The sequence below is a fragment of the Mchenga conophoros genome, linkage group LG17 (assembly GCF_057382185.1).
Source record: "Mchenga conophoros isolate Kocher_MC1m ecotype Shallow Benthic linkage group LG17, M_conophoros_male_GT1.1, whole genome shotgun sequence".
NCBI lineage: Eukaryota > Metazoa > Chordata > Actinopteri > Cichliformes > Cichlidae > Mchenga > Mchenga conophoros.
In genome coordinates this window covers 10,155,661-10,226,633 of record NC_140542.1, presented here as the reverse complement: position 1 = coordinate 10,226,633, position 70,973 = coordinate 10,155,661, and the positions used below count along the sequence as shown (strand labels likewise).

Sequence of the window (70,973 nt, the reverse complement as noted above, 5' to 3'; positions counted from 1 at the left end):
GTGGTTGGAGGTGCTGTTGTAGTGGTTGTTGTTGTCATTGTCATGGTCGTAGGTGCTGTTGTAGTTGTTAGTGTTTTTGTTGTTGTGGTCAAAGGAGCTGTTGTAGTGGTTGGTGGTGGCGTTGTAGTGGTGGTTGGAGGTGCTGTTGTAGTGGTTGGTGGTGGTGTTGTAGTGGTTGGTGGTGTTGTAGTGGTGGTTGGAGGTGCTGTTGTAGTGGTTGGTGGTGGTGTTGTGGTGGTTGGTGGTGGTGTTGTAGTGGTGGTTGTAGTTGCTGTTGTAGTGGTTGTTGATGTTGTTGTAGTGGTTGGTGGTGCTGTTGTAGTGGTTGGTGGTGGTGTTGTAGTGGTTGGTGGTGTTGTAGTGGTGGTTGGAGGTGCTGTTGTAGTGGTTGGTGGTGGTGTTGTAGTGGTGGTTGGAGTTGCTGTTGTAGTGGTTGGTGATGTTGTTGTAGTGCTTGGTGATGTTGTATTGGTGGTTGGAGGTTCTGTTGTAGTGGTTGGTGGTGTTGTTGTAGTGGTGGTTGGAGGTTCTGTTGTAGTGGTTGTTGTTGTCATTGTCATGGTCGTAGGTGCTGTTGTAGTGGTTGGTGTTGTCGATGTCGTGGTCGAACGTGCTGTTGTAGTGATTGGTAATGTTGTTGTAGTGGTGGTTGGAGGTGCTGTTGTCGTGGTTGGTGGTGGTGTTGTACTGGTTGGTGGTGGTGTTGTAGTGGTTGGTGATGTTGTTGTGGTGGTGGTTGGAGGTGCTGTTGTAGTGGTTGGTGATGGTGTTGTAGTGGTTGGTGGTGTTGTTGTAGTGGTGGTTGGAGGTGTTGTTGTAGTGGTTGGTTGTGTTGTTGTAGTGGTGGTTGGAGGTGCTGTTGTAGTGGTTGTTGATGGTGTTGTAGTGGTGGTCGGAGGTACTGTTGTAGTGGCTAGTGTTGTCGTCGAAGGAGCTGTTGTAGTGGTTGGTGGTGGTGTTGTAGTGCTTGCTGGTGTTGTAGTAGTGGTTGGAGGTGCTGTTGTAGTGGTTGGTGGTGTTGTTGTAGTGGTGGTTGGAGTTTCTGTTGTAGTGGTTGGTGGTGTTGTTGTAGTGGTGGTTGGAGTTGCTGTTGTAGTGGTTGGTGTTTTTGTAGTGGTGGTTGGAGGTGCTGTTGTAGTGGTGGTTGGAGTTTCTGTTGTAGTGGTTGGTGGTGTTGTTGTAGTGGTGGATGGTGTTGTTGTTGTTGTTCGTGGTGTTATTGTAGTGGTGGTTGGAGGTGCTGTTGTAGTGGTTGGTGGTGTTGTTGTAGTGGTGGTTGGAGTTTCTGTTGTAGTAGTTGGTGATGGTGTTGTAGTGGTTGGTGGTGGTGTTGTAGTTGTGGTTGGAGGTGCTGTTGTAGTGGTTGGTGGTGGTGTTGTGGTTGGAGGTACTGTTGTAGTGGTTAGTGTTGTCGTTGTTGTGGTCGAAGGAGCTGTTGTAGTGGTTGGTGTTGGTGTTGTAGTGGTTGCTGGTGTTGTTGTAGTGGTGGTTGGAGGTGCTGTTGTAGTGGTTGGTGGTGGTGTTGTAGTGGTATTTGCTGTTGTTGTAGTGGTGGTTGGAGGTGCTGTTGTAGTGGTTGGTGGTGGTGTTGTAGTGGTATGTGCTGTTGTTGTAGAGGTGGTTGGAGGTGCTGTTGTAGTAGTTGATGGTGTTGTAGTGGTGGTTGGACACATACATGTTGTCGTTGTTGTGGTCGAAGGAGCTGTTGTAGTGGTTGGTGTTGGTGTTGTAGTGGTTGCTGGTGTTGTTGTAGTGGTGGTTGGAGGTGCTGTTGTAGCGGAGGTTGCTGTTGTTGTAATGGTGGTTGTCGTTGTTGTGGTTGGTGGTGTTGTTGTTGTGGTCGGAGGTGCTGTTGTAGCGGTTGTTGGTGTAATGGTGGTTTGTGTTGTTGTAGTGGTTGGTGGTGTTGTTGTAGTGGTGGTTGGAGGTGCTGTTGTAGTGGTTGGTGGTGTTGTTGTAGTGGTGGTTGGAGTTTCTGTTGTAGTGGTTGATGGTGTTGTAGTGGTGGTTGGAGTTGCTGTTGTAGTGGTTTGTGTTGTTGTAGTGGTGGTTGGAGGTGCTGTTGTAGTGGTGGTTGGAGTTTCTGTTGTAGTGGTTGGTGGTGTTGTTGTTGGTGGTGTTGTTGTAGTGGTGGTTGGAGGTGCTGTTGTAGTGGTTGGTGGTGTTGTTGTAGTGGTGGTTGGAGTTTCTGTTGTAGTGGTTGATGGTGTTGTAGTGGTGGTTGGAGTTGCTGTTGTAGTGGTTGGTGTTGTGGTAGTGGTGGTTGGAGTTTCTGTTGTAGTGGTGGTTGGAGTTTCTGTTGTAGTGGTTGGTGGTGTTGTTGTTGGTGGTGTTGTTGTAGTGGTGGTTGGAGTTTCTGTTGTAGTGGTTGGTGGTGTTGTTGTAGTGGTGGTTGGAGTTTCTGTTGTAGTAATTGGTGGTGGTGTTGTAGTGGTATGTGCTGTTGTTGTAGTGGTGGTTGGAGGTGCTGTTGTAGTGGTTGGTGGTGGTGTTGTAGTGGTATGTGCTGTTGTTGTAGAGGTGGTTGGAGGTGCTGTTGTAGTAGTTGGTGGTGTTGTTGTAGTGGTGGTTGGAGGTGCTGTTGTAGCGTAGGTTGCTGTTGTTGTAATGGTGGTTGTCGTTGTTGTGGTTGGTGGTGTTGTTGTTGTGGTCGGAGGTGCTGTTGTAGCGGTTGTTGGTGTAATGGTGGTTTGTGTTGTTGTAGTGGTTGGTGGTGTTGTTGTAGTGGTGGTTGGAGGTGCTGTTGTAGTGGTTGGTGGTGTTGTTGTAGTGGTGGTTGGAGTTTCTGTTGTAGTGGTTGATGGTGTTGTAGTGGTGGTTGGAGTTGCTGTTGTAGTGGTTGGTGTTGTTGTAGTGGTGGTTGGAGGTGCTGTTGTAGTGGTGGTTGGAGTTTCTGTTGTAGTGGTTGGTGGTGTTGTTGTTGGTGGTGTTGTTGTAGTGGTGGTTGGAGGTGCTGTTGTAGTGGTTGGTGGTGTTGTTGTAGTGGTGGTTGGAGGTGCTGTTGTAGTGGTTGGTGGTGTTGTTGTAGTGGTGGTTGGAGTTTCTGTTGTAGTGGTTGATGGTGTTGTAGTGGTGGTTGGAGTTGCTGTTGTAGTGGTTGGTGTTGTTGTAGTGGTGGTTGGAGGTGCTGTTGTAGTGGTGGTTGGAGTTTCTGTTGTAGTGGTTGGTGGTGTTGTTGTTGGTGGTGTTGTTGTAGTGGTGGTTGGAGGTGCTGTTGTAGTGGTTGGTGGTGTTGTTGTAGTGGTGGTTGGAGTTTCTGTTGTAGTAGTTGGTGATGGTGTTGTAGTGGTTGGTGGTGTTGTTGTAGTGGTGGTTGGAGGTGCTGTTGTAGTGGTTGGTGGTGTTGTTGTAGTGGTGGTTGGAGTTTCTGTTGTAGTGGTTGATGGTGTTGTAGTGGTGGTTGGAGTTGCTGTTGTAGTGGTTGGTGTTGTTGTAGTGGTGGTTGGAGGTGCTGTTGTAGTGGTGGTTGGAGTTTCTGTTGTAGTGGTTGGTGGTGTTGTTGTTGGTGGTGTTGTTGTAGTGGTGGTTGGAGGTGCTGTTGTAGTGGTTGGTGGTGTTGTTGTAGTGGTGGTTGGAGTTTCTGTTGTAGTAATTGGTGGTGGTGTTGTAGTGGTATGTGCTGTTGTTGTAGTGGTGGTTGGAGGTGCTGTTGTAGTGGTTGGTGGTGGTGTTGTAGTGGTATGTGCTGTTGTTGTAGAGGTGGTTGGAGGTGCTGTTGTAGTAGTTGGTGGTGTTGTTGTAGTGGTGGTTGGAGGTGCTGTTGTAGCGGAGGTTGCTGTTGTTGTAATGGTGGTTGTCGTTGTTGTGATTGGTGGTGTTGTTGTTGTGGTCGGAGGTGCTGTTGTAGCGGTTGTTGGTGTAATGGTGGTTTGTGTTGTTGTAGTGGTTGGTGGTGTTGTTGTAGTGGTGGTTGGAGGTGCTGTTGTAGTGGTTGGTGGTGTTGTTGTAGTGGTGGTTGGAGTTTCTGTTGTAGTGGTTGATGGTGTTGTAGTGGTGGTTGGAGTTGCTGTTGTAGTGGTTGGTGTTGTTGTAGTGGTGGTTGGAGGTGCTGTTGTAGTGGTGGTTGGAGTTTCTGTTGTAGTGGTTGGTGGTGTTGTTGTTGGTGGTGTTGTTGTAGTGGTGGTTGGAGTTTCTGTTGTAGTAGTTGGAGGTGCTGTTGTAGTGGTTGGTGGTGTTGTTGTAGTGGTGGTTGGAGGTGCTGTTGTAGTGGTTGGTGGTGTTGTTGTAGTGGTGGTTGGAGTTTCTGTTGTAGTGGTTGATGGTGTTGTAGTGGTGGTTGGACACATACATGTTGTCGTTGTTGTGGTCGAAGGAGCTGTTGTAGTGGTTGGTGTGGGTGTTGTAGTGGTTGCTGGTGTTGTTGTAGTGGTGGTTGGAGGTGCTGTTGTAGTAATTGGTGGTGGTGTTGTAGTGGTATGTGCTGTTGTTGTAGTGGTGGTTGGAGGTGCTGTTGTAGCGGAGGTTGCTGTTGTTGTAATGGTGGTTGTCGTTGTTGTGGTTGGTGGTGTTGTTGTTGTGGTCGGAGGTGCTGTTGTAGCGGTTGTTGGTGTAATGGTGGTTTGTGTTGTTGTAGTGGTTTGTGGTGTGGTTGTGGTGGTCGGAGGTGCTGTTGTAGTGGTTGGTAGTTCTGTTGTCGTAGTTGGAGGTGTTGTTGTGGATGTTGGATGTCCATCTGCAGTTGTTGTTGGTGTCATTACGGTGGTTGCTGTCATCATGACTGTTGATGCAAAAGTTCATTCTTATGTTTTAAATAGTTTTGAAGAGCGCCATAAATTGGTTTGACTTCCCAGCCCTACCATAAACTTTTACTTCATCACTCTCATTTTTCCTACAGTTTTCATGTTGCGCTGTGCGTATTATAGTAGATTAAAGCAGTGGAACATATATACACATATGTATATACACACACATATGTATATACACACACACACACACACACACACACACACACACACACACACACATATATATATATATATATATATATATATATATATATATATATATATATATATATATATATATATATGTATGTATGTATGTATGTGTATATATATATATGTATGTGTATGTATGTGTATATATATATATGTATGTATGTATGTATGTGTGTGTATGTGTATATACTCTCTTTCTTCTCTAAATGAAGAAAGAGAGAGAGAGTATGCATAGTATGCAAATGGCTAACAAACAGCCATCATAATTCATTATACAATGAGAATAGGACAAATCAACAACTGACGATGACTAATTAATATTGTGCCGTACACAGTCCAAAAGATTTAGTAAGTGATAGGTTTTTAGCTTGAACCCATCCGCTGGAACGTTGAAGGCAATATAATTACACTGCAAAGCAAGACACAAGTAGGCAAAGTTCTTCATGTTTCTCGTGCACGGGAGAGAACCGGACGTTCCCTCGCCTGACCCCAGTTGCTCTCGTCCGTTCTCCCGTACCACTGTTCTTTTATTGAGGTTACATGAATATGCATAAGTTCATTAACATATGACGTCTACATACACACAAAGAGTACCTTGCCTGTGTGTGTGTGTGTGTGTGTGTGTGTGTGTGTGTGTGTGTGTGTGTGTGTGGACTGCTGATCAAAGGGTCAAACATCCTTGGTCAGGAAGAGGGTAGCCTCCCCCTCACCCTAGATGGTTCACCCTAGATAACACGGTGAGGAAGTCCTGCAGTTCATCTAAACAAAGAGCACTTAGACTAGAACAGACGCAACTACGTTAATCCTACCATAAAACAATAAGACACGGTACGACCTCTTCCCATGCTCCCAGGATGTAGGTGTGCATTCTAGTGTGGAATACACACCAAGCCTTTGCAGCCTGTTAAAAATCACACAACCTATCACTACACAATTGATTATACACCTCTAAGAATATATGGTTAAATATTTCTAAGCATAAATGACAATCAACAATACAAAACCTAACAGTAAGCTACATCAGTGTCTGTTTCCTATCATAGCCAAGTAGTTAACAAACGTAAATGGACATTTTATATATTCCTACTAATGTTAACTTGTTGTATCTCTGTTGTGGCCAGTGCTATCCTCCATGCTCTTACATGTTGGGGCAGCACGTTGAGGGTCACAGATGCCAACAGACTAAATAAACTGATCCACAAGGCCAGTAATGTTGTGGGGATGGAGCTGGCCTCTTTTAGGGTGGTGTCTGAGAGGCAGATGTTCTCCAAGATAAGGACAATCATGGATAATACCTCCCACCCACTCCTTGACATGCTGGTCAGTCACAGGAGTACGTTCAGTAAGAGACTGAGATTACCAAAAAGCACCACGGAACGACACAGGAGGAAATCATTCCTGCCCGTGGCCCTCTCCTTGTACAATTCCTCCATCTAATACACTGTAATTGGAAGGTTGCCGGTTCGAGCCCCGGCTCGGACAGTCCCGGTCGTTGTGTCCTTGGGCAAGACACTTCACCCGTTGCCTACTGGTGGTGGTCAGAGGGCACGGTGGCGCCAGTGTCTGACAGCCTCGCCTCTGTCAGTGTGCCCCAGGGTGGCTGTGGCTACACTGTAGCTTGCCATCACCAGTGTGTGAATGTGTATGTGAATGGGTGGATGACTGAATGTGTAAAGCGCTTTGGGGTCCTTAGGGACTAATAAAGTGCTATACAAATACAGGCCATTTACTGTAAACACTGCAATACTTACACCCTTTTTACACACGCTCTTCTCTACTTTGTAATATTCTTGTCAATTTTCTTTATATTTATTTCACCTCTGTTAATTCTTGATATTTATAATTGAGTGATCTGTATATATTAATGCTATTTCTTAAATGTGTAAAATCTGTAACAATGTATTGTTTGGAGTTTAGTCTGTTACTACTTTTAAATTTTTTTCTTGGACCAACTGTAACCCACATAATTTCCTTGGGGATTAATAAAGTGTTCTAAATATGATTCTGATTGTTTCAGGATACATGACCGGCCATTATCCAATGACACATCTGCTTTCCGGTATCTTATGCTCGTTTGTCCTCCTCTTTTCTCTTTTTTCTAAACTGAGCACCTGATGGCTTTGAACGTTTCTTGTTCATCTTCCATTGTTTTTAATTTTGCACTCCTGAACACCCATCCCCTAACATGGGTTCACCACAACATTACCTAATAGACCTACACTTAGCTTACAAATTCGCTTTGTTTATTTCTGGGACTTCGCACAACCTAGGAACAAATCATGAATACATAATGGGCTTGGATTTACAACATTATGAATGAAATGTGCTCTATTTGGAAGCAGCCTGCCCCCCTCCTCTGTCGACAGGTTGTGTGTGAGACTTTAAATCAACAAACTGTAAATTATACATTTTAAATTTTTATTGATCCCCTTACCCCTAATCCTAAAGTGTATATTTATTTTCTTACTTTTTTTTTTTTGCCTGTCCCGTTTGGCTCTTTTGCCATCAGAATTGTTGTCTAAAGGCAAAGAAAGATTCCCAACGGATTTACTTTACCAAATTGACCATCCCAGCCTTGCCGCAATGGTCCATTTGATTCACCTTTTATTGTTTATTTTATTTTCACTTACTGAATACGGGACAGACTGGACTGGGGAAAAGAAGGGGAGAAAGAAAGAGGGAAAGAGAAACAGCTGAGAAGAGGGACGGGGGAGAAGGGCAAAAAACAAAAACCAACAGAACGGGCAGAGAAAAAAAAATGCATATATCAATCACCTGGATCACCTGCTGAGAAAAATAAAATAAAACAAGCAGAAGAGAACAAGAGTAATAGAATAAACAACATCACAATGATATATGGGAATATGACAGTAAATACTAAATATTAAACATTATTGTGCAGCACATAAGATCAACAGAACACAGTGTGCTTTGAGGTAGGAGCCAAAAAGGGTGTAGTTTGTGGGTGTGATCACCCATGTGTACACCTGTGAGCATGGACGCGCTTGTTTTTTTTTAAAAGGTTCCTTCATGTAATAATCTGCTAGAGGGTGTGGGGGGGCCATAGCCCCGTCCTCCAGGGCATGAAGCAGGTATGGAGGTGATTAAAACTCCAGACATCCAGAGGCCCCCAGAACACAAGAGACCAAGGAAGACCAACAGAGGGGCAGCCGTGCCACTGTCCCAGAAAGAGCTGAGGAGAGTCCCAGATGAGGGCTCACTCAGCAGCCGCGGAGCAGAAGCCAGGGGGAGTTGCAGTGACGCGCCCGTGAGCTCCGCCGGCAGCCAACCGTGCCTGAGTGACCGAGCCCCAGGCCGAGAGGCCGGGGGCACCCCACCTCCGAAGTGGCCCGAGCGAGCCCCAGGCTCCAGGCCCCGATAAGCGGCCGCCAAGGAGTGAGCCGGTGTGTACCTGGACGCCCATCCCCGGACACAAAGAACCACCAACGCACCGATGTCTGAGGGAGTCCGCCACTGGCAGGGGGAGTGGTGGTAGGGGGAGATAGGCCTCCAAACCTTGGAGGGCCTGAGATGTCCCCAGAGAGGTGGCGCCTGACACCCAACCTGACATATAGACACAGACACACAGACACAAACATCCATTCCCACCCTCATGCTCTCATATGCACTTACTCCACACTCAACCAATGTGGAGACAGACATAAAGAGACACTGTACACACGATCACACTCCCCAAGTGTACTCTACAAACCGGGTCTAGGTACCCTTGCCCCTGGAGGGGGGAACTGCACCCAGACCCAGGTGGTATTACCCTTTTCCCTGCGGTGGGGGGAGGCAGACCGCCCCGACTCCGCAGCAGCAGGGAGGCCCCACACTCCAGACCACAGTCGGACGGCCAACTCCTCCTCCTAGCCCCCCCGCTCCAGCAGGTCGCAGAGAACGGGGGTGAGAGAAGACTCCAAACCTCCCTCCACTCGCTCATTGTAGTGTTGATGCATGTGTGTTCTAATTTTCTTACTCTTCTTATATTTATTGTTTATGTAGCCGCTAAGACTGGTGGACCTAAATCTTCACCTCCAAGTCCGTTCACATACAGAAGGAAGGGGAGTGAGTGGGTCAGCGCTCAGGGCAAAGAAACTAAGCTGGCTTTGAACACACACCATTTATTTCCATAAAAAACAACCACAGCCAGAATCACAAATACAAGTTAAAATCCCCCGTATATACAATAAAAAGAGTGTTCTCAATACGCTAAAAACCCTGCCGGCAGAAATGGCTATACACTATTAAAACAAAGCTAAACAAATGTCTCCCATATGCTAAAATCCCCCCCATAGTCCCACAGTCCAGCCACACGTGGGCAAATTTTCCTTATCTGAAACAGGAGAGGAATTTCTCTTCCGGGATGGAAACCACACCGGCCAGAAGACCAAGGAGGGGGCTCCTGTCGCAGACCTGTCTCGTCCTGACAGCGCGTCACCGCATAGTCCCGCCTCACTCCACACCTGAACACGGCCTCCCTCGTAGCACCGCCAGATGCAGGCAGAGGGGCACCCCTGCCCTGCTGTGAATTGCGGCCATCGCCACCCACTGTTGCTGTTCCTGCCGTTAGGACTGGATCACCGAACGGCTTGTGGCACCCCACAGTCAGGCAGCAGTTCCTCTAACACATGTGCGGGCTTGCACGCCTTTCTTTTTCTCCTGCTCGCCTTTCGTGCGTCGCTCCTTTGTCTCTTCTTCTTCTTCTTCTTCTTCTTTGTGTTTAACGGCGGTTGGCAACCAACGTAAAGGAGCATTACCGCCTCCTACCGTTCCGGAGTATGTGTCATGAAACGCTGTGTGGCAGGCAGGGATTGGACCCAAACGCAAACTCACGGGGACAGAACTTGAACTCAAAAGCACAGCTTTATTGCTGGAAAATAGAACACAAGCAATACAAAACTACACTGGGAAACGCTAATTATAACACATACCAGAAGACACGGGGAGAATCACACACAGCATGAGGGACGACGCGACACTGACTCAGAGAAACACAGGGTTTAAATACAATGGGAAGTAACGAGGGGAATGAGACACAGAAGGAGAGCACAGCTGGGAGAAATCAGGACTGACGAGACAAGGGAGCAAAGTAGGATACACTCACATGAGACACAGAAATTCAAAGTAAAACAGGAATTAGCAAAGATGCAGACTAGACTAGGGGAGACAGCAACTAAGAAACACAGAGGGCAGCTACCAAATACTCAGAGAACTAAACAGAATACAAGAACACCAAACTAAGACACTACACTAAAGAACAAGCTAGGACAACAACGAGAACTAAGAACATAATACAGAAAACTCAGAGGCACAAGAAACTCAAAACACTGGGTCACTGACCCAGGACCGTGACAGTATGGGTCAGACAGTGAGTTTACAAGCTGTATCAAAAACAAAACAAAACAACAACAAAAAATAAAAAATAAATAAAAAATAAAAAAAAAACCCTACACTCTTTCATAAACACCTATAGCCTTCAGAAACCCCACCAGTTCCCTCACCTGTGCCCTACTACCCTCCAACACACTCTTCAGATTAAAGACCCCAACACCCCGCTCCTTCAATCTATTCTGCAGAACTGACCTCTCCACATCATAACCCTTGCACCGCAGTATTACATGCTCTACTGTCTCCTCCTCCTCCTCCTGGCACACTCCACAAAGCCCCGTCTCATGTTCTCCTATCATCTGTAGTGTTTTATTTAATGCACAATGTCCCAGTCTAAGCCTGGTAATGACCACCTCATCTCTCCTACTACCCCTATACAACCTACTCTCTGCCACCTCCTTCTTAAGATGATACAATTGCCTGCCCTTACTCCCTGAATCCCACCGCTTCTGCCACTCCTGAACAACCAGCCTCCAAACAATACCTTTTGCTTCAGATCCACTGCTTGTAATCGCCATCTCAGTCCTATTAATTATTTTTTGAGGATGCACTGAAAGCATGCAGTTATCCTGGAACATTTATTTACTTTAAAATAAATATAATTTAGTTCTTACTATCCCACAAACAATGATACAGATATGACTTGTAATAACTACTTACTCTGTGCTGCATGAAAATGTCCAAGCAGTATTATCCAGCAAATAATTTTTCTTTCCATGATGGTTGTAGTTACTTCTCACTGCTCTCAGCACAGACTGTTTTTATGTCTGATTGTGCATTGTACTTAGATCATGAAATGCTCCTCCCTCCACTATTCAAAGGAATGTTTAAGGATTTGTGACAGAGACAACGTTCATAGAAACTGAAAAAAATAGGTATGTGCACGGGAAAATACATATCTGTGTAATGTAGGACAAATTCATTTTTACTTTTTAATTATTTATTAATATTATCACACACTTACACTATGGGCCTTGCAGCATCACAGGGTGACAGTCCAGTTTCAACAGTTAATGTCACTACAATCTCTACAAGTTTAACTTAGTTTGTCGTATCTGGTAGTGTCTGATTTGTAGTGTCTTCGTGATCTTATTAAGTAAAATTCTCATTCTCATTGTAGGCTATGAATGGAAGCACTCTGTAGGAGTACATCACTTAGTGTTTATGAGTCATAAGCAAAGCATTTCATTTGATTTTAATAAAGAGACAATTAATAACACAAAACAACAAATATAAATTGTTAACTGTAGATTAGAATTGTTCTTGTTGTCCACTGCACATTTTTTAATACACTTAGCTGACGGTTTTTTTTCCTTTTAAGAAATATAAATAGCTCGTGTACATAAAGTGACTTACATTGCATGTAGTAACTAAAACTTCATGAGGTAGGCAAACAGGTTTTTCATTATGTGTTGGACTTCCTCCTCAGAATAATTTTTACTGTGTGTGTGTGTGTGTGTGTGTGTGTGTGTGTGTGTGGCTGTTTTAGGGTTACAAGGTTATATAGGTTTAAGGTAAGTATGAAGGTTAGGCAATAATTTCTGATGGTTAATGTTATTGTAAGGGGCTAGGGAAAGCATTATGCCCATTCAATGTCCTGACTAAGGTGTGAAAATGAGAGCTGGTATGCTTTTCCAATGTGGAGGCACGTAAAGACGACAGGAGAGGTCTCAGTGTCTCACTCCAACTTTATTACTGGATTCACCAGAACTCCACATCCAAAAAGCGCCCAAATCTGTGAGTGGAGTCACCTGGTGGTCCGCCACAATATATACTGGTCAAAAGTTTTAGAACACCCTAATCTTTCCAGTTATTTATTGCAATTTAAGTAATCCAAGTCCAATGAATAGCTTGAAATGGTACAAGGTTAAGTAGTTAACTGCCAGAGATTAAAAAAATGTTAGGTTACCCAAAACTGAAAAATAATGTACATTTTAAAATTATACAAAAAGACCTTTTACAGGTAAAACAAAATGGGCTAACAATTTCAAGGTTTTATGCAGCAATGAAGGTTGAATAGTACTGTACTGCACAAAGTAGTGTGTCGCTACAAAAATGGTGGGAAAAGGGCAGTTAATAATGGAAGAGAGACAGACTATCATGACACTTAAAAATGTAGGTCTTTCCTACAGAGAAATTTCAAAGAAACTCAGGGTGTCAGTGACTACAGTTTCCTTCACCATCAAAAGGCACTCCGAAACTGGGGAAAACTCTGACAGGAAGAGGTCTGGAAGACCCAAAGCCGCAACTGATTCGAGGACAATTTTCTGAGAGGTAACAGCTTGCATGATAGGCTGCTCACAGGACAACAGCTTCAGGCACAGCTTAATAGTGGTTGTAGTAAGCAAGTCTCAGTTTCAACTGTGAAGAGAGTGAAGACTTTGAGCTGCAGGTTTGATAGGGTGAGTTGCAGCAAAAAAGCCATTGCTAAGATGTCACAATAAGACAATGGCCATGAAACACCGCCACTGGACTACTGAAGGCTGGAAAAAGGTATTATTATTGATGAATCAAAATTTGAAATTTTTGGTTCATCGCGCTGGATCTCTGTACTCCGCCAAGCAGGCGAAAGGATGATTCTACAATGTGTGGCATCAACTGTCAAACATAGAGGAGAGAGTGTGATGGTCTGTGGCTGTTTTACTGGATCCAGGATCAGTTTACCAGTCACTGAGTACAGGTCAGTTTTCAATTTTACATTAGTCCATTTTAAATGACCTTTGACTGCAACAGAGAATGCATAGAATGCAACAGCATTTCTGGATAATGTTAACCTGTTCTATTGTTTTGCACATGGTAGACATTTAACATACATTCACAGACATGGGGAACTGTGCTCACAGACAGGGATTTCTGAAAGTCTTTCATTCCTCAGGGGTCCTCTTATTCTCCAACATTCTGTTCAGCAATTCACAGCTAAGACACCTCTGTTCCTATATATGTCATTGGGGAACACAGAAATTTTTCCATGCTGGGTATAGTTACTTTATTTATTTTGAAAACCCTGTATACACCAAACTCTTTAGAAGTTAGTGAAATTTTAAAAAAAAATGGATTGGGCAATAAAATCAACCTTTTCTTGCTTGAAGTACACAAGGCTCACATTAAATCAGGGGTCAAATGAATTATTCTGCATAAGAAATCAAAATATCCATAAAAAAGAAAGCTGAATGTTCAAAGACTATTACAAATAGGGGCAAAATAAAATTTGCGTTAAGCGGTAAATATAAACACGAACTAAATAGCAGTTATCGCCATCGTTCCCATGTGGTTCTTGTTTCTCCCGACTGTTTCAGTGTGACACACACGGCGCATGCTCATTTGTCCATGACTCCTGGCTTACTAGTGAATTTTTTTCAGCATTAGCTAAACTTTGAATAGCTAAAACAACAATTTTCCTTGTGTTGCATGAACACCTAGTCCGTGTATGTGCAGTGCCACAATATTGGGGCTTTTTATGAAGACAAACAAACTGCGGAAACAGTGTTAGTGCGGCTTTTTGCTGGTGGGTTTGCTAGCTAGCTAAACAACAGAGATTGGTTGTTATCTAACTTACATACATTAAAGTGGACTTCTCAGTCTTTTTTGCAAATAATTAAGCGTTTTTTAATCTTGGAAAAAATTGCAGTACTGTCTCAACCTCAAGGTAAGCTCTAAATTGTGCTGGCATGGGCATCGCTAAAAGAGTGCTCGGCCGCTTCGGTATTTTTTGACTCGTACAATAATGTGAGTTCAGTCCCGTAAAAGCAGAGAATGGACAGAGACTTGTTGAGGCAATGTCTGACGTATCATGGACAATCCCTGTTCAATACGCTGAAATGTGAACAAACGGAAAATCCAGACTTCCAAGCGGTGGTGTCTGACCTCTGCAAAGCCACGTATGAGAGGTATGTCTGAGTTTATGAGTACCACGGCAGGCTGCTGCAGAATGCCAAAAGTCATAAGTACAGACAAAATGCTAGCGCATCATTATTTTCTCTTAAAGTGTTAGACAAAGATGATATTGCATATAGGTTGTGAATTAAACGCTCTGAAAACAAAGATGAGTGAATATCACAGTCTTATCGCCAGTATAATTTTACTGTTTAAATCTCCTATTGCTCGTCCAGCAGATTTTCAGTTCATAAGCTGACATCTGCCTAGAAATGGTGACGCTAATGAGGAATTTGCAACTTTTGCTCGAAAATTCTCTGGATTTAAAATGACTTATAATTAAATTGCACAAGAAATATGCAGAAAAGGACTTCACCACACCTAACAGCTTTTGAATTTAGGTATTTTCAGTTCCATTGCCAGAGATGTCTAAAATCAAGCACATGCAGTCTGACTTTACAGACATTTGTGAAAGAATGAGTCATTATAGGGAGCTCACTGAACACATGTGGGGTACTGCAAGACCATGCCACTCCTGCAGCAAATCAGTTTATAAAATGTCTTCACTCCCAGGTTAGGTAGGAAGCAGACCATATGAACTAGACAGGCAACAAACTTTGACAGGCAGCCATCGAGTCAAGTCACTTTGCAATTGCAATAAAAAACACACTATCAATATTTAGAACTATACATGCAATGTACACTAATAAAGAAATGCAGCCACAGATATAAAATTGCAAAAATACGTGCTATAAATGTAGCTGCACAAAGTGATGAATGACCTCTTTTACATTTCAAATCAAGAAAGTCTGACCTGCAGCAGCCCCTCCACTCTGTTTGCAGTTGTGCTGGGTGCAGTGATTGATGCAGAAGAACTAAATTCATGTGAAACCATTAATTAAACTGGGCATGCAGTGCAGTAACACTTACCAGCGATGTGGAACTTTGTGGAAGTTTGTTAATAACAAATTGTATGACTTACTAAAACTTATAGTTGAAGTATATCAGTATAATTCAGCTTAGGGGGCACAGGGACTTTACTGGATGAGCTGTGAGCCCCACACTGCTCCTGAGTATTCTGTGATCAGCTGCTCATCAATTGCTGAGGCACACTGTGTCAAAAAAAAAAATCCCCAACACTCTGCTGACCTGATTACTGCAGGGTTCCAAGTCTCTGACATTAACATCAGTACATGAAAGGCACACCATGAGCTTCATGGCATGGGTTTCCATGGCCGAGCAACACCTGTAGGTGTAATGTGTCAGTGGCGCACTACTTTTGTCCACGTAAGCATATGTTGTTTCCACACATGTTTTTCCCCCCAATCATTTGTGAATGGTGTAGTTAAACTAAAATACCATTGTATGAAAAGAGGTGCAAAAAGTACGCATCGGTTTTTGACTAGCTACTGCAGCTGTCATTGTAGAATAAAAATCAGTAGTGTAATACAATAACTCTCAATGAAGGTCTGTGAACAAAGAGCAGGAGTGTGTATTAATTCAACCTTTTTCTGTTGCATTACTTCATTTTCCTTTGCACCATTATACAAGAATTAGTTTGTCATAGGTGAATTCAGTCCAGCTGATCTTACTGATCTTTCTTTTGTTGTTGTTCTGTGCAGTAGGTGTGAAGAGCAGAGCAACCCACTTGTGGAGCAGTTCATTGCCAGGAAGGCTGACATCCTGTTCAGTCCAGTATGGAGAACCGCTGGTCTTCGAGGAGAGGAGCACGAGGAGGAGGAGGCTGTAGGTGTGTGTTGTTCATTCTTGTGCGTGTAAATGAAGATGAGTATGACTTGCACATAGGCCCTATCTGATGTTGAGAAAAGTGTCTGTATTTTGTGACACACTGCATCAGATCTGTCTTCACTCTTTCAGAGCCCTATGCAGTCATGCCACCGATGGAGGTATTCATGGAGGTGTCGTATGAGGAGAGGCGATCCATGATTTACCGGGATTTGGAAAGAGGAGACATTGTGGTGGGGAGGATCAACAACATTAGAGAATACGGCTTCTTTCTCACTCTGTTTTGCACAGCAGGAGGTCTGAAAAGAGACATTGAGGACTTAGAGTTGTCGGTAGGTCAACAAGTTCAGTTCAGTTCCTTTTGAATGTCATTGAGTTATGTCATAAATCATCACTGTAGAAGCTGAAAATTTGGGACTGTTGGCTAGTTGTTGATGAAAAACCGGCTGTGTAGCTCTGGGAATACCCGAGTGACTGCCAGTTCTTTCTTTGCGTGGAGTTTACATAAGAATGCAGTCATGCTTAAAATTCATGTTATGAGTCCATGTGATGATATCTGTGCTGTAATCGTTATTTAGTCTTGTGCTTTACGGGACGTACAGGAGTGGCAGTTCCAAAAGAGTTCTGCTTTTCATCTTCATGTCTGTTGTAAAAAAAAACCACCTGCATATTTGTCATCAAGCCACCTCAACTGAGGTATTACAAGTGAAAAAATTCCTCAACAGAAAGCTGCTTGGAGAGTTTCTGTTGTCAGACTGTAAATGGTGCAAATGTTGTGTAATTAAATTTGCTGTTCTGTCCACCTGAACTAAATCGGCCATCCACCTTGCATTTTACTATTGTTTCATAAAGGCACATCTTTCTTCACCCTTCAGGCTCTGTGTCATGTCAGAGAAATTCCCTCCACTGGCAGCCATGATGATCCCCTGGCGTACTACCAGATTGGGGACTTCATCAGAGGTTTGTGTCTAACACAACCAGAACACTGAGGTCCAGAATCATATACTGCAGTTCTTTTCAGGAGCCTTTAAAACATTTTATAACAATAGATTTATCAGACAGACAAAACCTGCATAAAGTATATTAATCTAGCTAATACCTTCATTCCACGGAAAATTGGCCTATGATAGTATCTTTTTCCATTTGAGGCTTTTTTGTGTCTCAACACAACCTATATCTTAAAGTTTTAGTCTTTTATCCTATTTTAATTTTCAGGTTTGCAGTGCAGTTATAATCATAGAAATGCTTGCTGCTTTTTGAACTCCATAGTGCTGCTTCGCAGTACTGTAATGGGATATGTAAAGAATGATGGTCTGATCTTTTCTTATTCTGTAGCTGGAGTGAAAGATATTGATCGCTACCAGGAGAAAATCACAGTGTCGCTCCATCAGGCCTGTCTTTCTCCGAGCTTGGAGCACATCAAACTTGGTGTCATTACCAAGGAGGAGCTGCCTGTTCATTACAGGTAAAGAAACACAACACGGATTGCTGAAAGAAGAAAAACAAACCTGCTTAGCTAGTTCGAGTGAATACTGTTGCATAGCATTGCATTAAGAAATGTCACACAAGCATTTGAACTAGTGTTTCATATCAAGCTTCAGTTGATTGTAGCTGCAGCAGACCATCTGTATTCGCAGTCACTGCTCATGTAAAATGTAAAGTTTGGGGATTAAATTTTTCTTTTTTATATTCATGCTTTCTTTCAAGAATATGATGTATTTTGTTACACAAATGAGCGGGCTGATATGTAGCCTGAGCTTTAATATAAAAGCTTAATCTGATATAAATATGTATTAATGCATTAACGTGTGGTTGCAGTGACTGCTCTCTCCTTAGTCGTAGTGTTCAGGCAGCCACTGACTCCAGTGAGACATATGAGCGTATACTGACAGGTTGTCATGGATACCACAACCCCTCTGTAGTGGACTACTTGCTGGAAAAGGTGGGAATTAGTGATACCCACCCACCGTCAATGATGCGTGGACTGCAGAGGTAAACTTTTAGTTGGTGCGATTACACAGTAATTCCCCTAATTTCATACAAATTTGCAAGCAGATTCATGCAATAATGGAAGTTTGGACATCTAGCAAGGCTGTTAAATAGTGTGGTGTCTGTGGTTCTTTTCGCCACAGTAAACTTTTCCAAGCAGAGGATTTTGCTTCTGCAATCAGGAAGAAACAGTCTGCATCCTGGGCCTTAAAGTGGTAATGTATTAGCTATCAACTTTGACCACAGAAAATGGATGGGATGTTGCATCATTTTGTTTTTGGACCACTTATTCCCCCTGGCTTAGACTTCACAATAATACAAACCTGACTTGTATTTGCTTGTGTGTTTTTCAAGTGTCCGTGCAGGGGTGGACCACTTCAAACATGGTCGCCATGTGGAAGCCATGAATGAATACAACAAAGCCTTGGAAATAGACATTAGTAATGTAGAAGCACTGGTGGCACGTGGAGCTCTGTGAGTCTGCTTTCAGTTCAAATGATGAGAACTGTTGTTTGTATAATTCTGTCCTTGTTTGAGATATTCCCTCGTCTTTCATGACCCTGTAAACACCTAACTGGTTTAAATTACAAGAAATATATACAGTGTTTACAATAGTTTATTTATTGGATGCATCAAGACATTTTAAACGACTTTGGTAAGTTTCCTCATACCATTTCCCATACCAGAATGGAATGAGGAACAGTAATTAAGACACCACACATGGTCCTGTACTATTGTCGTAGCTCTTTGGAATGAAAAGTTGCTTTTGGCTTAGTACCTGGTAAACACACATGACACTTGTTACCGAAACCTGGCATAGTCCTGAAAATGAGATCAATCTTATCGTCTTTTTTGTGCTTTATTGAATTTTATTGTTTTATTTATATTTTGATATTGCTAGGGATGATGCAATGATCGGGGACCATTCTTAATTTCGTTGTTCTCATGACAATGACAATAAAGTTTCTGATTCTGATTCTTTCACTTTGTACACAGGTATGCTAACAAAGGCAGCATCATGAAGGCAATAACAGATTTTGAACGAGCTCTGGAGAACTGTCCTGATCACCGCAACGCCAAGAAGTATCTGTGTCAGACACTAGTGGAGAGAGGAAAACAGTAAGTACTGCTTCACTTAGTAGGCAGATGTGAAATGAGAGCTTACAGTTCAGTCGTGATCTACTAGTTGAAAGACTCAGATCAGAGAGAAGTTTAAGAATGTTAATGAGAAGCTGCCAGCTCCACCACCTTTTTCTTGTTACAGTGCACAATGGGCCTGATATGTCAGTATGCAAATACTATTGATTTTAAATCCAGGTATGAAGAGCAATGTGCAAGGTAACTACAGACAGAACAACTTTGATTTTTCCCAAGGAGGAAACGAAGCTTTCTCTGGCCTGCTCCTTTTTCCCTGTTTAACCATTTCACAGCCTGATTATGGTGCACTGCTAGTGTTTATGAATAGAAGCTGCATAGAAGGACGAAGTTAGAAAAAGGTTCACAGGCTATTCTGAAACAGGTGAGCGAGCATCAGCTCAGCTGCTTTGTTCCCGTGAAAAAGGGAGAAACATGTAAATAACATGTATTATTTTTCTTTGGCTCTCGGAGGAGGCGGACACACTTTTTCTCCTCTCCCTTATCTTCCCTGCTAGTTCTTATGTCCTTGTCTAGTCTCGTGTCTTTTTTGTATTACTTTCCCTGGAACACTCTCTCACAGTCTGTGTCTAAAACCTAAAAGAGAATTATGGATTTGATCAACTGGTCTCTGAATGCTATTGACACCCTTTAACGAGAAGTCTGGGCTCGGGAGAACCCGAGTGCCCTGGAGGGACTTTCCCTGCCGGATACACGATGGACGGGTGGCAGAGGATCGTGTGCCTGGCGGGACTGTCGATCGAGGACGCTGAAGATATCTACCTATTCAGAACCATGATAACAGGGTTCTTGCTGATCGGAGCTGGCTTGGCCCGGGCTTATCGGAGAATTAAGAGAGCGGAACCGGCTGTTCAAACCTCCACAAGGCTGCCCGCTGGGATTGGAACGACAGGTGCGACTTCTCAGAAAGGGCTCACTGAAGGCAGCATGGTTAAGAGCTTGGAGGCGCTTACGACTGCAGTGAATGCTCAGAATAACACCTTTGAGCGTATGTATGTTGGATTACATCAGGAAAGAATCAACTCAGAACAACACCTCTGGGCGGAGCTGGATTACACCTCGGATCAGTTGGCTGCGCTCGTGAAGTCTCAGAATCTGCTATGTGAGCAAAAAGAGTGACAAGACCACAGAATCGACGGCTAATAACTAGGGCTGGGCGATATGACCCAAAATTCATATCTCGATATTTTTTAGCTGGATGGCGATATAAGATATATATCTCGATTTTTTTTTTTTTTTAAGCCATAAGTTAAGAACAAAAAGAGAGTTCTTAGTCACACTGTGTCCCAGATGTCACACGGGCACTTTTATTTACATACAGCGTAGATATTACTCAAAAATAAATTATCAGCATATATTAAATAATCATGGTCCATAAATAAAAGAAAACAATGTTGTTTTTGTGCATAACAAAAAGCTCACAATTGTGCAGTCAAAATGTAAACTAATAGACGCTGAGCATAATAACAAAGAGACAGATTTCACAGCTGCACCACATCTCTGAACAGGTGCCATTTGTGGTCCTTATACACACACAGTACGTATCACTCCGCGAGGCTCCTCCTCTGTAGCCGTAATTCTCCGACAATCCATCAAGCGGTGCAGCTCCGTAGCTTAGCAAAGTCATATTAAAACATTTTTTGACAGATTGCTGAGCGCTGTGTACCACATAAAATCGATTCGCGGTCAGTAAGCACAACCAGAATTCATACATAAGGCGCACTGTCGATTTTTGAGAAAAGGAAAGGATTTTAGGCCGTGCAGCCCCTCTGGGCTGCATGTCGTTAGCGCGGTTAGCTCGCTAACACGTTGACGCCATCCAGCCCCACGCACGGTAACTCGCTAACGGAGATTTTCCGCTTTCATCTTGTCATTGCCTGCAGGTGAAGCTATGGGGGAGTTGTGTTCAGTGCAGGAGAGGCGAGGCCGAGTAACGTTGCGTAGAGACAAAAGTGGACGAAAGAGAGGCAAACCTGCGGCTCCACAAGTATAATTATAACGTAACATAGACTATATCGATATAAACGATATTGTCACATCTTATATCTCGTATGAAAATATATCGATATTTTTTAAAAACTCGATATATCGCCCAGCCCTACTAATAACATCACGGAGAAGCTCGCAGCTATTAACGGGAGATTGAGAGACCAGTGTCGGAGTGTTAAAAAACAGCTTGAAATTCTCAATTACCATCATAACCCGGCTACCCCACAACTCCCTGATAACGACTGTGTTGAGTCTGTTCCTTCCCATTCCCTACAAGGCCACCTGGGTTGACTGGAAGACTGTTTACTTAGCCTGGCAGGGCGAAGGACACTGTCTCAGCTGAACTATTGACATGCACACATACATATACTGATACTGATAAGCACTCACTGACGCATCACCCTCCCTACCCCGGATCCAACGCCACCTCCAACGCTTACCTCCCCCATGATGTGGACATCGGGTCAGCTGGAGGCGCAGTCGAAAGATTGTAGCGGTCCCAGATCAGATGTACACACTGGAACTCTTTCCCATGTTGCTTGTCTGTGTTTATTGTGTTATGGTGTGTTGATACCTGTGCATTCCTGTATTATCCTTTTGTGTTGCACATTTCAATGTTTTTTTTCCTCGCTACCTGGCCTGACCTGTCTCCCCAATGTGATGTTTGTATTGTATGTATGGTCGGCAAGGTCTGTCATCTTGGTTGTGGGCAAAAGACCATCTCAAGGCTATCTCATCTCATCTCATCTCATCTCTCATTATCATTTACTCAAAGGATGTTTGTTTGTGCTTGCAGGCTTGAGGAACAGGAAAAGCTAGTAACAGCTGAGGGATTGTACAGAAGAGCTCTAGCTTTAGATGGCTCAAACCCTGAGGCACAGGAAGCCCTGCACAAGATCACAGACACTATACAGGTGAGCGGACACAACATACACACACACATGCATACACACACACACATGCACGCGTGCCTGAGGGGTTCAAAAAAGTTGTCAGGTATGCAGTGTGTGTATTTTAGGCTTAACTATTAAAGCAGATACAGAAATAATGGTCCCATCAAAGTTTAATTTTAAAATGGTGTTATTTCTGTGTGACTTCAGAAAAATTAATAAAAAAGGTGGAAAAAATGAGCAGCTGCTTGTTGCTCTGACAACACAGAGAAAGGGATGGTATGAGGACAGATTAGTTTCTTGTAAAATTAGTTGACAAGTTCCCAGAACTGTATTTATGTGTGCTCTGCTTACATATGTTTAACATGTTTTTTTTAACAAATATGTGTGGCTCTGTGTACTGACCACGAGAAAACAGGCACACTAAAGTTAGCAGCTAACCGGTGACCACTGGGGACTAAGCAGCTACAGATCCAGATATTTCTGATAGCAGTAAGAATTTTTCCTTGCTCAAAAGAGGCCTTTTGGAGTGTTTACGCACATGATCACAGTAGAATTCAGTTAAAAAAAGAGTCAGTTTTAAGCCCTCGGTATACCTGCTGCATTGGTTGCTTTGTCCTACGCTGGGAATGCCACTGACAGCCACATCCCTTTCTGTTTGCTGTGGCAGTGCACGTAGCTGCTAGTATTAAATGATATCCTGAACAATAGGTGAAAAAACCTCTATATCCGCACTGACAAGGGAAGAGAAGAAGTGAAAACTGGAAGCAAAAGAATTGCTGAGGTTGTTTTTACACAAATAACTTTACATAGAAAAATGTGAGGGAAATCTGTTTGTTTTATGTAACTGAAAAAACAAAAAAACTGTCCAATATATTAGATTTTTAAATCCCCAAATATTAGTCTGGAAAATCCTCTATTGGTTGGGCTGTGCTTTTCACTCCCATCAACTTTATGAAAATGTATTACATTCAAAGACTGAAGAAAGAACTGTGAATATTACAGCATTAGTGGAAACTTGACAGGTCAATTTGAAGTAGTTGGTAAAAACGGGTGTTTGTAGTAATATTAATGAAGGCTGTGTTATATGCAGGTATTTCCCCTAATCATTGTTACTCCCCCTGTGTCCTTGTGTTAGAATGGCTGCTGTGAAAAGACTGTTGTTGACAGATTATCATAAGATTGTCTTACATGAAGCAGTGGATTTCGTGGTTAATCTGAGGCTTGTTAATTAAACACTAAACATTTGCACAACTTTAGCAGCTCAATAAATAAGGAACACCTCCTGTACCACGACAGTGTTAATTTTATACATGCAGGCCTTTGACACTCGTTCAGTGTTGACCTCTGTAACTTTTAATATAGGACATGAATTTAAAAAGGTTTACTAGTTATTAACTTGATTATCAGCAGTTTTAACTTAAGCCTTTTGTATGTAAGGTGTAGTATGCCACAACACTGAAAGGGCTAAGGTAAGTCTTTGGTAAGAAATGCATTAATAAAGGTGATTTATAATAGATTGCCTTATAAAATGTTTAATAGTGAAATGGCTCATTATAAAAGACTAACTTGTCAGTTTGTTGACAATCATAGCAAGTCATTTAATTTGCATAGCAAGACAATGAACTTTGATGGTAAAGGTAAAAATAACCTTAAATTTAGGGATAAAAATGAGGGTGAGGCATGTTGTGTGACTTTTGTTTGTTTTTTTTTGTTTGGGTGGGGGGGGGGACTAAAGAATGGTAAATGGCCTGTATTTGTATAGCGCTTTACTTGGTCCTAAGGATCCCAAAGCGCTTTACACTAGGGGTGGGCGATATAAACGATATATACGATAGAAAATACGATATAAATTTGACCAACGATAGAGATTTTGACTATACCGCTCTATCGCGATAGCGCCTGTTTTGGTCGAAAGCATTGCAGCCATTACAACCATTATCATCTGCAAATTATGCCCGGCGACAGTCATAGCAAAGAGATGAAGCACTTTTGAAATATGGGGAAAGCCAAAAACTGCGCTTCCTCCACTTCCGTAACATTGATCCATTAATGTTGAATTCTCTCGCAGCTGTTCTATTCCCATGTTGTTGCAGTATATTAATAACTAACCTCGTATTGTGGATGAATAATCTCAGTTGTTCTGACTGAAGTTTGGCCCGTGTATAGCATCCTGCTATGCGATTGCATTTGTCCCTGACCACCAGAATCCCTCACATTAACTTTTATCGAGCGGAAAAAAAAGTTGGCGTTCATCCTCCAGCTTCACTGTGCTAATGTTATGCTAACATAGCTATGTCGCTAGCAATCAGGTAGCACAACATTATATACCAGGTAGTCCAACTTCAGTAACCCTGCAAACACCACTGCTCTTTAGTTTTCTGTCTTCATTTATGTTGGAAGTGGTAGCAGAGCTGTACGTTTGAATTAGTTTCAGAACATGGTATGTCATGTTTAGGTGGAAACTAGCGAGCTAACTTCCTGTTAACTTCTAACTCCGTTGAATTTAATAACTTCTGTTTTCATGGATGCCTGGATGTTAAACTTAATTGTTACACCTGGTAAAGCAGCAACGCTGATGATTTTATTAAAGATGAAAGAGTTTAGACTGTTTTTAACTCTGTGTTCGTTTGACTTTGGGACCTGAAGCGGACGGAGTTTTGGACCCAGATTACTCCGCAAAGCTCCTCACTACGGTAGCCGTAATGCTCTTGACAATCCATCAAGCAGTGCGGCTTACCAAAGTTGTACTAAAACATATTTTAACAGATTTCTGCAGCCAAAATCGGTTCGAGGTCAGTAGGTCATACATAAGGCACACTCTCGATTTTTGAGAAAATTAAAGGATTTTATGTGTGCCTTATAGTGTGGAAAATACGGTATACAGAAGAAAAGAATATATCGCGATATATATCGTTATCGCACGTGCTTCAAATTATACCGCGATATGGATTTTAGGCCATATCGCCCAGCCCTACTTTACACTATACAAAGTCATCCACCCATTCACACACACATTCGCACACAGAAGGAGAGAGTGAGACAGCAAAGAGTATAACAATAAACAGTAAATGTGTGTGGGTACGCCTGGGTGCTGAAGAAAGACATGAGCTGCTGTCCATGGCGTTGAAACCAGTTTGAGCACATTTCTAAAGTGCATATTATTCATGTAGGAATGTTTTCTTTAAAAAAAAACAAAAGAATGCTATATTTAAAAAAGAAAAAATGGTTTTCTACTTTGCTCCGAGCACTGTGGTTTGTAATACTGATGAACTGTTTTGGTGTGTATGTGTGTGTTCGCAACCCTTGGACTCTGACCCTCTGCCCTCTGACCTTCTGACTGCTGCGGTCTTGTCACCTGCCTCGTGGGGGGGGGGGAATAATCTGCACAATGGCAACAATGACTCCTCTTCTCCTGGATACTTGTGTTCCGTGTCCCGGGTTCAAATACGGTAATGTTGAAACCTTCTCCACATAATTCTGGGACTAATACCGTTTCTTTGCACATCTCTGCTTGCACCTCTGTCCTTCCATCAATCTAAAAAAAATTTTAAATCTACCCCCACTCTGGGATCATACCACATCATTCTCTATGGTAAATCTGTAACTCATCACACATTTCTCTTCCTGCGATCTGTTTGGTTTGTGACGGTTATGTATGCTCTACAAACCTCTTGATTTTTTTTCTTTCCCTCTCCATACATACTTGCTCTGATGCAAATGGCTGAATAAATGAATGAATGAATGATTGTTGTTTCGGGATTTTTGTGTGGTTTTGGGTCATGGCGTGTATGTCTTTGAATATGTTTCTGTGGACTTTTGGCTGCCTGCCATTGTCATGTCTCGTCTTGCCTCGCCTCACCCGGCGACTAAAGAAATCGATTCGCCTGCGAGAGGAAGCACTGGCTAAGGAACAGGTCAAAACTAAGAGTGGCCAGAGCAGTGCTGAAAAATTACGTAAGATCTTAAAAGAGGAGAAGAGGTAAGCTGACCGATTGATTTATTTACTTAAAGCTAAAAGAAAAGCCACTTCTGTTAAGGACAGCCTCATAATACCCTGTCTGTTTTAGCAGAAAAATATTATCAGTACATGTCTTCTATTTTTCAGGATGAAGAAAAAACGGAAGAGATCATCCTCCTCCTCATCCTCCACTTCTTCAAGGACATCCTCCTCCTCCACATCATCATCGTCCTCTCGCAGGCAGTCTAAAAAGAAGAAAAAGAAAAGGAGGAAATCAGAGCGTGGAAGCAAGCGCCATCGCAGGATCTCCTCAAAGGAGAGCAGGAGAAGCAACGAGGGTAAGAAAGATAGGAATGAGAAAGAGGAGGATGACGAGGTGGAGTGGTATCCCGCACCTTCCAATACCTCAGCTACTTTTCTCAACCAGGTGGGAGGCCTGGGGTTTGGATTGAGGGACGAGGAGCAGGTAGAAGGGAAGGATGCAGATGATAGAAAGAGTTTCAAGCTGTACTCGCTGTCAGCAGCTTCAGAAGAGGAAGAGTCTGACTCCTCACAGAGAGAAAGAAAGGGAAGGGACAGGGAGGAGAGCAGGACGAAGAAAACAAAGAGCAGCCTGAGCAGAAGCCCAGATAGAGAGAAGATTAGGAGCAGGAGTAGAGAAAGGAGGAATAGAAGTAGGGATGGTGACAGGAAGAAAGACAGAAGAAGCAGTGACTCCAAAAGGAGAAGTAGTTTAGATGAAAATTCCAAGCGGAAATTATCCTGCTCGTCAGGAGAGTTGGAGTATTCGGGTCGTAAATCTAGTTACCGACCTGAGCATTCTGGAAATTCCACTTCCAAACACCCAGAGAACAGGAATGACTCATCATCCAGGAACCTCTTTGAAGAGAATAGAGGCAGGCTGGAAGTTCACGGAGCAGATCAGGTGAAAAGAGAGAAGGAAAGTCGAATGGAAGAAGGTACCATTCCAGATCAAGGACACAGTAAAAAAGGAAGTGCTGGAAATCAAAATGAGCAGTGCAGCATGGGGGCCAAAAAGGACCTCCCTGCAAACCTGTTGGATATTTTTAACCAGATTGCTCAGTTTGAGAAGGAAAAAGGAGTGAAACCAAAAAAATAACAAGAGGGTATGATATCCATACAGGTGTTCGGAAAAAAGGTGAAAGTAATATTAGTACCATGAAACTACTCTCTGGACTGCATCAATACTCCTGATCTATGGCCAAATCTGTTGCTCATTGAATGTCACCAGCTATTTTTTTTTTTTTTTTATTTAAGTTTGTCTTTTTGCAGAAAATGAGCCGTTTTACTTTGAAAGGTTGTTATTCTCTATGTCAGACTGGAGTCCTATAATAATTTCCTAGTAACTGTTTGTCAAAATGTCCTGAAATGTTCACCTTGATGGGTTCAAACAGGTTTAACACTTTAAAATAATGCTACAGTAAATTCATATTTTTAAACTGGCAAACAGTACATGTCATATCTAAGCATGAGAATATTAAATTCAGTCCATATTATTACATTATCTTCAGAAGCATCGCCTTTAGAGAATAGTGAACATTTTGACAAGCTGTTGCATAACTTTGCTCTGTAAGCTTGATGATCTGTTCTGTGACGTTCTTTTTGCTGTCAAAGAAGTTGACTGCCTTATATTTACTGCTGTGTGCCATGTTGTACATTCTTTCTGTGGCTTGTTAAACCTCTGTCCAAACAATCCTTAAGACTATACTTAGTGCAGAACTTCCAGCTGTATTCTGACTAATTGTCTCCTGTAATAAAACAAAGTCAGTTGAGTCAGTAAAGCATTTCAAATATCAAACCTGCAAGTCATTGAAGTCCTTTTCTTCTTCTTCTTCTTCTTCTTTTTTTTTATAGTTGTAATCCAATACATGTCTGCATGTTATCTACAGTGATGAGCACTGTGTTACAGAAATTAGATCAGGTGCAGATATAATCAATTAGATGCAGTGTTGTGGAAAAGTATTTGCCCCCTTCATGGTTTTTTTTCCTTCTACATTTATTGCACTGTAATGTTTCAGATCACCAAACAAATTTTAATATTGGACAAAGATGACCCAGGCCCATTGAATTAAGAAATCACTCAAATAGAACCTCTGACATATGCTTAAAAAATCTCAGAAAATGCAACACATCACACCACTATCTAAAGTCATTCAAGAGCATTTAAGAATCAAAGTCACTGACATTTAAAGGATTACAGACCATTGCTAAGACTTTGTTACTCAAGTGGTGAACAGTAGTGAATCTTTCCAGGAGTGGCCAGCTTACCAAAATTACAACATCAACAGCATACCCAGAACAACATCTAAAGAGATGCAGTTGTCACTTGCCTCAATTAAGGTCAGAGTTCATGATTAAACTATAAAAAAAGAGGCTGGACAAAAGCTGAAGACTAAAATCACTGCTGAACAAACAGAACACAAAGGTTGATCTCACATTTGCCAGAAGACATCAAGACCTATAGGAAAACATTCTGTGGACTGATGAGACAAAAGCTGAACCTTTTAGAAGGTCTGAGTCCCGTTACAGCTGGCTCGAAAAATGCGTTGGTGGTAGTGTGATGGTCTGGGGTTGCTTTGCTTCTTCAGGGTCTGGATGACTTGCTGCAATTCTGCTCTCTACCAGAAAATCTTGAAGGAGAATCTCCTACCATGAGTATGTGCCCTGGGCCTCAGGCTCACTTGGGTTAAGCAGCTGGATAATGATCTGAAACACAACAGCAAGTCCAGCAATTTAAAAAAAATAAGAATGTTTTGGCTTAGTCCAAGTTTAGTATGATTGATATGCTTTGTGACATTAAACAGCCCATTCATGCTGGAAAACCCTCCAGTGTCGCTGAATTAAAACAATTTCCAATTATCACAAACATTTGATTGCATTTCTTCCTGCCAGTGGTAGCACAACCAGTTTATTAGGTCTTGGAGGAATTAATTTTTTGCATAAGGTCAAATAGATTTGGAAAGAAAAATTTTGCATTTGCTCAGGATATCTTTGTCTTATATTTTACGTTCATGATCTGAAACATCAGATCAACAAATAAGTGTGGAAAAACAAAGGAAAAAAGTAAGAAATTCTGTAGGGGGAAATACTTTTTCAGAGCACTGTAAATGTATAAGCATCACCTGATCTCACTGTTAGATGAAACCTTGAAAGGTCTCATCCTCACAAAAAAAAAAGTCAATGACTTTCAAAATGTTCCACTGGGCTTTGTCTTCCACAGGACTCCCAAAACATTGAGAACTCATCAATTCAATACAACGATTTTAAATCGAGGTCAAATCAGACTTGGGGAGGCTGTGTTTGGGGATAAATTTAAAAAGCCACTTTATAATCACACAGTCAAGGGTATCCATATCACTGTAATGTTAGAACTGTTGATATATTGAGAGTATCAAAGAGCTTATTAAAATCTGAATCAGCTTTATTGACCAGGTATGTATATACATACATTACTATTGCTTTGCTTTTTCTGCCTATTTTCATGATGTAAATGCAGCGGTGCAGAAAACCTTTAAACTTGGTGAAAATATTCAGCTGTGGGGTTCTTTCAAGTGAGTTGCACTTCTCTCTTCCACAGAGAGAAATACCACTGTATTTGCAGACACATTGCTAACCTCTCCTGGCTCCATAATATGTGTGGAAGAGGATTCATTTTCCACCAACGTATTGATCCTCTACATGCATGGAGGCTACTGTATATGGGCCTGTTTGAAGTTCTGGGAAAGTGTCAGTACTGCAGGCCTGTGTAGCTTTCCATCGACATTCGTGAAACCTCAACTTCATTCAAAAGAATCAGGATAAATCCAAAGGTTGGGAACACATGGCAACATCACAAGAAGCTGATTTAGGATAGAGTCAGAGGGTTTGTTCACCCAAAATCAAAGAGTACAAACTGTGACTCTATTCTTACAATCTTAGTAATATCAAAGACCTTCCTCATGGTCATAAAACATTGTATTCATCGGCATTTAAAGTTTGTGCGTTAAACCAAAGTGATCAAAGTCATGGAAAGCTTCCTAATAAGTAATTAAGTGGGCCTTGAGTGGAGATTTATGTGGAATCACATTTTTAATGATTTGGGCAAAGTTCATACTAAGCTAGAATACCATTGAAAGCATGATAAAGACATGCAAGATCTCAAATATTAAAACACTTTAACTTGTAGGTTTTAAAACAGTAAGATGTTCCATGTAATATTTTACAGTTTTCATCAAGCATTAACAGTAAAGCAACAAATTTTTGGCTGGTTTTGGCTCCATAATTTTCCTCTGGTCATCGAGTGGATCAATAGCCCACACCTTGAGAACGACTAACATGTACTAAAACATCTGATGTGTTCTAGTTATTGAGGTTTGGTTTGGGTTTTTTTTTTTTTTTACTTAACACATTATTACTTCTGTGGTTTTGTCATACAATCTTTAAATTGAGGCAACACTTCCCTAAAAGTCATGCCATGTAACTCACATGAGATTTCATCCTTGAACAAATTAAAGCCAAAGTGGCCTTGTGGCTTATTGGTGCTTTAAGCTACTTGGTGTCACATATTTGATTTAATAACTGGACACACACGCACACTCTTTGGTGGCTGTGGGACCAGCCGTGCTTCACCCCGTGCCAAAGTAGCTTACTTCGGGCTTAGCTGCCAGCCTCCTGCTTCCCTCCTCCATCATTACTGGTCCCATCATCAGTGATGCAGTGGAGAATGCTGTACACCCCAGTCTATCTTGTTAGGGCAGATTAGCCACTAATATACAGGCAGAAAAGAAGCCTCTTCATTTAATGCTGTTCACCACACACTCCTGATCCTGTCCTTCCTCCCCTCAGATGCCTGACATCTTAATATTATAAATACTGAATACAGGAGATCTCGCTAAGTGCTCACTCGGTGGGTCATTAGACCCGTAAAGAGCCACTGGAGAGGAGTTTTTGGTCTCCGCCAAGACGCCTCACTGAACACATGGATTATTCCATCCTAAAAAATTGTGATAAATGGATTCTCTGGCAGATTATGCTCTTCACTTTCAAATATAACACTGAATGAGGGAGAGCAGATGTCTTTTCAGAACAGCAAAAACATTTAGATTATTTATTTATTTGTTGTTTGGCCAATGAATCCCCGCAATCGTTTCCTTCATCTTGCACACCTTCACTTAATAACATGAATATTTAACACGAGCAAATGGGAAGAGAAAACCTTGTTTATCTTTAGTGAAGACACACAATGTACATGTCTTTCCTCTGCTTTTTACAGCATCATGGAAAAAGAGTAAAACAGATGGTAAAATATTATTAAAATGTCTTTACTACCAGATAGAATGTGACCCTACTTTTCTCATTTTTTTTATTTATTTATTCTATTTATTTCAAGATTTAAGGAGCTTTATTGTCATTCGCATCACATGTTAACATGAGGTGGAACATAATTATGTACACACGGTCCCGGAGTGAAAAGAAACTAAATAATGAAGAAACAGAATTTTTTTTTTAAGTAATAAAGAAATGGTTGTTTTTGTTTGTTTGTTTGTTTGTTTTTTAACAAACAGGAATGACAAGTAATAAAACAATACAATAAATAATACTATAAGTAGAGTGAAACAACCTGAGTACCAGTATGGAGTATGGGTTTAGAGTGTAGGTATAAATATAGGTGTAAATACTTTAGCAGCAAAGGGCATGATGACCAGCACTGATAAAGTGACAGTGTCATTAAGTGTCAGCAGTTAAGGGGCTACGATAGCAGTTCTTGTCCATTTATGTATTGCGAAAGTCTCACAGCTTCTGGAATGAAGCTGTTTCTCAGTCTGGTGGTTTTGCATTTGATGTTCCCCAACCTCTTGCCTGAGGGGAGCGGGACAAAGAGTGGGTGTGCTGGGTGAGTGGGGCCCTTCATGATACAGGTGGCCCTCTTCCTGCATCTGGAGGTGTATATGTCTGTGACGGTTGGGAGGCTGCCTCCGACAACTCTCTGTGCAGCCTTCACCACCCTCTGTAGAGCTTTCTCTCTGCACAGTTATTTATTTTCAACATAAGTAAACAACATATTCCATGTCTTTAAATAATATTTCAACAATTCCCGGCTGGTTAATGCATCCTAAGATGGCAAATTATCCACCAGTCAAAATGCACATGAGATTACTTTCAATTATAATCTCAGTTCTTAATAAAAATACTTAAAGAAGGCATCAACCTACTGATTCCTCCTGGAATGTCTCTCTTTTAAAAGGGGACTTGTTTTTTTTACTCTTTAACTCTTAAAGCCTACTTTGAGTAAAGACTGTGTGTGCATCAGAAGTTAGTGAGGGTGGTCTCTGCCTACGCAGCTACCCTCAGATAAGCCCAGAAACTATTTTAATGGTCTGCCTATATTGTTAATGGTATATACTAAGGTGTCTTTATGGTTAGTCATTAGATTTACATTTTGAATAGAAAAAAAAAGTTCTTTATTCATACTTTAAACATTAAACAGTTTAACTGCAGTTCTGCATGTTTCCACTGGAGGGCAGTGGAACACCGCGTTTGTCCACACCAGAGGTTGAATATTTGGAAAGTGCAGGCCGCTGAGCTCTCCATCCATACCGCTGAAAATGCCTGACTTTGTTTGAGTCAAGAATGGCATTTCAAGTAGGACGAATGTGATTTTTGTCTATTGATGTGAGCAAACCTGAAACAAACATTTGCACTTTATAAACAATGTTTCACTTGTTTTTAAAAAACAAACAAACATGTTTTGATTGACATTCATGAAAACCACAAAATATCTAGGTCTTTAAGACATATTTCAGTTGAAGTTTTCTATTTATTTAAATTGTTCCTCTCTGCTTAATTTGATTTTTATGAATTGTAATCCATTTTTAAGAAGACTCGCATTAAATAGATAAATACATAGATTTCTGTTTAAAAGAAAACTTATTTTATTGTTATCTAAGGCTAAAAAATAGTGAAAATTTGGTGTTTGTGAAGCCACAGAATGGCTCAGTTCAGGTATTTAGCAATAAAATGTCTCAATAATGTATCATCTGGTGCTCTGTTTAGGAAATGTGCTTTCCATCCATCCGACTCCATCATCCGTCAGCCATCAGTAAAGGGAACAGATTCACAGCTGATTCTGTGAGACAAACACATGGAGGTCTGCTGTGTTTCAGGCCCAGAGACACCACATCACTGTACTTTTTTTTCCCCCCTTTGCAGACCTGAAGGACTTTGTTTCTCCAGGTCATGTCCTGATCCTGCAGTGTTGCAATAAGAGAAAAAGTGTGAAAGAAAAAGAATAGCAGTGGGAGGGGGAGAGGGAGGAAGGCTGCTAGAGGGAAAAGAAAAAGAAGACCTTTAGTCCTTGAAGGTGCGGGTCTCTCACTAGTTCGTGAGGTCAACGGCAGCAGCTGTCCTGCTTGACCGACTCTGATGAAGCTGCAGATTTCTCGCCTTCATGAATCATCCCACTCCCCATTCTCCTCCTCCTCCTCTTCCTCCTGCTCTGCTTTCACCTGGACTTCTTTTCACAAAGAGGGGATTCCTCCTCTTAGGCCTCTTTCTTCAGCACTGAGGCAATCAGACTGTTGAACACGCGGAGGGAGATGAGACATTTTAAATTAGTGTTAGGAGAGGGGGAGACAGAGAGAGGGAGAAGAGGAAAATGACATTTTTCATTTTCTACAATAAAAGGTACTACATTGAATTCTTGGAGCATGACAATACAGAGGAGTAAGTAATGGAATAGGAGCAGACGTGGTGCCTGTGTGTTAGTGGATAATGAGGAATTTAAAGATGTATAGTCCTCTGCTGCCATTCAATCACACTCTCACCCGCTGCTGTCACTGGCCCTCGTCTCAGTGCTGTCACAATACTCCACAGGGACTCAAACTTCTTCTGCTGGAAGACACATTTGTAAAATAATTTCTGGGGCCATTCAACACTGGTCTTTAGGGGGTTTGGGTTATCAGCTAATCAAGAAAATTGGACCCTTGTACTACACTTCTAATGTCCTCCAAGCACTGTATTTATCTGCAGTTTTGACTTTTACAGGAACCGCAGTGGCAGAGTAGACCAGTGCCCTGCAGCCTCCTAACGGGGAGGGTCCTTAAAGAAACTACAAATAAGGGTCATTAAAGGACTGCATGGAAATCAAAAACCACCACTGAAAATCTTTCTCACGGCTCCCCCGTGATGGAAGAGTGTTTGAATGTGACTGATGATGAGGACTTGGTTCTCCTGTTAGTGATAATATCTTGTGGAATCTTGGAGAAAAGATACAGAAGTATTTTACCATCAAAGAAGTACTGAAAGAGGGCGGTCCTTTGCTTGGGATTCTCCAAAAACATTATGCAAAATATATCAAGTTGGGACTGTCTATCTCTTGAGTTATTGCTACCTAAGACAAAATAGCCAGCTGACATGATAAATATAATCCCCTTTTAAGTAATCAGTGATCTAAAATCAAACAAAATGTCTTTCAGAGGCACGTAATATATGACTTTATGATTCAAAGTGCTTCACAGATATGCATGAAAATAGAAAGTAAGCAAACCAACCATATTTTCTTTCATTTACATATGGAAATATATGCAATTTAAATGGAAACTCTTTTAGGGAAGAGGTTTAAGAGTATTTCATCAAGTCCAGGTCTGTTAAAGTGTAACCAAGGTATTAAAAAATAAATATTAAGATACAAAACTCTCAAGTTATCCTTAAAAAATATGAAGAAAAAGCATAAACCTCTTTATTTTTGATTGGATTGGTGCAAAAACAGACGTATGTTCTGCTTGGCTAAATTGTTAGTATATTATTTTTAGGTGTACAACAGTTTAAAGTTCACTTCTCAAATCATGTGCCAATCCAATGAATTTCCCCATATGACTTTTCATATAGAATATATTACATTATTTCTATACCATACACATCATAACCAGGCGATAAGGCAAATAGTGGCCACACATTGGCCCATTACAGACTATAATATACATATGTTTGATTGTTTGTTGGTTTGTTTTTGTGCCCTTTTTTGTCCACTTGAATCCAGCTTCTTTGCTATTTATCATTCTTATTGTTTTTCATTTGTAGTGTACGTAACACATTCAGTTAATATAAATTTCAAATCAGCTTTCTTTCCCACACAGAGCTACACATCTCAAGGAACTAAAACATGATTAAGAAAAGAATGTGCCGTACAGTATTGTCATACTAAGTGAACACTTGGTTATATTTTGCCAACTTGCAGGAAATTTTTGCACAGTTTGTACCATTTTTGCATTAATGATCTTGAACACTTTATATTAACAAGAAGACACTTGTGTTTTTATGGTATTTTACCGTGATTTTTGTGACTGCAAAGTTGTTTTCATATTTCCAGCGGTTGTGTAATCCAGAACTGTGTTAGGGTTTTGGCTAGCAAAGGGCTTCCATTGTGATCCATGTATTTAAGAGGCACAAAGCCACTGTTCATCTGTAGGGGAATTTATAAAAAACTGTGAATTTGTTTTAAAAGTTGTCATTCAAAGAATAGAGGAAATGCAAGAAAGCGAGCAGGAGCAAGGACATGCAGTTATATTTTGGAGTAATAAACTCTTCTTGGAGATAACAGTATAACCAAGAGCTAAGAATAGTATTGTGTAGTGTATTCTTTACAGCACTGCAACACTTTGTTTTTTTTTACAGTAGATTACAGCTGTAAAAAAAAAGCAGCTTAATCTAGCTGTCAGTACTTTAGTGTGATGCAAGAGGGGAAAAATCTTGGTGTACACCCCAAATTTGAATTTTTTAACCCCTTAATATTATTTCCAAGAGCTGGTGTGACCCTTCACCTTCCCCCACCCTACTACTCTCTCCACCCTCGCCCTCCTTAAAAACATATATTTAGTGTTTGCGGTCAAAAGAAAGACTTTCCACAAATTTGATCCAGCTGTGATGCTTTTGCTTGCTGTAGAGCAAAATACAGCCCTTAGCACAACACTGCGCACGATAATTACATTAAAAGAACATTATTTATATTCTTAAATAACGTGTTGCAGACATCACATGCTCAAGTGTGTCAACACAATCACGTGCATTCAGGCTTTTACTTTCTGTGCTCACACTGACAATAATAACCATAGCATTTGCAAACTATAGGTTAGCGCATTATAAAGTGACATAACCACACAGTAATTTCAACTTCAGAAATCCTGTCAAGAACCAAAGGGACCATCTACAGAGGGCAGAAAAATTCTTTACTGTTACCACCATAAACACTGTTTTGACATAATTGCTGCACTGAGAGTGCATGAAGTGGAGAGTGAACCTCATTTATTAGATTCTTAACGTCCCCAAGGGGCTGTTTTCCCTCACAGCGAGCAGTCATTAGAAAGCCCATACACACAGCAGGAAGCCTCAAGACAAAATGCAAACATCTTAGCGCATCATTATTCTGTGTATGTTTCAAGTTGGCCCTAATGGCACATTGTTTCTTTTATTTCCTCCTTTGCATTTTGGCAGAGATATTAATGTTCAACTATTTTTTGCTCTGTAGATACAGTACAAACTTTTTTTTTTAAAAAATATAAAATGCACAAAGCTTATTACATTCTTCTTGTTATCCAGTTTTAGCAGCTCTGTTGTCAAACAATGTTAGGATGTAACCTTCAAATGTTCAGTTCACTTCCAATTTGGATTTTTTTCACCTAATGAGTTTGTGTGTTGTTTTTCTTTTCTTTTTTCATCCTCTAGCTGATTATTGAATCACAGCCACAAAGAAGGCAAAGGGTTCAGAGTAGAGAGAGGCTGTGCAGCCAGTCATCAGAACATCCTTCAACTCATGTGGATGAAAAGGATGAATGTTCTGCAAGTGTTCAAGGCCAAAGTGAGAGATGAGAGGAATGTGTTGATTTGCTAATGGAGCAGAGGTGACAGAGAGCATACAGCAACCTTTGAACAAAAACACTTCCGTCATGACCTCTTTTTTCCTTTTTTTTAATAGAAGATTTTTCTTACACTTTGCTTCTGTTCCCTCTTGCCTTTCCCAATTGTCATCTTTCCATCTGCATTCCTCCATGCATACATAAATATTTGAGTCACCACTTATGGCTGATATTTTCTAAGTCTTCAGCATTCTATTGTTATAGCCTCAGTTACTCTGAAGATGCAGGGACGAGCACATTGTGCACCCAAAGGAAATTTCCTTCCAACAACAAAATTACATTCGGATACAAAAACAGGCGTGCAAGCCCAAGAGTACAAATGTACGCTCTAACACACACACACACACATCTCCCATCGGTATATAAGTGCATATTAGCATGCACGCAGACAGACACTTGTGAAAATAGATGTTCTCACAAAGCTTGCAAAATTCCATTACACTGAAAAACTCCCGACTCAAAAAAATAAAAAAGGGATTTGAGTTAATTTAGTAAATACAGGGTCAGAGCTTGCCACAAGAGCTGAGAGGAGGTGAGGTGCATCTGCTCGGGCTCCTGTGTTTGCACATGTGTGTGCGTGTGGAAGAATCGCTGACTGTGTGAAGCAGGGAGTCCTGGCGGCAGCAGCTACCAGCAGCGGCAGTCTAAAACCCAGCCACGCTCTCCAGAGATAGCGCTTCTTTCTCATTTGCTCTGGCCCTATTTTAATAATAGCTGTGCATAAGTAATTTCTATGAGGCCAGGCAGGCACATGGGCACGCGTGGAGGGGAGGAGGGGGGGAAATTAAACTCATTTTATCTGTGAGCAGGTGGATTCCTATTTATCATTAACATGCATAGAATTTGCACAATGTTATTTCTTGCTGCTTCCACTGATGGCACGTCATCCAAATAATGTCAGAGGAGGGTCTGCCCCCCCCCCCTTTTTTTTTTGCTTTTTTTTTTTTTTTTTGCTTATGCTGGAGTGAAATTCATAGATAAAGGTACTAGGGAGCTTTTTTTTTTCTTGCAATTTTCTGCAAACGGAAACTAATTCTGGGAAGCTTCTTATTACAGTGCAGGCTCATTTGGTTTGCATTAAAAGAGGGACAGGAGTGACATTAGGATTTCTGCCAGATTTCCAGGAGATGCTCCAACATTCACTCTTATATCATTAGTAACGCTCCTCCTCCCTGCCTTCTTTTTTTTTTTTAAACAGAAGCCCCCTTTTCCACTTTTAACTGGCATTAAACAATCTCAAGTCATTATTGAGCCAATAATAAAACTGGAATATATTTGACTTCCTGATTTAGATCCTATCAAAATATTGGAATGTAAATGTGTAATTCTGAACGCATGATATGAAGGTTAATAATTGCTGTATATTCTCAGGGTGCTTTAAGCATAATTCAGCAGCAGGATTATTTGTCATTTATTTAAAATTAGCATTGGTTTTTCTTCATCTGTTTGCATTATTGATCTTCTTTTTCTTTGTTTTTTGTTTTTTTTGCACCACATCCAGAGCTATTTCTAGTTTATCTAAATTTAACGTGCTACCCTTCAGATGCAATGAGGGCTTTGTCAATGAGTCAACATGTTCAGATTGACAGATTCTGCCCAATCGTTAAGCTTACCAAACATTTATGATGCAGGAAACAGACGATTGATGATCAAAACAACTTAAACGGTCAATTGATTATTATTATTTTCTATGCTTTAATTTTGTAATTTTAAGCATCAAACTTCATGTTTCAGTTTCATGTTCCATCAAAGACTTTGTAAATCAATCAAATCAATATCTAAAAAATAAAAAAACAAACATGAAACTTCAGATCAAAGCGCATTTATAACTGAGCCCTCTTCAATCACCCTTCCTGTTACCTCAGCATCCCATGCTGTTGTCATGTAGAGGAACAACATCACGCGCCCACTTTGCCGAGGGGGATCATGGGAGACGCGTCTGCAGGCGGGATTATACTCTCTGTGACCAGTCATTCACACCAGTGTTTACGGCGATGAGTAGCGAGATGATGATGTGTGTCTCTGTCTCCTTTTCTCTTTCCCCCCCCTGACAAATAACAGCATGGCAGCTCATGGCAGCTTCCAGGGCTCCTCCTGACAGCCAGCCAAGCAGCCAAGCAGGCAGGCAGTCAGCCATTGTTTTGTAATGTGTTTCACTCTGCCAGCGCTGATCCTTGCTAAGGTACTTACCACGCCATTGTTGTCTAAGTATGCTATTTTCTGGCTGGGCACCTCCACTATAGAATAGGGCGCTTTCTCCCCCTTTTTTCTTTCTTTCTTTCTTTTTTTTTTTTTTCAAAAGAGAGGTTTGTTACAGTCACCGTCATACTAATCCCGGTGTGTGATATGTATATGTGTCAACACAGAGAAAGGGAGCGAGAGGGAGAGAGGGGAGTCTTAACCCATGAGAGAAGTGGTGTGAATGGCAGAGAGGCAAATAGACAGACAAGTCCCATTCAATCCTTACTGTCCTCCATGACATCAAATTACTGTTTATCAAAATAAGACGAGCAGTATAATAAGGATACTTTAGGAGTGTATCGACTAATGCGTCTCAAACGTGTACGGGCCTTATGGTATTTTCTGCAGAAACATTCACCAGCAGATTAAAGGAGCAGGGTCAGGGAGGGCTATGAGCTGCCGCAGGGATTGATTATTAATTTGTGAGGTAAAGAGTCTTGTTAAAGCAGCTACGGCTACATCGTCTAATCCTAGAACTTTTAATTAGACATTATGCTAAGTGTTTATTTGCTTTCTTACTGGGAACTGGATGAGAAAGTTGATGCCAACCTTCCAGTGAAATGTGAACTTAGCTTAGCGTAGCTAACCCAAAAAAGTAGAAATGAAAGGGAAGAAGCTGGCATGGCCCAAGCTGGACGTCGCTTCTAAATCAATTCTAAACAAGAGTCACTAACCATGAACTATTTCCTGATTCGCCATAGCTTTCTATTTTAGATTACATAGGACATCTGAGAACAGGAAATCATCTGACCACATAGGTTCAAAGCTGAGTAGGAACCATTAGGTATAACCTTCCTAGCAAATATACATCAACTTTTTAGCAATTTTTCATTTCTCCAAATAACATCCAAAACAATTGAGAATATTAGCTCCCACAAGGCCCTAAATTGTCAGAGACAACCCTTAAGATACACCTAATGTTTGCGAATGTAGCACCATAAGCTACATTTTAAGAATGGCATTTCTCTCGGCCGTGTGACAAATTAATGCACAACCTCCACTTTGATTAATCGCCACTCAGGGGGACCTTTTATTTTCCCATTTCTGGTTAACTGTGCATATTTCACTCTGCCATTCTGATAGTGGAACAGGAAATCTGTGAGGAGCATTAATAAGCTTAATATAGAAACATATTTGAACCCTGGTCTTCCACTAAGTAGATTATAAACATTTATTATTGCATGTTATCATAATATCCTGCACAGCATATTGCAAAACTTCTGTAGGCCAGTTTTCCTCCCGGTGCAGTAGAAGATCATAGTTAATTCAGCAGCGTTATGGTAATGTAGAGGTCCCTATCGGTCCCGGCATCGCACATACTAACAAGCTTAGGATAAGCCCAGCCTGGAATGGTATGAGGTTTGAATTTCTGGAACCAACGCGGTCTCTGCAGCCAAATCTCGCTTCAGCAGAAACCAGTGGGGTGATTCCTCTGCTTAAAAAAATTAGTGCTAGTGCATATATTTTTTTTTGCAAGGAAAGGAGGTTTGATACCTCGCGAGGGGTGAAAAATGCACTGTATGTAAAAAAAAAAAAAAAATTTAAGGATGGCAAAAATCGTCTTGAGAGGGCTAATCAGCTGGCAACTCTGAAAAGCCTGTAAGGTGCATTAAGAGATTTATACACAGCGCAGGGGTAAAGCCTCACAACATTGTTGACTCATTTAAAGATGCCAACATCTCAACTTTGTGCACCGCTAACAAATGCACACATGTTAAGTTGGTGTACTCTGCACTTCTCCTGTCTCTGTAAATCGCAGTGTATCTGCCATAAGCATGTTATGCCCCGGGGCTCATCAGAACCATGTGATCCAGTGGCAGAGCTGCCACTATGAGACAACATGCTAAATCCTGTTTGTGAGACTTGACTGCTCTCAGCTCTTAGACTAATCTAACCACCCTCAACCTCCAACACCGGAGAGGAGCGTCTGTCGATCTGAGCGGAGGTGGGGGGAAGCCGGAGTGGAAAAAAGGTGCTGAGGAGTTGGGAAAAGGATACATTTGGGGGGGGTTCCTTCCATCAGTTAAGATGTGCAGAAATGAAGAGTGCAGAGGAAGTTCCTATGAACTTCCTGTTCATAAAAGACTATTAATGAAACTGATTATGCCTAGCACAAAACTACAAGGGACTTCAATTCATAGCAATTCATATTATTTAAGTAGCAAAACCCTGCAGCCAGTTTTACAATGTCAGAATCGTAAATTTGTCAAACTGGACGCGATGTATGCCCATCACTGAAGCTACGATGCATTTCTATTCATACAATGCTATCAAACTATAACAAATTACCAGTGAAAAAGTGCAATCTTACAACAAGGCACAGGAAGAATTCCTGTGGCTGCAGTTTGACTTTACAGTGAATCATCAAAACCATAAGGTAGCTGTAATTTTGCTCCTCGCTCTATAGGTTCCCTGTCCTCCACAAAGTGTGCATTTTAAAACAAAACCATACATCAGCTGTCTGATCAAGCCTGACATGTCGTCAATGGCAGATGAATAAAGTTAGTATTTGTCTCGCTTTGATTCTTCCTCGCTGTTTTCAGTTAACTGTCTTCTTCTGTGCCCGTCTCTCCGTCCGCATCTGTCTGTCTTCCATTTCTCTCTAAATGATAATTCAGAGCATCACAGATTTGGCACTTGTAGCAGGTCTCGCAGAAAAATTAATTAATGCAAACTCCAAGTGCTATCAAAATTATACATTTGGAGCGAGCGCAGATACAGAGAAAGAGAGCGAGGGGGAGAGAGAGAGAGATGTGAGGACGTTCTGGTCTCATTAAGAGAGCAGGCAGAGTGGAATTAGTCTGAATATAATGACAGGCCACACTATCTCATGTAAAAACAGCCCTGTTTTCCTCTCTCATTCATTGGCACTAGTAATTAGTTTTGGCCCTAAAACTGTCACCCTTTACTCTAGAAAAGGCAGATGTGATTTGAGGTGCAATTTAATCTTGCTTTAATGAAGAACTAATGGACGCATTGCAAATTACTTTTTCTCCCCCCTTCTCTTCCAACCCTCTGTGTGATTGAACGGGGGGGGAGTGAAAAAAATCTATTTCCTGCTTTTGAAAAGATCAAGAGTATCTTTGATAATGGTGAGAGCATCACCGGCAGCTTCATTGCATCGAGCCAACAAGCTCTTTTAGCCGAATCACAATTCAGTGGAGAGGAGGCCACAATTAGTGACAAAGCACAGAGAGCGCTGTGGGGCCCGGGCAAGCAGAAAGCCTCCCGGTGCTCCAGGCTCCTTGTTAGAAACAGGCCCTGGAGGTGTCACACAGGAACAATGAGGCCTGATAAATTACCCCTCAAAAAAAGAAGAAAAAAAAAGATGTACTGCTAATTTTCAATTACACCTATAATGCATTCCCAATTGGAAAGCAAAATTGGACATGTGTGGAGGAGAACAAACAGCCATAGGCTCAACACTCGTCCCTCTGTTTATGACACTGTCGCTCACTGAGGGCTTATGATATCCAGAGTCTATTAGCAATAAATGACACGGTGTTTAATGTGGCAGCTCGTTGGTGATTTGGCTCCACAGATACAGAAAGAGAAACATAGACAGAAGGGAGCAAATATTGGTCCCCAATAATATCTTGTCAATACATTAGATTTTTGTCAAAGGATAATCATTGGCAAAAGAGACAAAATTGCATTCTTATCTAATTTAGCCCAATTTCTAAAATGATGATGTTGTTTGGAAAATGAACATTTGTACATGCCTCTTTCAGAAGAGAGAAAAGAGAGGAGGAGATGTGTGTGTGTGTGCGTGCATGTGTGTGTGTGTGTGAGAGAACTGCCTGTCTGCAGCTCTCTAAACCACTTAAGGGCCACTGTGTTTCAAACTGGCATCGCTAACGGATGATGTTGTAGAGAATATATCAAGGCCAAATAATAGTCCTTGAAATGGGTGAAAAGGGGATGTGAGAACTGAGGAGGGTCAGACATGTGGAACATGTGTATCTGTCTTTTTGTATGTGTGTGTGTGTGTGTCTGTGTGTTCGTGTATTTGACTACAGCCAGAGCTAGAAGGCAGAAAGCCTAATGGGAGTGGGCTTAACTCCTGCACACAGCCTCACTACATATCTGATTACTGGGACCAGTAATTTTCTTTCCTTAAATAAGGAAGAAATTGGATAGGATGAATGAAATTTGGCTGTCATATTGCAATGATGGTGCAGCAGGGAGATTATGTGTTTCACATAATCGTTCATCATTTCCCAACCAGTGTTCGGGCTTAGCATAATGGAATTGGTAAACTGGTTTAAATCAGAACGTGAGGACAGACTATCAGGCAGGCTGTGAGGGTCTGTGGTAATGTCTTCAGACCAAACAGAATATTTTCACCACAGAGCTGCGCGCGAGCTGAATTACACACAGTGCGAATACTACAGGAACACGGCGTTTTCATCTCCGCCTCATCACAGCGACAGAACACGTCGAAAGATACCTCAGCACATCCTGAAAGATGTACCTTTTTTTTTTGCTATGTAAGAAAAAGAAATAAATATATAATTTGTATTTAGATTCATGCACCTGGTTTAAAAAAAATTTTATACATGCATTTAAAGCTAAACAGTGTACATCATTAGTCATTTCACCTAATAGCAAAGTGTACTGTCTTATTCTGAAAGAATTTATCCTTGGATCAAAGCTCACTAGAACAAAACATAAAACTGCAATTAAGAAAAAAACAGATTATTATAAATCCTTATGGGGTATATTGATTTAAATTCAGCCTGTGATTATTATGTTCCACATAACACATTATACGTAAAACCACTGGGTAAATCCATATACTGTATATTTATTTTTTTACGACTTCACATTATTCTTTATTGAAATGTATTTGGACACGGTGGACGTTTTGAAGAAATAAATGTCATAATTAATTCAATTATATTATTTTTGTTTTGTTTTTGTTTTTCAGGCATGTGTTGACATAGCCCTTTGAAAGGTCATTTTGGAAAAAAGACCATTTCAGATAAATCTTTGGTATTTAATTATATGATGAAATAATTGCTATCTGATAAATAAATACTGTGATTTTAATATTGAACTTAACCTTAAGATTTAAAAAATATACATTGTCAGCACCTGTTGAAGTGTTAAGCAACACTTACATGGTTCCGAGTACATTTCTGTGTCTACAGTCAGTATATCTTTACATAATTCACACACAGTTACACACAATGATATAAGAAGACAAATGTTCACTTTCTATGTGTTTCAGTTCGTTCTTCTTAAAAAATAAAGATCATTGTCATATGTGTCATTCTGTGAATTGTTACTGAAATTCTGTTCATCTGGGAGTAAAAAAATCTTTCCAGGTATTTTAGTTGAATTTTGATGTTGGGGCTTTCCTCTTTATTTGCAACCGTGCAAACAGATATGACCACCAATTTGTTGCAAGTGATCCTTTTGGGGTTTTTTAATAACTAAACAAATGTCCAAGTGACATTTCCAAACTGACACAAAATGAATCTGTTCTCCATCCAACTTGACGTGTATCGATGAACAAAAATACTAGCTTGCAAATATCAGTGCACACTGTGTACACACTGATGTTATATTGCTGAGGATGATTTATAGTTTATCTCTGGTGCAGTCTGATGGTCTGATCAGAAATAATACAGCATCTGCTGCACAGTGATAGCAGACCTCAAGAGAATAACTAATCGCCACTAGGTGTCACAGTGGCTGTTTGTAAAAGATGAGCCAGCACCTGCTCTCTGTTTGTCTGTCTGCCACATTCAGTGTAGAGTCTTATGTGCTACATGTTCCTCTACCAAATCTACAGAGTAACCCTGCCAGGAAGCTTTTAGAAAACTATACCTAGATAAATAAATGATCAAAAGATACACTCAAATTAGGCGTATTTTTCCTGTGAAAACGGGGATAAAATAATATTGGATTCAAGCACCATTAGCTGGAAGCAAATGTCACCTGCACTGGATGTGAAGGTATTCTCAGTACTTGAGATATTTTGACAATTTTGAACATTTTTTGGTCAGCTGTTTTGTATTACACGGTTTTTATACACTTTTCTCTGTGCAGGAGAAATGAAGATCTCTTAAAAGGTAATGTGAACTTGGCTACCTGTGATAAATCATTATACAAATGAGCCAAACTTACTAATGTGAACACAAGGAAATAGGCCATTGCATCGAAAAAAGAATAATGAATACTGCATTACTCCTCAGAATGCACACTAGGGGAGAGATGTGCTAGTTCTCTTCTTCCCATATCTTTTTAGCACAACAAAATGATAAAAATACAGAAACTCTGAATTTTAGAGAACTGTAGCTTTTGCTGTTAATACAGCAGTTTGCTGATTACTCATTATGTTGTACTACACACCAATGTATGTCAGTTGGCTGATAACAGAAACACTGAAAATAAGTTTGTCAGTAAGGCATTGAACCACAGATTTCTGGAACACTATGCAAAATAAACTCCATCTGTTGTGTTTTCCAAAATATTTTGGTAATATTATAATTAACATTACCAACCTGTGCATGTGCCCGGTGGCTAGAATATCTATTTGGGGTCTTTTTTTTTTTTTTTTTGGAAGCGCACCAATTATTTTAGCAACTACTGTCATCATTCTGGAAGAATGAACTTTCATCAGGACCATAAATGCTTCACTGTAGGACAAATGTCATCACTCTGTATGACTTTGAAGTGACTTGTGCGTACAATGACAATGCAGGGATTGAAAAGGGAATCACTGGAACAAATCCCCACCTGTAAAAAAAGAGGCGAACAGTCAGAACTCTTTGCAAAAATGAGGTGAGGTCCCTGTATTCTTCTTTTTTTCCCTTCTTCCAAGGCACCACAAGTTTGCCTTTTCAGAGCTATTCATCATACTGTTTAATTTTTCCCTGCTGCTCAGTACACTGCTACATTTTCTTATACCTGAGAAGATGTAGTTTCATAGGCAGGTAAAGCTGGATTTTTAAAATGGGTTTAAACACTGGAAATTAAAAAACTGGAGCATGTATCTCTTAAGTTTGAATCTCGCACCACAGAGATATGCACAGCAAATATCTTTTTTTTTTTTTTATCATAGTCTAACTACAGGTGAACAAAGCATTTGACCCTTTTTCTACAACTCTCATTACTGATGACGTTTACTATTAGAGCAGCGTTTCCAGCTGTATCCCAATAAAAGAGACCTACATTTATATTCTGATAGTGCACTTTTTTTTCTTTTTCTTTTTTTTTTTTTTTTTACAATTTCATACAAATTTAGAACTGTTGACAGTAGAGTCCAGGAAAGTAATTCTGAAGTAGCAGCAGATAGTTGCCCCTCCTTAAGGTGGGTACTTCCTGTTAAAATGGTGTTTTTCTGTTCCACCCTCACCTAGTGCCTGCTCATAGGGGTACGTTTGATTGTTGGGCTTTTCATTCTAATGCTTTAAGCTCTTTACCTTGCAGGATGAAGTGCCGTGAGGTAACATTTGCTATGATTTGGCAGTATGTAAATAAAATGAACCTTAATTGAATTCCATCAGAAATTGACTGTCTTTAAGTTTGTGGTTTTTTGGGGGGGGGGGGTTTCGGTCCTTCACTACATTTGCAGAGTAAATATTGCTCCTAAATATCACATAATCAGACCAAACTTTTTGTGTTACAATCCTTCCACCGTAGTTCTGCTAGGAAACACTGCTCCGGAAACTGAAATGGGGATTTACTTTTTACTACAAGTATTGCATCTGAATCAGCTATCTTGACTAGGTCAGTTTGGTTGTCTGTGTTATTGCAAAGAATGGAATAACATGTACTGAAAGTGATTTAGTAGGTGTCTTCTAATGGTCATTACAACAGCACAATAAAACGGGACTAAAACTACAAAACATAAATAAAAGGGCATTCATCTTTTGTAGTTTCACTTTTGGTTAGTCAGGTAAGCTACATTAGAATAACAAGTTATATTTTCATTTTAATTCAGTTTTAAATGTGCAAATTTTACATGTACTTGTTGTTATACATTTTACTGGTGCTAAGATGTCAAGTCCTGACGCTTGAAGGAGCACCTGTCGTCCCAACATCCTTTGCGTTTCCAATATGGAAGAACTGGCGGTGGAGGTCCGTGGCTCCAACGGGGCTTATTACAAGGTAAATACCGGCTTATCAATGCAGTTTCAAACATAAAAGTTGTTCATACGGTACAGTATTCTAGTTTAAGTCTCGTGGATTGTGGCAACATGATCCGACTTCCTCTGTACGTACCCGAGAGTTCGATATTAGCTTGTACTAGCAATGCTAGCCATAATTAGCAAGCTAAGCTAGCGTCACTCCCATGTCCTCGCCAGCTGACACTTTTGAGGACCTTTCTTCAAAGCCAGTTTGGAAGAACCGCAGTCTTGCATGCGATAACTTGAATACGTAACACAGAGCAGGTGTTATTAATTTTATTTGACTTCTTGTGCCGCTTTCTCGAGCTGAAAGTTAGCTAACTTGTTAGTTGCCTAGCTGTTGACGTCGAAAGATGTTGCTGAAGTAAATAGTATCTGCATGTGTCATCATTGGCTATTGAGCTGATATCAGAAACACGGAGGACCAGCCCATTATACCTTGACGCAGTTTACTAAAGTGTGTCGTGTTGTGAAGGCACCATGGTTGGTGGTGTGAGAGATTTTGAAGTCTCTCTGCACAGACTTCACGACTGACTGTCGCTGTCTATTATTTGATACTCCATCATTCCGAAGCTATTTTTTCGGTATGTGTGAGCCAGCTGTTCCTTGTCAATCCCGACCAGCTGGCATGTCGAGTGGGTCACTGATACCATCGACTTTAAAGCTATTTCTAGACGTGCTGCCCACAGCAACACCCTCGCCTCTTCTCCCCGTGTCTCCTCTCTCTTCTCATTTTTCTCCAGACTTTCAAGTTTTTCTTTCTTGTCTCACCTTCACATCCCATGACTTCTTTTGTACTACTGCATTTTCACACTGTTCTCATTGCTTTTCCTTATTTAACACACCCCTTTTTTTCCCTGGGCGATTCTGTCCACTCTGCCACCCCTGTGTCTTAAACTCTTTAGACATACGTGTGTGTGCTTTCTTTGAATGTAATCAACACCGTCCTTCACGCAAGCGAGACACATGGCTTAAATAAGTGTCTGAACGCATTGAACCTGGGGTTCAGTACTTCCAAGTCTGGTGTGTAGTGTTGGGTACCTCACGTTTGACTCTAGCACAGGCGTTGTGCCAAAAAATGATCCACTGCCAAAACTGATTTCTGATGTTTCTGTGTGTGCGTGTGTGTTTTCTTTTTGTTGGGGCTTTTTTTAATGATATCTTTACTTATGTTGTTAAATAGACTGTAGTCATTAGGATTTATGTAGGAGTTATACGTTAAGTAAGGAAATGACTAGTTTTACAGTGTTTTTATGTCTCTCTGTTATTGTGCCTGTGTATGAAAGAACTGTGATGATATATTTGTTGCGTTTTCCACTGCCCTCTTGGCCAGATCTGTCTTGAAAAAGGCTTTTGTAATGTCAATATCACTTTCTGGATAAATAAAGGATATATAAAAGTAATTTTGCAGCTTCCACCCTGTGATAGGAATGTTGTCAAATGCTGGAAAGCAGTTCAAACTTAAACTTGCAAAACAAGTCCATACTTATCAAATATATCATTTTGTTTTTTATTTATTTAGATATTTTACACACTAAACTATCTTGTGTTGGTCACTATCTGTTACCATCAGTGGTGCTGATGTCACTGTCACAGTATTAGCATACCACAGTATTAAATAGTAGTGCTAGACTATTATCGGTTTTGGTTACGTACTAAGGTTTCAAACATGCTATCTCACATAGTGTAAGAAAGTATGATTGTTTACTGCAGATAATATTCTAATATGCTAATAAATGCAGTGTTAAACATGTTAAAACATAAACTAAGACAGTGACAACAAAGCTCTCTTTCTCTGATAGTAATTGATCTAACTGCCGAATTACCTGAAGAAGCTCATGAAGCTGTCAGTGTCTCACTAAAATACTTTTCTTCAGTTCACTGCCACTGCCATTGTCCTTTGTTTTTGTTGTTCTTTTGTTTGTTTTCTGGTACGTTTTCTGGAAAGTTGCTGGTTTCACTGCCTGCAAGTTTGGCTTTGATTCAAAGACAGGAGGCCGAGCTGGAGGTGGCAGAAGTGAAGATGTTTAGATTAAGTTAGAAAATGTAATGTAAGAACAAGATTAGAAATGAGTACATCAGAGCAACAGCTCAGGTTGAGCATATTGGAGACAAAGTTAGAGATGCAAGGCTGAGATGGATGAAAAGGATGTTGAAGATGGAGCTGCCAGGCAGGAAGAAATGAGGAGGACATCACAGATGGTTTATGGATGTAATGATGGAGGACATGCAGACTGTTGGTGTGACAAAGAAGAATGCTAGGGATAGGGTGACATGGAAGCAGATGGTCTGCTGTGGCAACCCCTGAAGGGACCAGCTGAAAGAAGTCTTTGTTTATGGCTTTCAGATTTTACTAGTCCAGTTTTAAGACCTCTGCTGCTGAGTGTTGTGGCAGTCATCAGTATCAGTCAGCTGCTAATTGACATCCAACATCCTGAAAGTTGGAGTGAAGCTGTGGGAGGCTATGCTACTTGGTTATTAAATTATTTGCAGGGGAGAAAAGTATTTAAAAATCAGATAATATAAACACATTATGTAATAGTTCTTTTAAGAAAGCCAGTGTGTGCCTTCTATACACAAAAGCTCAAGATCACTTATCTGCGTGCACATGCCCACCTCCTGCAACAAATTGAATCTAAATCTGTGGGAAACGTAGTTATGTTCACATTCAGTTTTACACTTTGTGCTGTCACACTGTATCCTAGTGTTTTAACAAACATGTTCAATTTGCTTCTTTTCATGCAGGGTTTTTACGTATTTTAAATTCATTATTGTGCACATCCTTGTATACATCCTAGCACTTTTCTTCAGAATTGTTTGCTAGTGCTTTGCATATCTTAGCATGTTACTGTGAGTTGTATACAGATGAGATAGTGGCAAACAATCAGCAGGAGTGTGCATCTTGTCAACAATGCGTATATACTTTGTGTGCATGCACAAAATAAAAAAAATGGGTTCCCATACCCAAAATGTCACTTTTTCTGCTAGACATAAAAAACTCTTCTTTTAAAGCAGGAACTATATTTAACCGCTGATCTGTGTTTCTGTCCCTCCTGCAGGGCTTTGTCAAAGATATCCACGATGACTCTCTCACTATTGCCTTTGAGAACAAGTGAGTCTTTACTTCTTCTGCATTTGACCAGTTTTCATAAAACATGTAAATTTAATATTTTATCATAGATCCAGAACCACCATGTTTTAGGTAAAAGAAAAAAATGGGGTCTTTTTTTTCTCAGTTGGCAGCCAGAACGCCAAGTGCCCTTCAGTGATGTCAGGATGCCCCCACCTGCTGATGTCAAGAAGGAGATTGGAGAGGGTGACGAGGTGGAGGTAAGGACACAGATATAAGTTCTCTCCTTTTTTCTTTTCCTCTTGTCCTCACCTGCTTCTTTCTATATGTGCCTTATCCTGCTTATGTTTTCGTCTCCTGGCAGATCTTTTCTAGAGCCACTGAACTTGAGCCGTGTGGTTGGTGGTTGGCTAAAGTCCGCATGATGAAGGGAGATGTGAGTAAAACCTTTTTTGTACATGTGACTATAGGCACTATGAAGAGTATTCTACTTATTCATTTTTTTTGTTGAACCTTTCCATATTTCCAGTTCTATGTGATTGAGTATGCAGCCTGTGACGCGACTTACAACGAAATAGTGACCTTTGAACGTCTGCGTCCGGTCAACACCAACAAGGCCATCACCAAGAACTCCTTTCACAAGTGCTTTGTCCCGGTTCCTCAGGATCTACAAGAAGCGTATGTACAGCACCTTTACAGCAACAAAATTAGAGACAGACAGATTTTAACTAAATTCACAGGCTTGTTTAGTTCATTAGCAGTGAGAGTGTGTATATGCAGTAGAGCCTTTATTGTACCTGTTATATATGGTCTGTCTCGTTTTTTCAGTAGATGTGAACTGTTTGTTTAAGGATTGGAAGGTAATATGTTTTTTGTTTTTTGTGGACAGGTGCCAGAATGAAAATGCTCATAAAGACTTCAAGAAAGCCGTGGGAGCCTCTCACATCTCATACTGCCCTGAGACCAGCCAACTAGTGATTGTGGTAACTGGCTTTCTGTGATTCTGTGGTGACATGTGGAAATGTACAGTAGCACCAAGGCTAATGCACGATGTGCTACACCTTTATCCTGCCCTGCATGTTTGTCTAATACATGACTCAGCTGTTCATTTCTTTTAGTGATTATGAGCAGAGGAGTATCCCCACATATTTGCATAAGTCTTTTTATTTCCTGTGTGTGTGTGTTTTAGTCCACCAACGAGACGACAGTGAAGCGTGTGTCTTTGCTGAGTGACATGCACCTGCGCAGCCTCAGGACCAAGCTACTTCTAATGTCACGCAACCAGGAAGCCACAAAACACCTTGAGGTAGGGTGATGGCAAGAAAAAGACCTGTTACTGAGATGTTCTGGGGTTACTGTATGCACTGTAGTTGCCTTGGAACAATCTCAGTTGGTAGTTCAGGCCATTTATTATGGTAAATGGTAAAATACAATCCTACTGCTTAAAGTAAGCTAAAACAATAGCCAAATTATACTTTTTAGTTGAGCAATTGTCGTTTTGCTTATAGCTTTTTATTGTGCCATTTAGTATTGGGCAGTGATCTCCAGACTGATTGTTGTATAATACCATAATATAATACAATAATTGAAGTGGGAGAGTGGGGTTAACATAGTGCGGTGCACTTAATGCAAGCTGTGTGGCTGAAACTTAAAAATAAGAGAAAAAAAGAAAGAAAGAAGTAGGTAAGTAACTGGCAAGTTTATTTTCTACTTCCAGTTCAAAAAGAACTAATGTGTGCTGTTCCAGCAGGGTGGCCTTCATATACAGCAGGGATGGGGGAACTCCAGACCTCAAGGGCTGGTGTCCTGCGGGTCCTTGATCCAACACAGCTGATTTAAATGGCTAAATTACCCTCTCAACATGCCGTGAAGTTCTCCAGAGGCTGGTAATTAAGTAATCATCTGATTCAATGTGTGCTGACCCAGGGTGATATCTAACATCTGCAAGACACCGACATTTCAGGCCTGGAGTTCCCCACCCCTGATATACAGTGATGGATGGTTTAGCCTATCATTGGGTGACTGTAAGTAGGCGGATGATAGCTGAACAGCAAAAACTGTATAAAGTTATAACATTTGACAGACTTTTTTCTTTAACTAAACTTTTTTTCCAACAAACTTGTTCAGTCTGTTTTGATTGTTGTTTTTTTAATTTCATTTTCTTTTTGAAGTAGCTCACCTGTCTCTGCTCAGCCCTGCATCATGTGCTCCTCATACATATTAATCTTTTAATCTAAAGAAGTTAAGGAAAGAAGACAAAGTAGCATCTTTCCAAATACTTTAAAGTTACATCTACAGACAGGAATCCTCTTCTTCTTTGACCTCTAGTTTTGTGATGGTGGATCAGTGTAGCCGTTCCTTACAGAGTTTGAAGTTGCATCTGTGTCACAAGTGTCAGTAATATGTAGAAATACTGAAATGAAGATATAGTGAAGCTGATAAAGTTAATGACTCATGAATCTGATAAGTGTAATGTAATGCATGGAAAAACAAGACAAAAAAATGCCTTGATTGGCAAGCCACTAGCAGTTCCTCTGATCATTGTCAGTCCATGAGCTCAGCATCCTTGGACACAACCATATTACCAAAGATATTTCAATAATCTTAACCTCTGTAAGGTCGAGCATTTAGTTTTTGAGTTTAAATTAACAGTACACTTAAATTTGTTATTGTTCAGTTTTTGTACAGGATGAAAGCTTCAGACAGAGCTGACTGAGTTCATTGGTTTTGACTATGTCTTGTGTTTTTCGTAGAACTCCAGGCACTTGGTGTCTTCCTTCCAGGAAGAGTTTACAGTGAGACTGGATCTAATGGGCCTGGCCATTGGCAGCCATGGTAGCAACATCCAGCAAGCCCGGAAGGTTCCAGGTGTAACTGCCATTGAGCTGGATGAGGAGTCAGGCAATTTCAGGATTTATGGGGAGGTAGGTTGGTAATACAGGAGGTAGTAGGGTTACTGGATTGTACACCGGGTAAAATAACTATTTAACATGTCAAAAATGATCTAAGTCACTTTTTAAAGATGCTATTGACATAAATTCTCACCAGATGTCGGCCAATCCATACATGCAAAGAAATCAAACCATAGATGTCCATAAATTATGTGTAATAATGAGAAATGTCTCAGTTGTTGAAGTTCATTCAGTACTTTGTACAAAAGCCTTTGTTGGTGACGAGAGCTTCAAGGCGCCTCCTGTATGGAAAAGTAGTTGTAATGTGGGATTTATGTGATTCTTCCACATAAATAGTCTTTAAATCCTAAAGGGTTCTTCTATGAAGAGTTTTAGTTCTTTCTCTGAAAATTTTATAAAGGAGACAGGTCAGGTGATTGGCTGGGCCATTCTAGCAGCTTTTTCTTCCTCTGAAACCAGTTGAGAGTTCACTTGGCTGTATGTTTTTGATCACTGTCTTGCTGAAACATTCATCCTCATTTTATCTTCATCATCCTGGTGAACGGCAGCCGATTTTTATCAAGAATGTCATGGCACATTTTCCACGTTCATCCTTACTTTAATAATATGAAGCGTGCCAGTGCTGTATGCTGAAAAACAGCCCCACACCATGATGTTCCCAGCTACAAACATCACCGTTGGTATGGTGTTTGTGGGGTGATGCAGTGCAGTGCCTTATGGCATCCAAAGGGTTCATTTTGGTATCTGACCAGACTGTTTCCTCTGGGTATTTCACAGGCTTGTCTAAATGTTGTTGTTAAACATGCTTCAACATGCTTTTTCTTCAGCAATGGAGTCGTGCGTGGTGAGTACAATTGTACTAAAACAATTGTACCTGCTGATTCCAGGTCTTTCTGTTGCTGGGCTCTTGAACAACTCTTCTAATAATTCTTTTCACTCTGCTGTCTGAAATCTTATAGGGAGGTCGTTTTATGTTGAAAAATTTGCAGCAATAAGGTTGTGAAGGTCTTGCGAGAGCTCATTGGTTTTACCCGTCTTGTGTGTTTCTTGTGAGACATCTTAGTAATGGGACAGCTTTTTATAGGCCATCATTTGGGACTGAATCAGCTGATAATGAATTTGCACTAAGTGGGAGGATTGCTTTCTAGTTACTGATAGTTACCATGCCCTTTTTCACATTTTTCATGGGTTGTTACCAATGTCTGGTGACAATTTCACGTCAAAAGCACCTTTAGAAACATACTTGCTTAGAGAATTGGTGACCTGTTCAATACATACATTACCCTCTGTATATAAAAGCAAAGTAAAAGTAATTTCCACAACAAAATCAGTAAATATTTAGTATTTTATCGAGCTTAAATTGGCTAAATTGTCTTTCAGTATATATTGAATTATCAGCAGGGCTTTATTATTCTATACAACAACATGGTTGTCACTCACGTCTTAGCTCCTGCCAGTGAGGATGTGAGAAAGAGAAGTGATGACGAGGGTGACATGGTGTTTAACATGTGCACTTAAACTGGTAAACAGTATAGATGCTTTCTCTAATGGTGAACAAGAAAGAAGTAATAACATATCTTTCTTATGAAACACCATTTAAAGAATCCATAATTATTCCTGTATGGCAGGTTATGTGTGAAGTAATATGAAAATGCTGACATGAAATTGGATTTGCTAAGTCTCTTTTTTAATGGTCTCACATGGAGAATGTTATTTATAAGAGAAATAGCGTGGGACTCTTTAGACGTGCTCTTTGTGTATATACTGTACATGTTGTACAGTGGTAACTGGGTTGTGTATATGTTTTAGCTGAGTGTGTAATATATGTAAGCGACCCTGTGTCTTCCTTTAGACAGCAGAGGCAGTAAAGAAAGCCAGAAGCTTCTTGGAATTTGTAGAGGATTCGGTCCAGGTGCCAAGAAACCTTGTTGGTAAGTAGATTCAACTATTTTAAGAAGGGGATAAAGAAGTTGGTATTTAGTAACAGCAATGAGTAATTAGTAACAAGTCATTCATTCATTCAGTACATTATTTGCTCAACTTCTCAGCAACATTTAAACAAAAACTTTCATCTACAGGGAGTGCAGAATTATTAGGCAAATGAGTATTTTGTCCACATCATCCTCTTCATGCATGTTGTCTTACTCCAAGCTGTATAGGCTCGAAAGCCTACTACCAATTAAGCATATTAGGTGATGTGCATCTCTGTAATGAGAAGGGGTGTGGTCTAATGACATCAACACCCTATATCAGGTGTGCATAATTATTAGGCAACGTCCTTTCCTTTGGCAAAATGGGTCAAAAGAAGGACTTGACAGGCTCAGAAAAGTCAAAAATAGTGAGATATCTTGCAGAGGGATGCAGCAGTCTCAAAATTGCAAAGCTTCTGAAGCGTGATCATCGAACAATCAAGCGTTTCATTCAAAATAGTCAACAGGGTCGCAAGAAGCGTGTGGAAAAACCAAGGCGCAAAATAACTGCCCATGAACTGAGAAAAGTCAAGCGTGCAGCTGCCAAGATGCCACTTGCCACCAGTTTGGCCATATTTCAGAGCTGCAACATCACTGGAGTGCCCAAAAGCACAAGGTGTGCAATACTCAGAGACATGGCCAAGGTAAGAAAGGCTGAAAGACGACCACCACTGAACAAGACACACAAGCTGAAACGTCAAGACTGGGCCAAGAAATATCTCAAGACTGGTTTTTCTAAGGTTTTATGGACTGATGAAATGAGAGTGAGTCTTGATGGGCCAGATGGATGGGCCCGTGGCTGGATTGGTAAAGAGCAGAGAGCTCCAGTCCGACTCAGACGCCAGCAAGGTGGAGGTGGAGTACTGGTTTGGGCTGGTATCATCAAAGATGAGCTTGTGGGGCCTTTTCGGGTTGAGGATGGAGTCAAGTTCAACTCCCAGTCCTACTGCCAGTTTCTGGAAGACACCTTCTTCAAGCAGTGGTACAGGAAGAAGTCTGCATCCTTCAAGAAAAACATGATTTTCATGCAGGACAATGCTCCATCACACGCGTCCAAGTACTCCACAGCGTGGCTGGCAAGAAAGGGTATAAAAGAAGAAAAACTAATGACATGGCCTCCTTGTTCACCTGATCTGAACCCCATTGAGAACCTGTGGTCCATCATCAAATGTGAGATTTACAAGGAGGGAAAACAGTACACCTCTCTGAACAGTGTGTGGGAGGCTGTGGTTGCTGCTGCACGCAATGTTGATGGTGAACAGATCAAAACGCTGACAGAATCCATGGATGGCAGGCTTTTGAGTGTCCTTGCAAAGAAAGGTGGCTATATTGGTCGCTGATTTGTTTTTGAATGTCAGAAATGTATATTTGTGAATGTGGAGATGTTATATTGGTTTCACTGGTAAAAATAAATAATTGAAATGGGTATATATTTGTTTTTTGTTAAGTTGCCTAATAATTATGCACAGTAATAGTCACCTGCACACACAGATATCCCCCTAAAATAGCTAAAACTAAAAACTACTTCCAAAAACATTCAGCTTTGATATTAATGAGTTTTTTGGGTTCATTGAGAACATGGTTGTTGTTCAATAATAACATTATTCCTCAAAAATACAACTTGCCTAATAATTCTGCACTCCCTGTACTGTGCTTATATATCCTCAGTTTACTAGTGTCTCATCTTTTTGACCTAAGCTGCGACATCCTACCTTTTGATCCTTTTCTCTTTTCTTTGTCTTTAGGCAAAGTGATTGGTAAAAATGGTAAGGTCATCCAGGAGATAGTGGACAAGTCCGGTGTGGTGCGTGTCAGGATAGAAGGAGACAACGATACCAAGCAGCCCAGACAAGAAGTAAGCCTGCTACTGCGATGTGTTTACCCCCAACTGCTAAAGCACTGATCCCTATGACAGATGGTTAAAAGTCTATAGGAGTACAGAGCGTACAAACAGTGTCATTTAGTTGGACAGTCCCATATTAACATCTGTGTTGTGTTTTTTTGTTTTGTTGACACAGGGAATGGTCCCATTCACATTTGTCGGCACTAAGGAGAGCATTGGCAACGTTCAGGTCTTGTTGGAGTACCACATCTCTTACCTAAATGTACGAGCACCTTTGTGCGTGTGTCTGCGTGTTGCGTTTGCTAACCTTTTTCAAATGCTGCAATGTGAATTCCCAGCTATGTCAAGCTGCTTTTAATGTCCACTCTGGCACAAGACTAATGACACTGCCCGGCTTTTAGCATGGAAACAGCACACAATAAACATTGCTCAAGCAGGATTGCTTTTTGTATGTGCTTTGCAGATAGTGTTCTCAGATGTGTTATTATAATTTCTTATATTTAATTTGATTTGAATATTAAGTGCAGAAGGATGGAAAATATGTTTGTATGCAGTAAATAGAAATAATATTGAAATGATTATATTACAATATTGTCAAAATATTTCATATTGGAGGCCGTTACTTTAGTTACAATGAAGCCTTCGTTTCCGTATTGTTGAGCTGGATTTTAATTTACCACCAATTCAGTCTTTAGTGTATCCATTTTACACCATGTGTATGTGTGGGTCCTGTGCTGTTTGCATGTTTTGTGCTGCGTTGGTGCTTCGTGTGTGCTTTGTTTTGCACCGTTTGTGTGTAGGACATGGTGGAGCTACTTGCAGAGGGCGCACAGCTAGCGGAAGAGCTGAGGCAGATTGTGGATTATACACAGGGAGGCAGCCTAGCAAGATTAAGAATAAACAACACAAGGCGAATTGGATGTGATGTAGATGTGTGTATGGTCATTATGCATGTGTGTGCCGTGATGACTATTTTAAAACAAAGCTCTCAGATTTGCATTTTTTATTTATTTAGTTTAGAACATACTGCTTTTTTTGTATTATTTATCGTCTTCCTTTGCTCTAGGAGGTGGAGCAGCTTCGTCTGGAACGGATGCAGATTGACGAACAGTTGCGTCAGGTTACCCAGGGCCACCGACCAGTTGACAGGGACAGGGGAGAGAGGGGGGAGAGAGGAGGCGGGTATAATACAGAAAACAATGCCAATGCCTCCTCTACGTCCGTGCATGGCAGTCGCTCTTACAACAGCCGAGGGCGTGGACGCAGGGGCCACAACTACAGCACTGGATATGGTAGGCATCTCTAAAAATCAAACGCTATATGTGCAAAAAAATCACATATACAGTAAAATCATGCAGGAGGTCAAATGTTTGGATTGTTCGCACCTGTAACAAGGTGTATAACTATCTCCTTCTTTCTCCCTCTTTGTTCTATCCTTTTTATGTGGGTTATTCTTTCTTTCTTTCTTTTTTTTTGTCTTCTCACACGTGTTTGGTTACACTCAGGCAACACCTCAGAGCAGTCCAACGCCTCTGAGACAGATTCTGAGCGCAAAGATGAGCTGAGTGACTGGTCTCTGGCTGGAGAAGATCATGAAAGGTGAGGTTACTGTGATCCATATATTGCATTATCTCACCAGTTTTTGACTAAACTGCTGGTTGCTGTTCTGTGTAATCAATTTCATTTGGTTTGGTGGACTTGCAGGGAGCGGGAGAGAGGCCCACGGCCACAGAGAGATGGCCGCAGAAGGCCAGGACCCGGCCGAGGAAGGGGAAGGGGACGTGGAGGAAGAGGAAGTTACAGCAACAGCTCTGGTAAAATTGATAATTCAAGGAAAGTAGGGACACTCTAATTTGTCTAGGGAGCTTGGAAAGAAAAGCGTCTGGACTTGTTTAAGTTTCCTTGAAGACGTTTCATCCAAGAAGCTTCTTCAGTTCTGGACTGAAGCTTTAAGTTTCCTTGAAACGTCTTTCAGGAAACTTAAAGAAGGCCAGAAGCTTTTCTTTCCAAGTTCCTTAGACTACGACCTGGATGATTGGGAACCTTCACAGATATATTGACACTCTAAGTTATCATTTTCTTCTGTTAAAGTTCTGTTTGAAAGTTTTTGCCTATTAATCTGATCCTGTATGTGCAGCAGGGCCTCGAGACCATGAGGATAACCATCACTATGGAGCCTTGGAGGTAAACACAGAGACCGATCAGACAGCTGATACAGATGCTAGCGACTCCAACTTGCCTGCTAACCGCCGCAGAAGATCTCGGCGACGCAGAACAGACGAGGATACCACTCTGATTGATGGCATGAGCGAGTCAGACAACGCCTCTATGAGTGAAAATGGAACAGGTATGAACGTTACTAGATGTTTGTTGTTGTTGTTGTTGTCGTCTCACACAGTGTATTCAGGTTATACCGACTGCTGTTCTGAGCTGTCAGGACTGTGCAGCAGTGCATCATTTCTATTTTGAAACATAAAGGGCGTCAGTGCAGCTCAAAGTAGATGACAATTGTAGATCGCGATGTAAGTCCCTCCACCCCAATCCCTCTGTTTGTGATGACCTGACACCTTTAGATGACCAGGAAGCTAAACCTCAACGTCGTAATCGTAGCCGACGTCGCAGAAACCGTCTGCCTGAAGAGAGGCAGCCAGGTAACCAGGCAACTGGATCACCTAGTGTGCCCTCCTCCAGTGAGCACTCTGAATGACTTGACTAAAAAAACCTTGTGTTTGTTTGTGTTCCACCAACACCATGCTAAACACAAACTATGGAAAACTGAGCAGTCGTGTTCTTGGCTTTTGCTATTTGATTCAATATGGCTGATCAATACTGTAATATAGCATTTTCTAACAAGGTTTGGTACGTAGAAATATAAGTATGCATCTCTTTTTAGCAGAAAACCTTTTTTTACCAATAACTTTGTCACAACTTGCTTTTGCTTTGTCATGCTGACATTAACAGCAATTAATAGTCTTGTTTGTGTGGTGTGTCATTGTAAATTGTTCTAACATATTTTGGTGTAATCTTGAATCTAAAATGCATAATTAGTAAAAAGGTTATTCTCAGACTGTGAGAAAGGGCACTTTTTCTTTAACTGTGTACACAGGTTTAATAGTAATTCACTTCACACTGCAAATGCTGCTGTTGTGTGTGTTTCACTAATCTACAAGAACTGTGAAGACGATACAATCCTGATGAAGTTTGGAATATCTGAAACAGATTTGTGCCTCTGCTCTGGTATGAAGGAGTCAGTCTTCATGTGCTTTCATAGTTTATTTTCTCTGTTGTTGTATTTGTTTAGTTACTGTGGCTGACTACATATCCAGGGCTGAGTCTCAGAGCAGACAGATGATCGAGAAGGACTCCCAGAAAAACAAGGATGTGGTCAGTACCTAGTTTACAATATCCTCACTTCTCGCTGCTTTAAAAGCCTGGCAGTCACTGGTGATTTAGTGTTCGTCATTCATTCGTCATTCTCTCTCACCCATCACACACTGTTTGTCCCACCTTTCTGTTTAGGGTCAGGTGGATGTCATCGCCGAACACAGCCCAAACTCTGCCGTGGCAACCACTAATGGTTCTAACGGTGCAGCCGATGGCGACGGCAACAATGGCACAAGAGCTCCCAGGTCTTCCACTGAGAAGTCCACTAAAGTCTCCTACAAGGAGGAATCTAACCCACAAGCTGTTGTTAATGGACTCTCCTAGTCAGGGCAAGGAAAATGGTTTCAAATATTTGAACTTCTAGAGCTGCACTTGATTGAATCTCCATGACTGGAGCAGCTTCAGAAGTGAACCATAACATTTAAAGCACTGTTTTCTCTCTCTCTTTTTTATTTTAGATTTTCCAAATATTTGTGACCTGTTCCGCTGTGCAAGTTTCAGAGGTCAGAACCTGAACCTCCCTTTTTACACCTGTTTTATCCAACTATTCATTTTCCTTTTTTTTCTTTTTTTTTTTTACAATAGTTCTTCCTGTATGAGCTTGCCAAAGATAGTCAAACACATAAACTTACAGATGTGTACATGAACTGCTTTTCAGTCCTGTCTTCACTGAGAGCTCTGGGAGAGGCTGCACTGAGTACAGCGTTTATTAAATCAGACAGGGATTCCAGTCAAACCCATACTGTGGTATGAATGCAGCAGTCCTTTTTCTATTCGTAGAAACATCACAGCAGGGTTTTAAAAAGCCTTTTCCTAGTTGGATCCAGAAAAATGCTTCCATAAACTTATTTCAGGATGTAAATTAACTGATCTGCATGGGCAGTAGCACAGTGCAGATTGGCTTGTTGGAAACCCCAAGTATGTTTGACATAAACGTGATTAGCTGTCGTGCCTTGAGAGTAGATTCAACATGTCGTTGCCTGGCTCTGCATGCCATCTGAAATCCTTTCACCTGTTTCTGTGTTAGCCTTCATCTGCCACAGCGGAACCAGACACGGCGTCTCCATGTGCTAAATGTTCTCTTATGGTACTGCGGGAGGTGAAGGCAACCACTGAAACACCCCAAAAAGATTTTAGGGGCATCTTTTTAAAGTCAGGAGTGTCTGTTCTCGTTGTGGGGAGGGTGGGGATGAATCCAGTTATCCTTTATATATATATAAATATATATATATAAATAAATATATCTGTTGAAGAATTTCACATTAGCTGCTTCCTGTTTTTCCAATATGCAACCACTTGGGTCACAGAAGAAATGCTTTTACATCGTGTCTGGAAAAGAAACTGTAGAAGAGTCGTTTTCTTTGCACTGAAACATAACCTTTCTTCTGTTTAAAACGTGATTGTAGTTGAGTCTGAAAACTGGCTTGTTACCGTTTAGTGCTGGACAGATATGTACCATCAGTGCTCGGCCACCTGGAAACATCTCATTCCTAAACATTGTTTCATTACGTACATCCCGAGTAATGCTTGATGCTGATTAATTTTTTTCCCTCACTAGGAATTCAATAAAGTCACTTGAGTTTCTTTTAGGGTATTGTCCACTTTTATCTGCCCACTGTTGGGGAAAACAGAGCCCTGTAAAAACCGACCACTGCGGTGTTGAGATGTTTCCAGAAAACCTTGCCCAGGTGACGATGTCATTTTCATGGTTCTTCCACACTGGCTGGCTGGAAACTGGTCATGACTGTTCCACTAAGGAAGGAGATATATTTGGTTTATTTATTTTTAAGAAAATGTACAGTATTTAAAAAAACAAACAAAAACAATCTCTTCTGTTTTCTTGACACTAACATGCGATGCTTAGAGGTTTTCTTTTGGGACAAATTTGGACTACTGAGAGTTGTGACATCCCAAGTGTTTTTGTTGGGTCAACTACAGTAAAGTTTTTTTTGTTGTTTTTTTAAGGATCGTCTGGTTGGTTGATGTGCAATATGTTTTGTATGCAGGTGGTTCTTAAATAAACTTGATCTTTCGTGTAGATCTAAAACCCATCTCTGTGTCTTGCTTGTGACTGTTAGCTGTACACATACTTTTCAGGAATGCTGCGTCGCTGCATTGTGTGGAGATTCTGATTTGGATAGTGAATGTGACAATAACCTGTTTACTGATGTGTAAAGTATACTGGTGCAGTTCGAGTTTATTAAACAAGGTTTGTCTTTTTCAAAAACTGAGACATGACCCACATCATCTAACTCTTGACCAAGTTTATTGAAAAGTGTCTTGTTAGTTTTTGTATTATCCTGCAGCCAGAAAGATTATTAAATGTATGAATACAATGTAGGCATCCTTTACTAGCCATGATTTGTATATGATAGCTGTGGTGTCTCTTTTACAAGTTAAAAACTTATGAAATGAGAAATAGGAAAAGTTGTGTCTTTGGCTGAATGTAATGAAGTGTTTTCACCACAGATGGGATCCTGCCAACACACCCTCTTGGCTTCTGTGGAGTCACAGGCAGTTTCATGTTGCTAGGTTCACAGACTTAGAAGCTGTTGATTTGGTCACCACTCATGTTTCAGTATCCATCAGACAGAATTTCTTTTTCAGCATACAACCGGCTTCTTTTCACTGGCTAAGCTTCAAAACATTTCCATATGCAAATGCAAAATGTTTCACCTGCTTAAGTTGATTTAAACCACAAATCTGCTTTTGAGTGAATTAACCTGTTACATTGGAACATCACATACAGTGGGGCAAAAAAGTATTTAGTCAGCCACCGATTGTGCAAGTTCCCCCACTTAAAATGATGACAGAGGTCAGTAATTTGCACCAGAGGTACATTTCAACTGTGAGAGACAGAATGTGAAAAAAAAATCCATGAATCCACATGGTAGGATTTGTAAAGAATTTATTCGTAAATCAGGGTGGAAAATAAGTATTTGGTCAATAACAAAAATACAACTCAATACTTTGTAACATAACCTTTGTTGGCAATAACAGAGGTCAAACGTTTACTATAGGTCTTTACCAGGTTTGCACACACAGTAGCTGGTATTTTGGCCCATTCCTCCATGCAGATCTTCTCGAGAGCAGTGATGTTTTGGGGCTGTCACCGAGCAACACGGACTTTCAACTCCCGCCACAGATTTTCTATGGGGTTGAGGTCTGGAGACTGGCTAGGCCACTCCAGGACTTTCAAATGCTTCTTACGGAGCCACTCCTTTGTTGCCCGGGCGGTGTGTTTTGGATCATTGTCATGTTGGAAGACCCAGCCTCGTTTCATCTTCAAAGTTCTCACTGATGGAAGGAGGTTTTGGCTCAAAATCTCACGATACATGGCCCCATTCATTCTGTCCTTAACACGGATCAGTCGTCCTGTCCCCTTGGCAGAAAAACAGCCCCATAGCATGATGTTTCCACCCCCATGCTTCACAGTAGGTATGGTGTTCTTGGGATGCAACTCAGTATTCTTCTTCCTCCAAACACGACGAGTTGAGTTTATACCAAAAAGTTCTACTTTGGTTTCATCTGACCACATGACATTCTCCCAATCCTTTGCTGTATCATCCATGTGCTCTCTGGCAAACTTCAGACGGGCCTGGACATGCACTGGCTTCAGCAGCGGAACACGTCTGGCACTGCGGGATTTGATTTCCTGCCGTTGTAGTGTGTTACTGATGGTGACCTTTGTTACTTTGGTCCCAGCTCTCTGCAGGTCATTCACCAGGTCCCCCCGTGTGGTTCTGGGATCTTTGCTCACCGTTCTCATGATCATTTTGACCCCACGGGATGAGATCTTGCGTGGAGCCCCAGATCGAGGGAGATTATCAGTGGTCTTGTATGTCTTCCATTTTCTGATGATTGCTCCCACAGTTGATTTTTTTCACACCAAGCTGCTTGCCTATTGTAGATTCACTCTTCCCAGTCTGGTGCAGGTCTACAATACTTTTCCTGGTGTCCTTCGAAAGCTCTTTGGTCTTGGCCATGGCGGAGTTTGGAGTCTGACTGTTTGAGGCTGTGGACAGGTGTCTTTTATACAGATGATGAGTTCAAACAGGTGCCATTCATACAGGTAACGAGTGGGGGACAGAAAAGCTTCTTACAGAAGACGTTACAGGTCTGTGAGAGCCAGAGATTTTCCTTGTTTGAGGTGACCAAATACTTATTTTCCACCCTGATTTACGAATAAATTCTTTACAAATCCTACCATGTGGATTCATGGATTTTTTTTCCACATTCTGTCTCTCACAGTTGAAGTGTACCTCTGGTGCAAATTACTGACCTCTGTCATCATTTTAAGTGGGGGAACTTGCACAATCGGTGGCTGACTAAATACTTTTTTGCCCCACTGTAAGTGTAATTTCAGTAAGCACAGGAACATTTTTTAAGTTTCTGCTAATGCTAAAGTGTTCAAACCAACTAACATTTTACCACATTAACAACAGCGTGCTGTCGCTAAAAAAAGACATGCAACATAATATTCACATGTCCAAATGTATCTAGTAAAATCACAAGTAGAAAAACTGTCTTTGTTCTCTCACAAAATGCATAATACTCAATGACTCCATTAAGTTTAGCAACTGCTTATGAGACATCTGTAGGTTGGACTAAGAAACACACTTCATGTGTGATCTTAAAAAACGCAAAACAACAATTTGAAGTTCTGTCAAATGGAAACCTCTTTATAGAATTTCACAAAGTCAATATAAACTGAGCAGTAATAATGGCAGGATTCTGGTCTGCACTTGTACAGCGTGATTTTATTTTTAGAACAATCAGTTAGAAAAACTTTCAAGTCAGTCAGTGCATGAATAAGCATCTCCACTTTTATTTCTTGGCCTGCCCGTCCATCAGATCCTTTGCTTCGTTTATCTTTGCTGCTAAGTAGGGAGATCCACCTGCAACACACACACACACACACACACACACATAATCACACTTCACGTTGAACAACAAAACAGTTCCTTTTACTATGCAGGATGTTGACAATACACCTAAGACCTGTTAACAGACTTGCCACTCATGCGTAACAGCTCAGGACTACATTCTGAAGTTAAATGTTATGTAAACTTTATTTATACAGCACCTTTCACAGGTCAAAACCCACAAAGTGGGTAAATAAAAACAATAAAAACAGGCATATAAAAACACAGAAGACAAAACGATAAAACAGCATACATATGACATCATACAGCCTAAAACTAGTTAAAAGCCAGTCTGAATAAGCGAGTCTCCAGCTGCTTGATTTTTTTTTGCATGATCAGCTTTTCATTGTAAATAAAGTGCAATTGTGAAACGTGGTCACCGATTTTTATGAAGGTTCTCGAGCCAGTGCAGTGTTTTCCAGAACAGAGCTGTGTCGGTTCTTCTGCAGTGATGCCTCAGACTTGTGTGCACAAATACCAGGAGGGTTGAAAGCTTTTAAAGTCTGAGAAGAACTTTATTCCTTGATTTTATTTTTTTGTTGACTGCAAACAAGTTTGAAACTATTTTATTGTTTTATACACCTTGATATATAATCCTAAAGCTGAACACCTCTCTGGACTTTGTGGACCTTGTATCATATTTGTACATTTGGCAGGACTATGTCTGAATGAACTTTTTATGCTTATTCTTTTGTAAAAATTCTGTTGCTCTGCTTTCAGTATACATGTCTCTGATTGTTCTGGTGCTTCAACGCAGCCATTTTTATCCAAATTTGCTGACAGCTACACTGGGAAGTCCCTGCTTGACTTATAAAGTTGACCACCGTTATAGGCAAAGGCAAGTGAAGCCAGATAATGGAAAGATACTCTGATTATACTGAACTTTGTTCATAGTATTTTAGTGGTATTTTGTTTATTTTTTATTTTCACTAGATAACAGACTCATCAGAAAAATAGTCGGTCTTTGAATAAGCACTAAGCTTTCTCTTACCTCTATCTGGATGGTTCAGGATCATCAGTTTTCTATGAGCTTCTCTGATCTTATTCTTGTTGGCTGTGGGACTGAAGACAGAATAGTGGTGCAACAGTAAATGTATGTAACAGTGAGTTATTATGAGTGATTAGTGGTGGTTGTTAAATGTGCTGCTGTAGTGGAGAGACCACAAACAACACAACAAGGTAGCCGTGCAGCACAAGACCAAACCTCTCTGAACCTGGAAGTATTGTAACATCACAGATAGACTAAGAATCAGTGCTGAGTGCTGATCAGCATCCACATACCTGACACCTAAAACCAGAGCAGCTTCTCTCTTTGTCATCTTTGGTTCAAATCCACCTCTATAGTAGCCTCCTCCAAATGCCTGAAACAATGTGTGCAGTCGAGGTTACGAGTTAGGAAAGAGAAAACGAAATGCAGACTGAATGCAAAGACCAACATGTGTCTGTGTTTTCTGCACATCGAACTGGCAGAGTTATCACAGCAAACACGGGTTCCTTCTTACAGTTTTAGGGAAGCTCTGAAGGGCCTGTTTCATCTGGGGTTCCATCTGCTTCATGGCCTGCATGGCATAGCGACCTGGTACATGAAAAAGATGAGACATTTACAGTGATGGGCAAATCCACTTTATCTCAGATGACAAATCAATCTGTGGATTTGTCCCTTAAATGTTTTACTGTTAACACTGATGCGGTTTAGGGTTGGGCGCCGGTGCAACTAACAATACTTTTCCCACGATAATGCTACTATCACAGTACAACAATACAGATACAGTACTGACACTACAAGACAACCTGTAATATATGAAAATCTGAGAATATATTAACTAACAAAAAATCACCTAGACTCACCTAGCTTAACCGAACTACCAAAAAACATTTGTCTTACATCTTCAGTTTCTGCTTAATAATTTATTTGTTGAAAATCAATAAAAAGCCACATAACTTAGAAACTATGATTCTTACAAGTGTGTTGTGTACTGTAAACATATAGAGAGCGTTGTGTAAAGATTTAAAATATCATCACATTTGACCTCTGACCTCTTCTTTAAAGTCAAAGAATGTGAAACTTTCATCTTTTATCTGTAAAACTACTTCAAGTTCTACTACCTTTGTTTAGGACATGATACTGGTATATGGGGATTCTAAAAGTCACATCATAGTTTGCCTCCAAATATCATGTCACCTCTCCCCTCACTTTTACATTTCACGCCTGCCTTTCTTTCAAGTTTATTAATATTATACAATAAACTCCAGTTATTCATGTCCACCTATTTACAAATTAATACCTATAATCTATAGAGGTGGGAATCACCATACATCTCACGATACGATATTATCACAATACTTAACGCACGATACGATATTATTGCAATTTTTTAAAAATATTTTGCGATATTCAGATTCTGTACATAAAGGTAAACTTTATCAATATTCTTATCTAATATCAAAGTCTCGCACTCAGTCTTTCTCTCATTTCAGTCAGTTTTATTGTTGACAAACTGAACGGTTTGTATTACAGTCTAGTCCAACTTAACTGATTGCAACCATCTGGTACAATTATAGCTATTATGAACTATGCAATTTATGAAAACTATGCAGCCCATTCAGCAACTGAAGAATTTGAAAGTAAATTAAAACAAAATATAATTTTACATTAAATAAAAAAGTTTTAAACTTAATTAAAATAAAACATGTCTTAAATTAAAATAAGTAAACTGTCATGTTTATTGCTGCCAAAAAAAAAGTGAAACACATTTGGACATTGAAGGAATGTCAGGATTCTTGCTCAGAAAAAGGATCAACATGCTCTGAAGTCATATCACGATACTACACAGTATCGATTATTCCCCCCACCCCTAATAATCCATGACCTACTCCAAAATAATGTTTGTGGAATCAAAGTAAGCATGTCATGCCACCCTTATCTGATTTTTTCCTGCACTTCAAACTTCCTAAACTTTATATAATACTACTCCCTTAAAAGTAAATACTGCCCAGAGATTAAACGACATTGGCAGAGGTTTGCACTCTCAGGTTTCTGTAATGTAAATGTTCTTCATAATTTAATATCTGCTTTGGAGGCGAGGAGCATTCGCATACTGTTAAATTAAACCTTAAACACAAGGTCAAATTCAAATTCAAATTTTTATTTGTCACGTACACAGTCATACACAGTACGATATGTAGTGAAATGCTTGGACAACTGCTCGTGACCTAAAGAAAACAAAAAAAGGAAAGGCTATGAATAAGATAGGAAATAAATATGCAAAATTAAAAAGGGTAAATTTAACTAGGAAGGAATAAAATATAAATTAAGGTTAAAAATGAAATAACTGTACAACACAAATTAGAATGAAGGGTAAATTTAACTGGGAAGAATAAGATAAAATATATAAATTAAAGTTGAAAATAAAATAACTGTACAACAAAATACACAATACACAATATAGAATATTTCATGTAGTTTCATGTAGTTTCTGTCAACACACACAGAACTCGCCCTTGACCTACTGATAGATGACAAACGGAAAACCAACATAAACATGAAAGTTAAATCATTCAGTGGTTTTGGTTTTGAGTCAAAAAGAATCTGTTATGATATGGGACGGATAGAACAACAGTCTTCCAAAATATAATATTTATCATTTGTGATGATGGTGCTGCAAAACACCAACTATTATAACTGCAAGTCTATTAGTCAGACTGTAAATCTGTGTTTCACACCATCCTTCCTTCCCTTTAGATTAAATGCATTTACAAAGTGCTTCGCAGTCTACAAACATTTCTAACAATGCTTTTTACTATACATACTATGTGTGGAAAGCTCTGTCACACTGCTGCTGCGCTGCCTGCAACATGTGTTACATTTAGTCTGCATTGTGTGTTTAACCTTTTTCTATGTTAAACATTAAAATTTGCTTTACTTTTGTTAAATATGCGGCTCTACTCTATATGTTTGTGATCAGTCACTCGCTGCCAAAACCGCCTCTTTTATGCGAGTGCTGTCATTGCTAGACCAGGAAATCCAGGGTCGAGTTACTGAGTTGATATCTAGCTTAACCTGACCACTTAGCTAGATTGCCGATGTTGAGAGGTCTAACCACACAGTTATATTTTCTTCATTACATTATTTGTAAGACAGTTCAAGCCTCTTATTCCTGCTCGGGATAGTATATTAAGCAAAATGACACTATAAATGTGCAAAGTGCAAATAACACTATTAAAAAGTTGTCAAAAACATATGTAAATTTACAAAAATAGAACTACGTAGAGCTATTTTTATGTCATCCATATATGTGTATGCATTTTGTTTAATAGTTTCCTTGCAATTCAAGTGCTTTGTACTGAAGTTCAATGTCCATGGTGCTGTACACTCGTGAAACCCTGTCTGACAAAGTTAACAACAAAATTTTCCATTCACGGACCTGCAAATCCAGCTGCTGCCAGAGCCAGTCCCACTGCCACCATGGAGCTGGCCTGCGGAGGCAGAAAGGTGGAAATCAGAAAGCTTCATGACATTAGGGGATACAAAGCAAATCAGCAGACCAGTGACCGCGTTGGAGCTCGCTGCGAAACCCAAGCGGCGTGTTTACATTTGATTTAAACCTACCAATGGTCCAATTATCAGGCTAATAGTGACGTGCTGGTTAAAATAAGAAGAACACCAAACTTTAGCTTAGCTTGGTCCAGTCGTGTTGGGTCATATGCACGTTTAAGTAAAGCTAACACTAGCTTAGCTATTAAAAATAACGCCTTCAAACGCTATTTCCGTAGTCTCTCGAGCATGCAACCATTTTCACATTTCATGTGGTAAATCACGATTTCAACTTACCATGTTTCTGTGTTATGTTCCGTTTATGCTGAAGATTACGACCATAACTTTTGACCTCTCATGTTTTCGTGGCTCAGGCGTCCATGTGTTTATGCCGGAAATGAAAGAGAACTGTCGTAAACGCCGGGTAAACGCAACTCGCAGCTGTTTCCTTGGTTTCTAACGTTTGTGTTTATTCCTGGATAAATAAAAATTTGCGGGAAAGTTATTTGACTTTATAAAACCATACAGTTAAAAGAAAAAAACACAGGTTAAACATTTTAAGGGAAACATTTTTTTAAAAGGGAAAAAAAATTGAAAATAATACTTTACCCAGTTTATGTCAATGAAAATATTCTGTTGTGATTCTAGGATGAGACAAGTACAAGTAGTGAATGTGCAAACTCGTGTTAATGCTTATGCAAGGTAGTTTATTAGTGTGACAGATACTTCTAATAATACTGTAAGAAATAGTGCAATTATACTTAATAGCTGTGATGAGGTGGTAGAAGAGCAGTGTTGATTATTTTATTCAGGTGTCTAATGGTCTTTGGGTAGAAGGTGTTTGAGAGTCGTTTAGTCCTCAATTTCAGACTCCTGTAGTGTGAATAGATGACGCTGTAGGTGATGTTAATTATGTTTTGGGCCCTCCCGATGATGCTGGTGCTATGAATCCCCTGTAGTAAAGGAAAGGTTACTCCTGAGATATACATTAAAAATTTTATCCCGCTGTAATGAACAGTGTAAATAAATAACCACTACCATTCTGGTAGTAATCACACTTTCAGCTACACATGCATAAGAAAACAACAACAACAACAAAACCTTAAAGATCA

General features: G+C 40.5%; 3 protein-coding genes across 24 annotated transcripts; 2 read left to right on the top strand and 1 right to left on the bottom strand.

Moving 5' to 3' along the window:
* The first annotated feature begins 13,633 nt into the window (after positions 1-13,633).
* On the top strand, positions 13,634-27,750 carry ttc14 (tetratricopeptide repeat domain 14). 2 transcript variants are annotated; one of them, XM_085251272.1, is made up of 12 exons: positions 13,634-14,215; positions 15,827-15,951; positions 16,080-16,279; positions 16,823-16,907; positions 17,283-17,412; positions 17,784-17,939; positions 18,080-18,151; positions 18,291-18,410; positions 18,933-19,055; positions 21,877-21,994; positions 25,846-25,952; positions 26,079-27,750. In XM_085251272.1, exons 1-12 carry the CDS (start codon positions 14,082-14,084, stop codon positions 27,049-27,051), a joined length of 2,343 nt encoding a protein of 780 aa, XP_085107398.1. In that variant the 5' UTR covers positions 13,634-14,081; the 3' UTR covers positions 27,052-27,750. The 2 variants fall into 2 exon arrangements, with proteins under 2 accessions (XP_085107398.1, XP_085107397.1); XM_085251271.1 differs by having other exon boundaries at positions 15,824-15,951.
* Positions 27,751-47,097: 19,347 nt separating this feature from the next.
* Positions 47,098-62,449, top strand: fxr1 (FMR1 autosomal homolog 1). 21 transcript variants are annotated; one of them, XM_085251548.1, is made up of 20 exons: positions 47,098-47,203; positions 50,283-50,335; positions 50,460-50,553; positions 50,658-50,729; positions 50,823-50,971; positions 51,183-51,276; positions 51,483-51,599; positions 53,047-53,217; positions 55,058-55,136; positions 56,921-57,030; positions 57,185-57,280; positions 57,819-57,950; positions 58,085-58,310; positions 58,524-58,617; positions 58,723-58,832; positions 59,156-59,365; positions 59,592-59,708; positions 60,320-60,402; positions 60,538-60,731; positions 60,861-62,449. In XM_085251548.1, exons 1-19 carry the CDS (start codon positions 47,153-47,155, stop codon positions 60,724-60,726), a joined length of 2,247 nt encoding a protein of 748 aa, XP_085107674.1. In that variant the 5' UTR covers positions 47,098-47,152; the 3' UTR covers positions 60,727-60,731; positions 60,861-62,449. The 21 variants fall into 21 exon arrangements, with proteins under 21 accessions (XP_085107674.1, XP_085107677.1, XP_085107675.1 ...); XM_085251551.1 differs by having other exon boundaries at positions 57,194-57,280; positions 60,538-62,449; XM_085251549.1 differs by having other exon boundaries at positions 57,188-57,280; positions 60,538-62,449.
* Positions 62,450-65,142: 2,693 nt separating this feature from the next.
* On the bottom strand, positions 65,143-70,311 carry dnajc19 (DnaJ (Hsp40) homolog, subfamily C, member 19). The gene is made up of 6 exons (XM_085252508.1): positions 70,159-70,311; positions 69,752-69,803; positions 66,830-66,903; positions 66,609-66,688; positions 66,319-66,389; positions 65,143-65,300 (listed from the first exon to the last, which is right to left on the bottom strand). Exons 1-6 carry the CDS (start codon positions 70,159-70,161, stop codon positions 65,230-65,232), a joined length of 351 nt encoding a protein of 116 aa, XP_085108634.1. The 5' UTR covers positions 70,162-70,311; the 3' UTR covers positions 65,143-65,229.
* Between the last annotated feature and the right edge of the window lie 662 nt (positions 70,312-70,973).

Bases quoted from the DNA above. Each gene is read 5' to 3' on its own strand.
- ttc14 (XM_085251271.1), top strand. From the start codon at position 14,082: ATGGACAGAGACTTGTTGAGGCAATGTCTGACGTATCATGGACAATCC. The intron at 14,216-15,823 runs GTATGTCTGAGT...TGTTCTGTGCAG, and splicing joins TGCAAAGCCACGTATGAGAG to TAGGTGTGAAGAGCAGAGCA. The intron at 17,940-18,079 runs GTAAACTTTTAG...TTTTCGCCACAG, and splicing joins ATGATGCGTGGACTGCAGAG to TAAACTTTTCCAAGCAGAGG.
- fxr1 (XM_085251548.1), top strand. From the start codon at position 47,153: ATGGAAGAACTGGCGGTGGAGGTCCGTGGCTCCAACGGGGCTTATTAC. The intron at 50,730-50,822 runs GTGAGTAAAACC...CCATATTTCCAG, and splicing joins TCCGCATGATGAAGGGAGAT to TTCTATGTGATTGAGTATGC. The intron at 55,137-56,920 runs GTAAGTAGATTC...CTTTGTCTTTAG, and splicing joins GGTGCCAAGAAACCTTGTTG to GCAAAGTGATTGGTAAAAAT.
- dnajc19 (XM_085252508.1), bottom strand. The intron at 66,689-66,829 runs GTAAGAAGGAAC...ACATTGTTTCAG, and splicing joins TTCAGAGCTTCCCTAAAACT to GCATTTGGAGGAGGCTACTA. The intron at 65,301-66,318 runs GTAAGAGAAAGC...TGTGTGTTGCAG, and splicing joins CCTGAACCATCCAGATAGAG to GTGGATCTCCCTACTTAGCA.